The sequence below is a fragment of the Leopardus geoffroyi genome, chromosome A2, assembly GCF_018350155.1.
Source record: "Leopardus geoffroyi isolate Oge1 chromosome A2, O.geoffroyi_Oge1_pat1.0, whole genome shotgun sequence".
NCBI classification, from domain to species: domain Eukaryota; kingdom Metazoa; phylum Chordata; class Mammalia; order Carnivora; family Felidae; genus Leopardus; species Leopardus geoffroyi.
The window spans coordinates 109,080,496-109,152,584 of record NC_059331.1 but is presented as its reverse complement, the minus strand read 5'-3'; positions in this window follow the sequence as shown (position 1 = coordinate 109,152,584).

Below are 72,089 nucleotides of genomic sequence, written 5' to 3'. Positions count from 1 at the left end.
CCTCATGATCAACTAGTAGTTTTCACACTCTAGGTTACTTTCCTCATGGAATGATCCAGAACTTTATCCCTGTGGGATTTGAGGGGAGGAAATTTTGCCCTGTGATTTCCAAAGATAGATCTTTTGCAGAACGTGAATCATATAGGTATGAGAAGAACATAACAATCTCTGGGTAAAATAAGAATCACTATGAGGATAGCTCCAGCTAATATCATGTTTGTAATGGCATTTATTAATAGAATTAAGCCATTTTATTTTTTTCTGGTAATCGCTGGTAGCCAGGAAAAATAACAAAGTAGTTAGAATGAATCAGAGATAGAAATTGACATTCTAAAGAGTACAACACAAAGATAGTCAAGGGGCAAGGAATTTGAGGGTAGTATTAGGACAAATCATGGAACCCATCTTAAGTAGGGAAAAAATTAAGTATGGATTGGAAAAGAAAGTTAAGAGAAAGAGATCAAGGAACTGAAAATCTAAGAAATGGGTTGAGTTATGTAAGAGACTGGGACTGAGAAGAGAATTAAAAGTTGTCACTGGAAAATATAAAGAGAGGCAAAATAGAATACTTGCACAGCAAATAATGGACAAAATTGATGACAGAAAAATATTCTTAAGCATCTTAATAAATATGTAATGTGACTTATCTAAGTTCGTCTTCAGTGGTAAGATAAAGAAGGTAAATTGCCTTGTGTTATTGATATTAGAAGTAATTTTGGTTTAAACTACTTTTACATATGTAAGTCTAAGTTAGATAAATGCATTGGGGAAAATAATGTATTTTTGGTCTTTCATTTTTTTTTTTAAATTCAAGACAAGATGGGAAGCTCTTAAAAATAAATCATGTCTTAGAGTTTTACTGAAAACACCAAAGTTCGTTTATGACATCAGGGTCCCTCATACTAGAGTAGGTCAGGTTTGGTTTCCTTAATTTAAAATAGATTCTCAGCATTAATCAAAGGAGATCAGGTACTTTCCCTAGAGTTTGTTTCTACATATAATGGATACACTTACTGAAATTACATCATGTAATATTCTCCAAAACTGTCAAATGACAGCTTAAAAAACTAGTTGTTCGTGGGGTACCTGGGTTGTTCAGTTGGTTAAGTGTCTGACTTTGGCTCAGATCATGATCTCACAGTTCGTAAGTTTGAGTCCTGAGTCCAGTCTGAGTTCACAGCTTGGATCTTAGAACCTGCTTTAGATTCTGTCTCCCTCTCTCTCTTCCTTCCCTGCTTTCCTGCTCTCTCTCTCCCAAAAACAGATAAGTCAACATTAAAAAAAATAGTTGTTTATTATGTTCCCAACTAAACATGAGATAAATTGATACAATCTTTATTTCATGTCATCAATTAAATGGAGGTTATTATGGAGAGTATCCTAAAGAAGTGTTTTTTTTTCCCCCAGGTCATAAGTAAACATCATAGTTTTATATACTGATTTATGTTTTTATAGCAAAGTCTCGATCTTTTTAAAATTCAAATATAATTGATGTACAGTATATTAGTTTCAGGTGTATATAATGATTTCATATTTGTATATATTTTTAAATGATGACAATAAGTTTAGTTCACATCCATCACCACATATATTTGCAAAAAGCACTTTTTCTTGTGATGAGAACTTTTAAGGTTTACTCTCTTACCAGCTTTCAAACATGCACTACAGTGTTATTAACTTTAGTTCCAATGCTGTACATCACATCGCCATGATTTACTTATTTTATAATTGGAATTTTGTACCTTTTGACTCCCTTCATCCATTTTATCCACCCCCAGCCCACCTCTGGCAACCACCAGTCTGTTTTCAGTATCTAGGGCAAAGTCTCTACTTTCATAGATTTTTAACTAGCAGTACCTATCCATTTGTGATGACTTTTATTTTAAATATTTTATTTATTTTTAAATGTTTACTTATTTTTGAAAGAGAGAGAGAGAGAGACAGAACATGAGCGGGGGAGGGGCAGAGAGAGAGAGGGAGACAGAATCTGAATCGGGCTCCAGGCTCTGAGCTGTCAGCACAGAGACTGAGGGGGGCTCTAACTCACCAACCACTAGGTCATGACCTGAACTGACACTTAAGTGACTGAGCCACCCAGGAGCCCCAAATATTTTATTTTTAAGTAATCTAAACACCTAAGGTGGGGCTTGAATTTACAATCCTGAGATCAAGAGTGTCATGTTCTACTTAACTAAGCCAGACTTTTTATCTGATGACCTTATCTCTTAACTGTGTCAATCTAAGCACATCCTTACCACCAGGGAAATTTAATAGGCCAGTCTACACATCCCCTTGGTATATAATCCCAAGAATGTATTATAGGCTTTGAGGTTTGTGCTTCCTATCCTTAAATATGTTGGCACTCAAAGCTGCTTAAACAAGCATCAACAAAGGTGCCTGTCTTCTTTGAAGTTATTTTCTGCGGAAATCACAGTCACTGACCAAATGATTTGGGAAGATTAAATTGTGCTTATTTTATGGCATTCTAAAACAGCAGGGTTAAATACTGGGCCAGCTGCCAGCCACTCAACACCCACACTTTCATGTTTGGCTGCCAGATATAGCCACACGAATTATTCTGGAGCAGAAATGTGCAATGGCGCCATTCTGGAGAGCAGAAATTCATTTTTAAGTTTAATGCTTTGATGAATGGATAATTCAAATAGTATTCATTTTTACATTCATAAAAAGGACCTTTTAAAATTAGATTGGGTCTTGGTTGCTGGAAGAAGTTTTCCGCTTTCTTTTGGAGGAAAGATACCTCCTGCACTAGTTGAATTTCCTCTTTCTCCATTCCAGAAAATGTGGGGTTCCTTTCTCCGACTCTCTCAAAAATCAGGATGCATACTAAGCCATTTTATTGATAAGGAAAGTGTATATATAAATAGATAAGTACACATATATGTATATGGAACACATTTAAAATATTAATGTAATGTGTGAGAAATATAAAGGCATCAAATGACTTTGCTTACCTAATTTATTCTATGTTAATTTACAGTAGAAACATGTTTTTCTCTAAATTCTGCCAGAATCACCAGGCTGAGGTATGGCTGTACTATTCCTCTCAGACATCTTGAAGGCAGGATACAACAGTTTCACAGGGGGCCTCTCATTGGGGGCCTATGGAGATCTCTGTATGGAGAACTTATGGAGAAGAATCATAGCCTTACACTCAAAGCTCATGGTCTAGAGACACATAGGCAAAGTCTTATAAATAATATAAATGATTTAAAAATATCATAACTGCAAAAAAATAAATAAAAATATAAGTACAACCATAAGATGCCTAAGACAAGTATATTCTCCAGGAAATAGTGAATGGTTGCAGAGAAGCAAATCTGAGAGTTTTCAGACAAAAAGAACGACTGTTTCCAAGAAGAAAAAAAAAAAAAAAAAAGAGGTTGAGGAGCACTTTTTTTGGAGAAGGTAGGTCTTGACCTGGACTTAGAGAATCCTGGAGGTTGCTCCAGATGTAGAAGAGCCATACCTTATCATAGAGAAGTACTTTCTGTAAAAACAGAAAGATGGGTGTCCACAGCTTGTGTAGGAGCTACCATAACGGATTGCCTAAATGGGTTGAGTTATTTTGGTTTCTTGCTTCTTTTCTCTAAGAGATATCACAGGACTTACCTTGGCAGTGCAATCACCAACTCAGACAAGAGAAAAGAAATCAGTGGATTGGGGAGAGTTTGGAGAGGAGAGTCAAATGAGTGATGAAGTCAATTTTAGTTTGAATTCAAAGAAACCGAACAAAAATGAATGGGAAAAAAATTACATCATGTGCTTCATGACCTCTTAAAATGGGTTGCATTGAAAAGGTAAGATACAATACCTTGCACATTTTGGTTCAGTTAGTATTAAAATTAAAACGTTCTGACAAACTTTTTATCACTTTTAAGTCATTCTGGTGGCAATATTTGGTTTCAAGATTAAATAGCATTTGTGCTCCGTACAATTTTTCTCTTCCCTTCATTCTAGGCAGACAGCTGATCTTTGTTATTCTTATCCTTGGAGGTCTTTGCAGGGCAGCAAATAGAAACTTCATGATGTAGACCTCTCCTAGGATCAGTGAAAGTACATTGTTGGGGTCTTGTGGAGGCAGAAGAGAGGGGTGTGCTTTTGAGAAGCAGAAAAAATATGGGGGTCTTTGTATGACCCAAGAGAGAGGTTAAAGATCCATTGGTCACACAAGCCCCTGGAGCTTCCCTGAGAAGAATATTTTCAGCTTTTTCAAACATGCCTAAAAAGGGGCATCATGGCTCCTGAAGGCAGAGGACATCAGTCCTCTGGAGGGCAGCAATGTCAACTGTGACATGTGACTTAGAACAATTTCCCATTTTGTTAACATTGGGACTTTTGTACTACTCTGGGTAGGGAGACCCCCAGGAAAACTGAAATGGAGTCTTCCTCAACGTCCTTACAGGATGGGAACTCAGTTGTGAGATTAGTTTGATTACATAAAAAACAGAAACCCAATATTGTTGCATTAGGATTTTTTAAGATTTGTCAATGAAAATTGGTAAGTTGGAACGTGAAAGATCCAAGGTTCTAGATTTATTTCCAGTTCTTTCTTCCACCTATCCACAGACATAGTATCACCTCTCCAAATTTCTTTGGGTTTTGGAATTTGTGTTCTAATACTCTGCTATATCAAGGATTGAGTGGTGGCATAGTTCAAAGTCTTACCTATTGGTGGTACCTATATTTTTTAAATCCTTATTTACTTTGAGAGAGAAAGAGAGTGTGCTTGACTGGGGTAGGGTCAGAGGGAGAGGAAAAGAGAGAATCCCAAGCAGGCTTTCCACTGTCAGTGCAGAGCCTGTTGCCTGGGCTTGATCTTATAAACTGTGAGATCGTGACCCGAGCCGAAATCAAGAGTTAGATGTTCAACCTACTGAGTCACCCAGGTACTCCAGGTGGGCAATTTCTGATGTTACGTTAGTTCCCAGCATTTTTCCACATTGTCAATGAGGTAGGTGCAGAACAATTTACCAGAGGAGGGGCACCTGGCTGGCTCAGTTGGAGGAGCGTGTGGCTCTTTATCTAGGGGTCTTGGGTTAGAGCCCCACATGAGGTGTAGAGATTAGTTAAAATAAATTTTTAAAAAACTTGAAAAAAAGAACACCTTCCCAGAGGAAATTCAATTCTTGCTCAAGTTCTGAGTAGCATCATCTTGCAGAATGGTTGAACATTTCTCATATTGGATCTGATGTCACATGAGATGCTAGCAACAACAAATTCTCTTTCTGAGCAGAAAACACTTGGTGAGATACCACTTTTACCCTTTGGCCAAAGTACTCAGATTCTCCTTTCCCAAATGACTCCTATCATTCACATTTAAAAATATTTTTAATTGGGATGCCTTGGTGGCTCAGGCAGCTAAGCCTCAGATTTCACTCAGGTCATGATCACACGGTTCCTGAGTATGAGCCCCACTTCAGGCTCTGTGCTGACAGCTCAGAGCCTGCAGCCTGCTTCAAATTCTGTGTCTCCCTCTCTCTCTGCCCCTCCCCTGCTCATGTTCTGTCTCTCTCTTTCTCAAAAGTAAATAAATATTTAAAATATATATTTTTTAAAGTAACATGGGTTGCACTATGTTTATGCTAGGCCATCTCAAATCATTTTTAAAGACAACTGAAATATGAGCTATAAATTCAACAATAATAAAGCCATGGGAGATGGTGTTTTCCTTCTATAAAAAAAGTTGTATTATTTTCTTGCTTAAATTGAAGAAAGTCTCTTGGAATCACTGTTCTCATTTTATAAATCATTCACTGCGTTTTTCAATTATTCTACAGTATTACTAAATGACTAATAAAATATGTATTACATTAATAATTGAAATCTTAACTGCATTGGGAAAATGTAAATGTGTCATATTATGTGAAGAAATGTTGAAATCTTGCCATAAATAGTTCCAGTCAAGCCTGAAGAACTGTTATTAGTATTTCATTTATTAATGTCTAAGTAATCTGCATTTTTGATAATTTGAGTAAGCCTTAAGCCTGTCAAAATTTGCCATTTACTTTTCATTTCCCCTCAATTACTTTTGACATTTTGTTTTCCATTTAGCAAGTAAGCAAGCTTCCATTCTTGGGGATGTTACTTAATAGATGCCACATGTACAAGGCCATAAGTAAACACCATTTACTGCAAAACAGGTTAATAACAGTGCAAATATTGTTGCTATAGTTCTGTATAATGCAAATAAGAACAAACTGTTGTAGCAATTATTTGAATTCACCAAAAAAGACGAGACATCTTGCCTCAGGTGGGGAGTAACACAAACTTAAATTTGTACTTCTCTCCCTTTGAGGAAGGAAGCATTAACAATTGTGGGAGCTGCTCATTTTACTATACAGCCAAATGCCACCAACAGGAGGGAATACTTAGGAGACCAGTTTGAATTAACACGTTTGCAAAGTTAGGGAAAGTATAAACACATATGATGTTAGAGAAGAAAGAAAAAAGAAAACAGAAGAGAGAAAAAGAGAAAGGAAGAAAGGAAGGAAAGGAAAGGAGTCAAAAGAAGACAAAAGAAAGGAGAAAGAAAAACCTGTATATACAGTGCTTGCTTGCAACCACTCATTTCTTTTTAAAATTTCCTCGATAGCTCCATTTGTAGAAATAGCATCCAGGTCCATACTCTAGATGTGGTTCTCTATAATGATAGCTTATTTATATATCAATAAAAAAAATCTGAGCGTTGTCTGATGCAGGTTAATAAACAAAATGTGATCATTTTTCCTGAAAAAGTTGCAGTATGTGTCTTGGGACTGACAGAAAATAAAAATGATAATAGTTTCTTAGGGACTATTAGTTCAAAAGAAGACAAATAAGGAAGCTGTCACATGCCCCTATATGAAAGGTTCCAACTTTGGACCAGGAAAGGAAGGCTAGGGAAGGGAAATTGAAAAGAGTTATAAAGACAGCAAGGAAAGTCAGAGTTGCTAATTTGTATAAAGAAGATATTAGAAGATTGTTTTTATCAGACCAAGAGGTCCATGTTACTTATAGTAACTTTAAAAGTTAAGAAACATGTTACATAATAATAAGCCGCTCAAAGAAATATTTAGTTGTTATTGATGTAGCTTTATGTCTTTATGGAATTTCAGAAAACATTGGTTGTAACGTTTGTTTCTTTGGGTAGTTTTAGAAGTTGTTTAACTTATGTACTCTTTATATACAACAGGCATTAAGCACTGGTATATGGCAAGTATTGCACTAGGCACTGGGGATATTCATATAATTCCTGCCTTCAAGGATTTTACAATACCTGCTATTTGTGTAGTAATTTAAATTTGAAGAATGCCTTCACTTACTTTTAATTGAAGAATGCCTTCACTTATTTTTAATTGTTGCTGCATTCCATGTTTCCATGCATTCTTTGGGCAACATGACCTTGCTATTTATGGTGATGAATTTTTTTTTAAAGGAGGGTCATTTTTTAAATGTGAGGAGTTATAATACAAATAGCATAATGATAACTCTCTCAGCTTGTGGGCCCATAACAAAATACCATGAATTGGGTGGATTCAAGGTGGATTCAACAACAGAAGTTTATTTTCTCACAGTATGGGAGGCTCAAAGTCTGAGATGAGGGTGCCAGTGGGTAGGGTTCTGGTGAGAGCTCTCTTCCTGGTCTCCAGATGGCTGCCTCCTGGGTGTATTCACACATAGTGGAGAGACAGGGAGCAAGTTTTCTTAAGCCTCTTCTTATGAGGGCACTAAGCCCACTATGAGGGTCCCACCCTCATGACCTCATCTGGACCTAATTACCACCTAACAGCCCCATCTCCAAATATCATCGTAATGAGTTTAGGACTTCAAAATATGAATTTTAGGAGGACACAGTTCAGTCCATACCATTGACTCACATGCCCCCTTTGAAAAATTCAGTGTTGTTTTTTTTTTTTTTGGCCATATTTGCTTCAGAAAAAAAAATTTTTAATAACAAGTTCATAATTGAAATTCTCTTTATACCTCTCTCCAATCATGCCACTTTGCTTATACAAATGTTACCCTGTCCTTATATTTTGTGTATTTTTTCTAAGTTTTAATACTTTATTTATATATCTGTCAATAATATTTAATACTGTGAGGTATGCTTTCATACATTATATAAAAAGGTATGGCTTATAACTCATTCTCTATATATTAGAATATATAGTATGCATACACATATATAAATAATATAATATGATATAATATATAATTAATATATAAGGGAATCTTGAGAACCAGTGCTCAACATATGCTTTATTTCGTATCCAGGACTCATGGGTCCAAGAAGCTAGGGGTGGGAATGGAAGTGGCTCCACTCACTATTACCCTTAGTGGTCCACTAGCAAAAATTTTCCTTCCTGTCCTCACCATTTTCTGTTTTGCTGGTCTAGAGATGTTAGCTTCAAAGGAAGAAAGGCTTCCACGCAGGGGACACTGAATGATTCCATTGAACTGGAAGTTAAGACTGACTCTAAATCAATAGTCAAAGTAGGGAGTTATTATACTGGTGGGGGAATGGTTCCAATTTCCAGGAGGAAATTGAGCTGGTACTATAAAATGAACGTAAGGAAGAGAATGTCTGAAATACAGAAGCTCTGATCTCCTACTACTACCATGCTCTGTGGTTAGAGTCGGTGGAAAATTACAACAACCCAATTCAGGCAGGACTACTAATGGCCTAGACTCTTCGTGAATGACTATTTGGGTCTCTGTAGCAGGTAAAGAGCCATGTTCTGCTGACATGCTTCCTGAGGGCTAAGGCAATATGGAATGGATAGAGGTGGTTATTAATACCGTCCACAACCAGGTGATCAGTTTCAGAAACTAGAACTATAATCGTTATGACTATTTCTTCCTTATTCTACTATGAATATATTTGTGTGTGTCTCTGTACATGTAGACATACTGTTTTTCTTCTCATATAAGATGTATTAACTTTGCATCATGGTATTTAAGTTTTGTTAACTTTACATCATAGTATTTAAGTTACAGGATATGAGGGAAAAGGGATTATCACCCAAGGAGTTTGCATCATCTTCTGGTAAAAGAATTAGTGGATTTTGGGTTGCACACGGGATAGTTGTATCATATTAGGCAGAAGTATATTTGGATTATGTCATTAGAGATTAAATATGGTTTAAGGAGACATGTAGGGGTGCCAAGTTCACAACAAGTGCTAGACTGTGATGGGTAATTTTATGTGTGAACTTGACTAGGCTATGTTGCCCATTTATTTATTTAATACCAATCAAGATGTTGTGAAGCTATTTTTAAAATGTGATTAATATTTAACTCATTAGACTTTGAGTGAGGCAGAGTATTTCCCATAACATGGGAGAACCACATTCAATAAGTTGAATGCCTTTGGACCAAAGACTGAAGTTTCTTCAAAAAGAAACAATTGTCTCAGAATTGCAGTATAAAAACTCTGCCTGCTGGGGGCGCCTGATTGGTTCAGTCAGTTAAGCATCAGCCTCCGGGTTTCAGCTCAGGTCGGTATCTCAAGATACTTGGGATCAAGACTTGCATCAGGCTCTGTGGTGACAGCTCAGGACCTGCTTGAGATTCTTTCTTTCTCTGCCCCTCCCTTTCTTGTGCATGCTAACTCTCTCTGTCAGAATAAAGAAGGAAGAAAGAAGAAGGAGGAAGGAAGAAAAAGGAATAAGGGGGAAGGGGAAAAGGGGGAGGGGAAGTAGGGAGAAGAGGGAGAAGAAGGAGGAGGAGGAGGAGTAGGAGGAGGGGAAGAAGGAAGAGGGAAAGAAGGAGGAGGGGAAAAGGGTGGAGGAGGAGGGGGAGGAGGAGGGGGAGGAGGGGGAGGAGGAGGAGGAGGAGGAGGAGGAGGAGGAGGAGGAGAAGGAGGAGGAGAAACAACTCTGCCTGTTGGCTTGCCCTGAAGATTTCAACCTCAAGAATGCAATATCAATTCCAGCCTGAATTTCCAGCCTGTCACTCTACAGATTTCATACTTGCCTGTCCTTACAATTGCATAAGCCATTTTCTTAAAATAAATCTGTTTGTCTATCCTATTCATTCTTTTTTTTCCTCAGGAACACTCTTACAAGCTTATATTCAGTAGCCCTGATGTACTCACTTGTTTTAATAATTTACATGTAGAATTTTTTGGATTTTCTCACTGTGAAGAGCAAAACAGTTTTGTTTCTTTCAATGCCGTAGACATTTTATTTTCTTTTCTGTCTTGCTGTAATTGCTTGGGAATCCAATAAAATGTTGGACATACTGTTGATAATAGAATATTTATTAGTAAGAAAGACTTTTAAAATTTATAATTTTATATTTTGCTATGCATTTTTGTAGATATGTTTAGTATAGAAGAAAGTTTTTTGGGTTTTTTTTGTTTGGAAATGTCTTTAAATTCAGTTTTATGAAAACTTTGCTAAAAAAATAAAAGTTTTTCTAAATAATGAATATTAAAGTTTGGCTAATTCTTTTTCTGAATAATAGCATTTCTAATTTATTTGTTGATGTGATTAAATACACTGATTGGTTTTCAAAGGTTGAGTCATTCTAGCATTACTGGGATAACACCTTCCTCATTGGAACATTATTTTTATTTTTTTCTAGATTTGGTTTAGGCATCTTTAACCACATTGTGGTTAATATTATTTTTAGTCATTGCTTTATAGCTCAGTGTTTAATCATAATTTTTAGAATATTCTGTATTTATTTTGTATTTTTCCTTGAATTTCTGTTAATTTTTGTCTCAGAAAATTGAAGCTATAAAACTAGGTATTTAGAATTGTTATATCTTTCTGGCCAATTGAACCTCTTATTACCCATGAATATTTTCTTTTCATCTCTTTAGTAATGCTTTATGCCTTGTAATGTACTTTGTGATAAATCACTATAGTTGCTTTGTTTGCTGTTTCTGCTTTTCATATTTTTCTATTTGTTACTTTCAATTATTTTCTTAACTTTGTTTTTAGATATATTTCTTCCAACACACATAGAGTTGTTGCTGTTGATAAATACAGTATGAAAATCTTTGACTTTAATAAGGAATTTAATTTAACATATTAACATTTACTGTAATACTGACATATTTGTGTTTAAATCTACATTTTACTATTTTCTTATATTTTCCATATTTTGTATCAATATATTTCCTCAACTTTGTACCTTCTTCTGGTGTGACTTTTTTTTATTTAATCTCAGTCCATGAGCTTAAAATTATGACTGATCACATGGAAGTCAGAATTAACCCTATACATAACTTTTTACCACTACTCAAGACTTGAGCATCAAACTCTCCTTGACTCGAAACTCAATAAATAGCTGTCTTTTCAGAAATACCCAAATGACAACTGTCAGTGAATAAAGAATGCCAGTACATGAGGGTATAATTGAAGTAATCAACCATAAAAATAATATTTTATGGGTCAGCTGGATGGCTCAGTCAGTAAAGCATCAAACTCTTGATTGCGGCTCAGGTCATGATCTCATGGTTCATGAGTTCAAGCCCCGCTCCAGACTCTGCACTGACAGCATGGAGCTTGCTTGGAATTCTCTCTCTTCCTCTCTCTCCTCCTCCCCTGCTCATGCTCTCTCTCTCTCTCTCTCTCAAATCAAATAAATAAAATTTTCAAATAATTAAAAAAAATATTTTCCAGAAACTTGGAATTTTACCTTAAAAATACATATGAATGTCCTCACAGTATACCTGTTTGCTTTAACATTTAAAAGTATGTTAGATAACCGTTAAGAAAAAAATAATTTAAAAAATAAATGCAAACAACTCCTCTTTGTTATTTAAAGTAATCCTGTATCATCCACTCCTTTGAGTCCCCCAAATTAAGATGGATGGAAAGATTGATCTGACATTTTGAGATCATCACTTTCAATGTTCTACTTTTCAGACTCAATATCACAGTACTTAAAAAAGCTAAGTTTGTAGAAGTGGAAGTTTACCAATGTGTACTTTTTGTTCACTGTTTTTTAGGCTCTCAGACTAATCATGAAACACTAACAGAAATATGCTGGCTTTGGCAGAGATAAAAGTTGTATAATTCTGGAGTTGGACAGGCTTCTATCTCAGTCACTTCCTATCTAAGTAGCCAACCACATTGTTTGGCACAGCCTTGGCACTCAGGAAACGGACATTGTTGTGATGGTGTTTTTTATATGATTTTGTTTAGTTTTGAATTTTGCGTATCTTAATGATACCTAATATCTTAGTCCCAGAAAGAATGTGATGCAATTTTGAGGACAGCTCCTTCCTTTAGAAAAACTAATATCTAACTTTCAATGTCATTTGCCTAACATTTTTCATTTCTTTCATTTACTCTTCCAAAAATACAGTTAAGAAAATGAAAAGCAAATGACAGCTTGGTAGAAACTATCCAAAACACATCTGTCAGACAAAAGATTTGAATCAAGAACATGTAGAGTTCCTACAAATCAATTCCAAAAAAAAAGAAAGAAAGAAAGAAAGAAAGAAAGAAAGAAAGAGAAAAAAAAGCAGACAATCCAAAGAAGAAACAAAAGACATCAACAGATACCTCAAAAAATAGTTTAAATGGTGAATAAAAACGTACTCATTGTTAGAAAAATTCAAATTAAATCCACAACGAGATATTACTGCACACCTGTTAGAACGCCTAAAATTAAAAAGACTGGCTATACCAAGTGTTTGAGAAAATGGAACATTTGAAACTCTCATACAATGCTCAAGGGAAAGGAAAATTGAATAATCACTTTGGAACAGAGTGGCAATTTCTTAAAAAGTTAAAATCACACTTTTCTATGGCTAGTTATTCTATTCCTAGGTACATGCTCTATAGAAATGAATGCTTATGTCTATACAAAGACTTGCACCTAAATGTTCAAAGCACCTTTATTTGTAATACCAAAGCCTGGAAATGACTCAAATGTTCCTCAACAGATGAACTGATACACAATTGCAGTGTGTCATACAATAAAAAGTACTTAACCGTTAAGGGACTGTTGAGTGATCTAGCACCGATGGGTAGCTTCATGGTTAGAGAGAGTGGCTATAAAAAATGTAATTAGTTATGAAAATATTGTCATTTAAGTATGAAGCAGACAAATTGAAATGTGGCTGCCACTTATAGTTCTCAAAGGAAAACTGATTTCCTGGCAAGTAGTTATTCATTTTAGTGAATCCTGAGGAGACTTACAATAAACTCCCTCTCTCTCTCTCTCTCTCTCTCTCTCTCTCTCTCTCTCAAAGTAAATAAATAAAGACATTTAAAAAACCTTAGCATATGTGCATATCATGTTTTGGCTATTTTCTTTCAATGCTAATTTGAAGCAAATAATGAATGACCTGGCTTTGTTTTTTGTAGTATTACACAAATATAAGTGTGTTTAACATTTTTGTGATAATCTTGTCAAATAGTATATATATTTTTAATTTTTTTAATGTTTATTCATTTTGAGAGACAGATTGTGAGTGGGGAGGGGCAGAGAGAAAGGAAGACACAGAATTGGAAGCAGGCTCCGGGCTTTGAGCTGTCAGCACAGAGCCCAATGCGGGACTTGAACTCAGCGGACTGCGAGATCATGACCTGAGCCAAAGTCAGACGCTTAACTGACTGAGCCACCCAGGTGCTCCTCACATATAATATTACTTTGTGTGATTTTTAAAGTATAAATGCTATACTTACAGTTTTAAAAACTTGACACTAATTACAATGTAGTTTTAAGCACAACTGATATGAACAAAGTTGCATAATAAATTGATCTGCCTCTTATTTTTGTTTAACATCTATTTTGTTTGTTTGTTTGTTTCCAAACAAACAGGTTCCTCTCCCTTGGGCTCATGTCCCGAGAAGCCTCTGAACCCAATTAGCCTTGCTTTCCTTCACCTCTGCTTCTTCAGGACTTTTCAGAATTTCTCAAGCATTAAGGTAAAGGCTGTTTCCAAATTCAGAATTCCTTAAAGAAGGAGTCATTTAGTGCTCCTACTAAATGCTTTCCCACTGCTTCAGGTGCATATTGGATGTACTTGCTGACCCGTTTGTGGTTGTAAAGACCATGTTACAAGTGCTGGCTAGTGAGTTGTGAGTAGAACTGATCAGTATCAGGGTGGGGATCTGGGCACCTCCTTGTGACTTTCAGACCCATTTAGGATTTTTTTTTTCTTTAGGAATGATGATAAGAGAAGTCTCTGAATGACTGATGAACAGAAGCCCTCTGCCCCACTGATAGACCTGTCACGTAAGTAAGAAAATAATGAAAACTTGTATGATTTTAAATCACTATGACTTGGAGGTCATTTGCTACCACAGCATGAAGAGCCTGTCTTGAATTGATGATATGGCATCGTAATATTACATTGTTACAGTGGCATTGCTTTAATATTCTTAGGAATGACTCTAATGACTCTAATGGTAGAATTTTTGCCATCGGAAAGGGAGCAAGAGATCCCATGCTGGGGAGTAATACACCTGAAAGCATGTTATATAAACAGCTACATTTTCAGCCTATCTGCAGGGTTGGTGGCTGATGATGGATATTCTGTGTTTTCATTTTTTGCTTGAGACCAAAAATGCAGGGTGTCAACTGAAGACTATATCTGCTTCAAATATTTTTCTTTTCACGGCAATTTCTTAACATTCTGATTCTCAGACATTAAAAACAAAGGCAGCTGGTGGAAGCCATTGGACTGCAGGATCTGCTACTTGAAGCACAACACCACAGGAGGCTTTTTTTCTGTCTCTGACAATCGGGATTAGTGCAAAAAGAGGTAAGTGGAAGCTACTTCACAATTATCACAAGGCTTAGAAATAAAATGCCCAAGTACACATTGATAACATTGCCCAAGCCTCTCTGAAAAGAATTTCTGAAGGTTAAGTAGGAAACCTAAATCGTTAGAGTGATGACAGCACCTCACCAATAATTCTGTAAAATATGACTAATAGTATTGGAACAAGAATAAAGATTTTAGATTTTTTGGTGGGAAGGGAACACACACAAACACAATGACTAGTCTTCGGTTATAGGCAAATCAGATCTAAGTGCTTAATATGAAAATCAGTTACCTGCCAGAGACTCAAAAACTTTTTACGAATAATTTTTCAAAGGTACTGTCAAATCTTTCCATAAATAAAGCGAGATGTCAAATCAGCAAAGAATTAAAATGTATTTATTAAAAAAAAAAAAAAAAAGCTCAAGCAGAAGGGCATCTGATGTTTTACAGACATTCCAACACCTTCAGGAAATTTGAACTCACACCAAAGGGTCTGATAGTCATTTGAGTCTCCATCTGTAACTGGAACATGTGTGCACACAATGTACATTGAATCACTCCAGTGGAAAAAAAAACACCCTGGTTTTAAATTATAGAAGGCTTTGACCATTCTTCTTAACCACAAAGTCTTTGGCAGCTTGACACAGAGTGACTTAGAGTGATCTGGTCAGAAAGCTTCCTTTGGTGCTAGAAGCCACAGTGCTGAGCTACAAGCAACTGCTGCTCCAGGGACAGTGACTGTAAAGTAACCCAGAAGAAGTCTGAGACTGAGGGACAGTTTTGGAAGCAAACGAAGAGAGGCATTACTTGTTCTGATGTGTGGCACATAGTCACTTCTCAGTCTAATAATTTGCTTCATGTTGTCAGCTAGATGCCCGGATTTGGATGTGCTGAAGTTAATTTTCACATTTGTTTTTTTGTAGCGAAAAGTATCCATGCCATATCCAAGTTCTTGAAATACATAAAACAGTCCTCTAATTTATATTGTGGGCGTAAAATAATTGGAAAGTTTAGATTTCACTGGAGTAAATTCACTATCAGATTGTTTATGAGAAATCTATGTTAAAGGCATTAAGTTTTTGGCTACAGTTTATTATAATTTTCTTGTACCGGATAGGTGCTACCTAACATGCATTATCTCATTTATTCTTTATGGCAAACCTGCTATTATTATCCCCATCCTGCGGGTGAGAAAACTGAGTTTTAACAACATTGCCCTTTGCTCAGTGTCACGTAGCTTGGAAACAGGCAAAAGGCAGCCTCCAAACTCAGTGCTAATTCTTAACTCCTGTTCTTTGTTGCTGTCTTAGATACTTCCTCCTTTTGTACTTTTATAAAGTACTAGTTTCTCTTAAAAGGAGCATCTGGGCATCTTTGAACATGGTAATTAGTACTCATATCAGGGTTTTCCTTGAATGGAGATGCAAAGGGTTGAGTGCTCGAAAGCACAGACTCTGAAGCAAGGACCACCATTTCCTCGCTGTGAGATGGTGAGTCGATGGCGTACATCCCTGTAATTCCATTTCTGTGCCATATAGCCTTCTTGGGGAGATTCATTTACTTTATATTTATAAATCCCTAACCCTGTTCAGCAGATAGTAGGCAAATGTAGGTGTTAGTACTAGCATTAATGTGTCTGTGAATATCATAGTCACATATGTGAATAAATCATAACTGACAGACGAGTTATCCCAGCCCAGTCACCCAAATGACACCAAAAGCCTTTTTTCAGGTTAAGTAGAAAGCCTCACTGCAGCTGTGACTCCAAGAAGTCCCAGCCCTGAGCAGGACACAATGAAAAAGTGATGGTGTGCCACACACTGACTCCTAAGCTTTTAACTCAAACTCTGCTCCCTGCCCCCCTCAAAAAGAAACATGACATAGTAATCCCTTTCTGAACTTTATCTTACATTTCAACAACTCTTTGGGCCATCTCAGTTGCTACAGTTCAAATTTCCTGCTGGTCAGGTAGCACCAGTATCTGCATTTCCCTTTTATTCCCGGCACATCATCTCAGGGCTTTCTTCACTGAGGACGCACTTCCAGATTTGGGGTGAAAATTGAAACTGTAGAGCAGCAGAGGGACAGCAGAGCGGGGAGCATGGAAGGACTCATTAATCAGGATCCAGAACTGCCACTGATTACAACTCTGGGAAGTGGGACACATTCTTCCCTGAGGGTGAATGTGCTAGTGCTGGCCTTCTTTCTTCTTTTCTCTTTTCCTGTGGTGCCTCAAAAAATGTGCAGGCTCTGGCTCCTAGCCATTGGGGTGATTTCTTTGTTTAAGAGAAAGTGTAAAGTATTTTCACATTAAATGAAGAACTTCAGACATCTCCAGGAATCTTTCCTTCAAGGGCTTGTTAAAATCCAACAAAGACCCATTTATGCTTTAAGAGAAGCTCTTCTCCCTTCTCTGGGTTGCCTTGGGGATTTTCATTTCTTTCTGCAACATTACTCCATTTTGTTCCTCTTCTCAGAAGAATTATGGTCAAATGCATTAAAAAAATTTTTTCTTCAACCCTTGTATCTCTTATTCTTATTTAATCTGTGTTATTAGTGTTCATGTTAAAAAACAAAACCCAAAGACATCTGAGTTGATTTTAACTGCCTCCACCCTCACTGAGGGTGACAGAAATGTTTATTCTTGATTTTTAAAGTCACAAAAATCATGAGAGATTTACTAAGAATACTAGTTTTTTCTGAGTTTGTGGTTCCTCATTCCAAATTTTGTAAGACTCCTAGGTATCTCGAGTCTTCACAAGAGGTATCAGGAAATAAATTTAGGAGTAAATATCTAAATGAAAGGTAATTGCTGTAATTATAATTATCAGGGCATACACACATACCTTGCCTTTTTGAGTGGTGAGTAAAAAATATTCTTCACAAGCATGAAGAAGATTGTAAATTGTGCAAATATCTTCTCCCATTCTGTGGGCTGCCCTTTACTTTTGTTGATTGTTTCCTTCACTGTGCAGAAGCCACATTATAAACTTCAGGAAGTTGAGTTCGTTTGTTGCTGTGTCCTCTTTAGCCAGCAGAGTGCCTCCCATATATCAGACCCTCAAAACATGCTGTCTGGAGGAATAAATGAATAAACTTAAAAATGATAAAATATCCAGTCTTAAAAATGGATTTGATTTGGTTCTTTTCTCTCTTAGTATTAAGCACTTGAACTTGTTCCCACCACCATTTGTATGTTAATTCACCATGGACAGTACACCATGACACCTTTAGTAAGGAAATGAATGCGGCATTTCCCCCTAATGTGGTGGACTCACATTGTATTTCCCGGTCTTCTTGAGTATCATGCTCGAAGGATCGATGCTGCGTAGACATTTAGGTCTACATGGCTGCATGGCCTATCCGTAGTTGTTGTCAGTAGCCTTCTCAGAATTGTACCCCGTGACACGTTCAATCCTATCCCTTTAATGTAACATGAAGAAATAGACTTTATTATTGTTGGAAAATTCCCTCTTGATACTAAAAAAAAAAAAAAAAATGTTTAAATGAGGTCATTTCCTGCTTAAATACATTTCAGTAATTCCTCTGAGGTAATATCAGCTAATTAAGGTGCAAGACGGTGGTTAGTTTTCTCACTGCATAAAGAAGATGAAAATAATGCCATTCATATGATTTAAGTAACTGAAAAATTACTTGTTTTGAACATGTTGTAGACTGTCTGTTCGAATTTGGGGGGAACATTTAAACAGGGAAACTGGAAACTATTTATCTTAAATAAATCTATCATCTGTCAGTCAATTGATCCTCTGTCTAAACTATTTATGAGATGAGCAGCCAAGGTTGAGAACCACTCCCATTACAAACTGGTTCTTCCTTAAGGAGGCTCTTTTTCAAAAGTCCTCTCAATGAGTGGCTTTTTCTCTTGCACATTCTAATACCACAGGGCCTGGAGATGGGAAAATGCACTTTGCCACTTCCAGGCAATCTTTCCTCCTTCTTTCATCAATCCTTCCAGTTTTAAAGTTCATGCTGTGAGCTCATATTACCCTTCCTTATTGCACTCCTTTATGTATCTCCAGGTCATTCTCTCTTTTCCTTTCAAGAGATAAAAATCACTGTGTCCTTGGGGCGCCTGGGTGGCGCAGTCGGTTAAGCGTCCGACTTCAGCCAGGTCATGATCTTGCAGTCCGTGAGTTCTAGCCCCGCGTCGGGCTCTGGGCTGATGGCTCAGAGCCTGGAGCCTGTTTCCGATTCTGTGTATCCCTCTCTCTCTGCCCCTCCCCTGTTCATGCTCTGTCTCTCTCTGTCCCAAAAATAAATAAACGTTGAAAAAAAAAAAAAAATTAAAAAAAAAAAAAATCACTGTGTCCTAAACTACTCCCGTTTTATCCTTGGTCATATAATGCTTCCATCTAGCTTCTCAGTGCCTTGACCTTACGTCCCCTAAAAGGGTCATCTTCTATCAATACAGGACAATCAATACTCAGGTTATAGCATATAATTTCTTTGTACTAACAACTCTTAATTTCCAAAGCTTTCCATTTCAGGAATCTGTCTCCGTGACCATTACCTTTTGTCTTTCTAATTCACACATATTTGTATTCTACTGGGACCAAAATCAATTGCTCACACCACTTTTTCATTGTCACCCAGTTGTCATTGTGCCTTTCTTATTCACCCAATTTACATCTTGTGACCCATCCTTATAATTACTCCCTCTTCCCTTGCATTGTATCTGTCTTACAGAATTTCATCCATGGCTAATCCATGGTTAAATCCATCTCTCTGCCTACTCCACATCTGCTCCCATACAGCTGAATACGGCTGCAGAAAATCACAACCATAATGACTGTCTTCCTTTAAATTTATGATCTCTAATCTCAAGTGGGCTCTTAATGCTGCCTGGCAATCATATTATATTTCCCTAGTACATTCATTCTCCCACTCTCCCTGAAAAATACTTCCTACTTTTTCTTCTCTCCTCAAACTTCTAATACTTCCTTTTAAATCCTAAGTCCCAGCTGATGACTGCTTCCCGAGAAAATAGAAACAAGCAGAAAAGAGCTTCCACAGCCCCTCCTTTCATCTGTTGCTTTGACAGTGTTTGACTTAAGCGTGTTCCTATCTAAAGACAATTCCTCCACTTGGCTTTCTTTTCTATTTATAGACGTTGTTCTCCTTCCTGTGACATTTCCCTCCACTTTCTACTACGTCATTTATATCAGTGTACAAACATGCTCTTATTTCTCTCATCTTAAAAAATGACTTTATTGACCCTGTCCCCAATTAGCTTCCACTGAATTTCTTATTTATTTTTGTATAAAAACTTTCAAAATGTTGTCTGAATTAACAGTCCCCAATTCTTTTCCTACCTTTGTCTTTTAAACCCTTTCCAGTCAAGTTTTGAAGTCACCACTCTCATGAAATAGCTTTTATTAAATCACCAGGGCCCTCCATAGTGCTAAATCCTAATCAGGTTTTGTGTACTATCTCATTTGACCCAACATCAAAATTTGATATAGTGGATCACTCCCTTTTCCTTGAAAGTTTCCCTGTGTGGATTCCAGGATATTACACTCTTCAGGTTTTCCTTTTTTACTCTCTCTCTCTCTCTTTATCCTCCCTCTACGGCTCTTTGTAGATTGCTCTTAGTCTTCCTGACCACGAATTATTGGAGTACCCCAGAGCTAAGACTTCAAATTCTTCCCTTCTATCCTTATACTGACTATCTTTACAGTTTTATCTTTTTCATGATTTCAGAAATAATTTTTCTACTGACAGCTCTTCAGTGGATATCTCCATCCTGGACTTCTCTCAGCTTAAGTTCTCTCCACTTAGATACCTAATAGGCTCCTCAAACTTAGCAATTCCTAAATTACACTCTTACCCTTCCCACCGACCTGCTCCTCACAGAACCTTCTCCGTATCAGGAGTTGTAACTCCACACTTCCATTTGCTCAGGCCCAAATCTCTGGAGTCAATTTCTCTCTCTTTCTTTCATAAGCTGCTTTCAGTCCATCACAAACTACTGCTCACTCTATCTCTAAGATACATCTACAATGCAAACATTTTGCATTCCCTTTACTTCTAACAATTTAGTCTAAGTCGTTGTTTCTTGAATGAATAATTATAATATCCTTCTAGCTCGTATTCTCTGTGTTACCCTAATAGTTTATTATCGATATAGCTGACTTACACAGCATACATTCAAACATGTCACTCTTCCACATAAATAGTCTAATGGCTTCTCATCTCACCTCGAGTAAAATCCACAGTGTTTACATTGATCTGCATAATCTGGTCCTGTCTCTATCTCTTTGGTCATCTTTGCTGGTTGCTCCATTCTGGTGATACTGGCTACTCTGCTCTTCTTTTCACACTCTGATGCATAATCTGCCTTCAAAACTCTTGCACTCATTTCCTCTCCAGAATCCTCTCCAGTTTCTAGCATAAATATACAGGACTAGCTTCCTTTCTTGATTGCAGTGCAAATAGCCTGAGTGAAGCATTTCCTGGCCACCATAATTAAAATTCCATTCTCTTTTTATTTTTGTCTGTAATACCTTTCAATATCTAGCTTACTATATATTTTACTTTTTTATTTCATCTATTACCTATTTCCTTTTTATAGAGTATAGACTTCATTCTCTTGTGTTAACTACTATAGTTCTGGGCATTCAGTAAATATTTGTTGAATGCATATGAACAAATAAATGCATATAATGATGTTTCTGATTACCAACCATGCCAAAGGCAGTATTGAGATATTTGTGTGTGGGGCGGGGTGGGGGAGTGGGGGGTGGGGGAAGGGAAGAATGACAACAAGATACAAAAAGGAAAAAACTGATTTTATTTTATTTTATTTTTTTATTATATGAAATTTATTGTCAAATTAGTTTCCATACAACACCCAGTGCTCATCACAAAAGATGCCCTCTTCAATACCCATCACCTCCCCTCCCCCCCCCACCCCCCATTAACCCTCAGGTTGTTCTCAGTTTTTAAGAGTCTCTTATGCTTTGGCCCTCTCTCCCACTCTAACCTCTTTTTTGGAAAAAACTGATTTTAAATGTTTCAAAAAGATTGCAGTGAAATAGAAGACTCTACCTGAGAATTCTGTTAGTTATATTCAAGGAGCTAAAACATGAGTACTAATTGTGAAGGAGTCTTTCCTATATTTAAGCTATACAGCTTACATGATACTAATTTTTAAGAATATGCATTCTTTATAAATGTTTAATGAAATGTTAAGGTGAAATTTAATGCATTCTCAAATACTCAATAGCTAAACACCCAATTTAAATAAAATAGAAAACTAACAGGGCTCTACTAGCAAAGACAGAAATAGAATAATGATTTGGAACTTCTTGCTTAGTGATATTTATTCATTTTATGGTGTTATTCCTTTATGGACTAAAATGGATAATGTAACATTTAGGGCCACAATTAAGTACTACTGTATGAAGTGGAGAAACCTGTCATACATGATGTAAATTCTGCACTTGGAATTTATGTAGAATACTGTACAATTCCATTAGCCCTTACAAGTTCCTTTTTACTCTAATCAGTTACTGGTACTTTATATGCTTGCAGGATTTTTGTACCACATTGTTAATCAGTCTCTGCTGTCTCTCCTGCCAGTAACTATAGAGTTACTTCTGAAGACTAGATCTTCTTTCTTCAGTGAGTGAAAAGCAACCAGAGACAGCCTGAAGAATTCCAAATGCTGTCAGCACAAAAAAAAAAAAAAAAAAAAAAAAAAAAAAAAAAAAAAAACCCAGATGGAATTAACCCAGGGAGGAGAAAGGAAGTGGAAAAGAGCAGTCACATGAGTTCGTGGGCCTGGCTTTTTATCATGCCTACTCTTGGGGCCACATCAGTGGCCTTGTTTTTGTGCCAGAAGCAGTGCAAGTCATAATTAGAATATGGAATATTGCAAAGAAAGGGGAAAAGGCCCCATCTGTGCAGCCACTTTAACTACAAGCCCAGAACCTGTTTTACAGCTGAGGCACAAAGACTGTATTAATACGTGTGGTTAGTTCTTCTCCATACATACTGTAGATTCATTGTGTCTGCTTTTCCTAGGTGGAGCCAACACAGACGTAAAATATTGTGTTCTCTTTTTGCTGTTACACTTCCTTTCTCACCAGATGCAGCAAACTCCTTCCTAAGCCTTTCTGTCTGTACTGCTCAGCATGTTGACACCAATCAGCTTGCAAGTGAGTGGGCTGTCAGCGCTGGATATTTTCTCCTCCATTGTCACTGGTCTAATGACATCCTCTGGTTTATGCACTTTTCTCTCCAACACCACCATAAGCTAGAATAACTCACTCAGTCTGGGTGTTAGGCACCTCTCCTATAATTCATGCCAAGGAAAGGAAATCCCTAGACTTAAGGACAAATAGTGTAGCATATGTACAGGGTACTGTGCAGTCTCCACGTGTAAACTTTCCATTTTAATATAATGAAATAAAGCATTTCAATGTGTACGGTGATTTTTTTTTTTTTTTGCAGATAAGTAATTAGAGATGAGAGATCCAAGTACAATAGGACCATTATTTCTAAAATCACTATGAGAGTGAGAGTCTTATATATTTAGGTGGATTTTGGAGTCTAGAATGCTATGAGAGTTGAACAAATGATTGTTAATTATTAGTTAAACACAAATGTTTATTGAGTCATAAATCTAACAGATATCTGTGGGAATATTCTTAAGATAAGAATAATTTATTGGTACCAGATTTATGAAGATAATTGAGATCCCAGAAGTAAGTCCATGAATATACTCTAAACTATTCTTTGATAAAGGCAGCTAGAACAGATAATAAGAAAAGGATAGTCTCTTCAAGAAATGGTGTTTGAAAAATTCAATATCCATATGCACAAGGAGGATATTGGACCTTTATCTTACATAATACACAAAACTATAAACTCACAATGTATTACAAAAGGTAAATGTAAGAACTGAAATTGTAGAACACCTGCAAGAAAATATAGAGGAAAAGCTCTTGACATTGGTACTGGCAATGATTTTTTTGGATATTTTACCAAAACACAGGGAACAAATGCAAAAATAAATGAGACTACATCAATGAAAAACTCTGTTCAGCATAGGAAATGATAAACAAAATGAAAAGACAACCTATGGAGTGGGAGAAAATATCTTCATTCCACATATCTAACAAGGGGTTAGTATCTAAAATATATAAGAAGCTCATAAAACTCAATAGCAAAAACACAAATAACATGATTAAAAATTGGGCGAAGGACCTGAATAGATATTTTTCCCAAAGAAGACATACATATATATGAAAAAGTGCTCAATACCACTAGTCATTCAGGAATTGCAAACCAAAACCACAATGAGATATCACTTCACACCTGTTAGGATGTCTTTTATCAAAAAGTGAGAAGATAAGTTTTGGTGAGAGTGTGGAGAAAAGAGAACTCTTTTACCTTGTTGGTGGAATGTAAATCTGCATAGCTATTATGAAGGTTCTTCAACAGTATGAAGGTTCTGAAAAAGCAATCCCACTTCTGAGTATATATCTAAAAGGAATGAAATGAGTATGTTGAAAATATGTCTGCCCACTAATGTTTATTGGATCATTATTTGCAGTAGCCAAGGTATGGCATTAATCTGTGTATCCATTAAGAGATGAAAGTGTGGTGTATATATACAGTGGAATATTATTCACCCATAAAAGAGAAACATATTCTGCCATTTGTGACAACATGGATGAAGCTGGAAAACATTATGCTAAGTGAAATAAGGCAGACACAGGAATATAAATACTACATAATCTCACTTACATGTAGGGCCTAAAAAAGTTGAACTCATAAAGCCAGAAAGCCGAAAGGTCGTTGCCAGGAGTTAAGAGTAGGGGAAATGGAGAGGGTTGGTGAAAGGGTACAAATGTTCAGTTGTAAATTGAGTAAGTTTTGGGAACCTAATATTCAATGTGATGACTGGAGTTAATAATACTCTATACTTGAAATTTGTTAGGAGAGTAGATATTCACATACATGAAGGTGAGTATGTGAGGTTATAGATGTATTAATGTACTTGATAGTGGTAATCATTTCACAATGTATGTGTAATTAAATCATCACATTGTACACCTTAAATATCCGTTTATTCTTGGGTCAATAATCATCAATCTCAGTGGCTAGAAAGATAATAAGAGCCAACCGTCCATTGTCAGGCTCATTGCAACCAAGTTATCATAGGATTCCTCTCTGTTTATATGACACATCTTAAATATTATGACAAAATCCATGCATGTGTTTACCATGAAATTTCCTCTTCATTGGTACACAGGAATACAATATTTTCTGGCTTTCCTTGAGTTTTGTTGCAACCTGAAGTAGACACTGTTTTTGCTCTGCTCATTCCCTCGGCTCTCTGTAACTAGTCTGTGTGTGCATGCCGCAGCTTTGACATACCTTGCTGCTAACGGCTGACACTTTGAACTTTAGACATTTGCTTTGGGCACTAGTGCTGCCTCACCTGCAAGATGTGGAATGCCCATGACTTTCACATCTCTTTTTATGTTACCACATCCAGTGGCACAGCCCATCATAAATGACTCAAGTGCACTCATACTTGGCTTTCTTCTTCCTCTCATCCATTACTGATTTGGGGGGAGATCGAATCCTAAATAAATAACTTGGATTTAAATCATTGGCTTAGGATCTGCTTCTCAGAGAAACCAACCTAAAAATAGTTACTGAGTTCTGATGAATGAAACTGTAAAAGGCAATACATCACTTCTAATCTGAGATACCTAAAAGTGAATGTGCCTCTTCTATTTTTCTCCTTTGACAAGTTTGGAGGCCATGTTTTGAAAGCATCCTGTATTCTTGAGTCATGGTTTGGTGGAGCATTGTTTCTGAGAACTTCTTTCTCTCTCAGACTTTTATGACTGATAAATAAACCTTGATTATGCAGCTACTGAACCATCAAGGTGGTTCTTTTAAGTTAATGCAACATAGCCTATCCTATCCTGACTAATAAAGCCCTTTTATTGCTTTTATATATTAATATCTTCCTCTTTCCACTAGATTTGGAGAAGAATGCATGACTTGTATATCTTTATATAGTATTTAATGCCTAGGCATAATAAATATATATAGAATGTATACATTTATATATTTAGATATAATCTGTATATATTATATTATATATATTATATTATAATTATATATATAATATATATATTATATTATAATCTGTATGTATATACAGATTATAATGTATATAATCTGTATATATAGAACAGTGGCTGAATGGTTGGATGGATTAATGCTCAAATGAATTAATGAAAAGTAAGTAGCAGGAATATTCCCACAATCCAGGTAGATTGACTCCGGTGTCAGAAGTAGTAGCTCATATACCTTAGCAAAGTCTGTTACCATGTAAAAATAACCTCATAAAGTCTCATAGTTTTAGGATAAAATCAATACTTAGATCCTTAGAAATATACTGCCAATTCAAAATAGTTGAGTTAGAAAGTCTTATGAGAAGCTGACCAGATTTGTTTTTCAGATATTATACTATTTTCTTGGCCTCTGATCTTGGGGAAGTGTTGGCACATGGCTCCAGTTCCTGCTTCTTAGATTTGCTTCCTGAATGGAGAAACCCTGGGCACTGTTTTCCTTTGTTCGGGTGGTTAATTATGTTTCAGGGTGGTACTCACAGGGCAGAACACTTTTATAGCTACTTGCTTCAATCTGGCCTCTCTGCCAATCCTTGTTCCACTTGTGGTCAGTGAACCCAAACTCTGGAGAGGTTACTTTCCCACCCAAACTGCCCACCCAGGCTGGGAGCTTGCATTTAGCATTCACTTTCCCTGTCAGTTTCATCTTTTTCCATTTGCTTTTACTCTCCTCTGGTTCTCATCGAGTTGAACCCAGCATGGTTTTCCCTTAGTTAACTGCTGTGTTGTTCTAGGCATTAATATCATTGTCAGCACAGTTGTGTGAACAAGTTTTATTGGTTATTTTGGGCTTTTTCTGCCAGTAGGAAGACTAAGTCTATAATAGCAATCAAATGCCTCAGAGAACTATTTATTCCATATTTGTCACTTGCCAATTCCATGGAAGAGGATTTCAACTTCCTATTTGGAATAGTACTATTTCTGATTTTACAAATTAGTAGAACATGAATGAAAAGTATAGAAGAGAAAATAAATTCCACCTATAATCCCATAACTCAAAAATAAACACAACTCAAATTTTGATATAATTTTCAGTCTTTTTTATTCCTTAGCATTTATGAATTATTAATATATATATAAACAGATGTACACATACCCATACTTTTTTCTTCAAAATTGAGATTGTAGCACATAAGCAATTTTAATTTAACATCATTGCATGAATTTCCAAAGTCCTTAATTTATTGTTACATGATATGATTTCTAATCACTACAGCAATTTCTTGTATGAATGATTCACCTTATATGTAAACCATTCACTTTCTCATGCACATACAGAATGTTTCTCACTTTTTGCTCTTATGGATATTTTCAGATTAACTGTTTATATATATGTCAACATGTGCATGTAAAATTATTTACTTAAGATCATTTTCTAGAATTGTGTTCTCTGGGCAAACATGTACAAAAGCTTTTAGGTCTCTTTACTAAAGCAGATTTCTTTCCTACAATGTTTTGACAATATATTTCATACCTTAAATAGCAGGAATCATTATTGTTCATAACCTTCATAAAACATATTAAAATTATATGTATTTGTGGATGTAATTTGCATTTCTTTGAATAATATATTATTTGTATACCCAGGTCTCAGATTCAGTATCTCCTGTAGATTACTCATATGTTCTTTTTCTTTCTCTTTTCTTCCAAATTGTTGTTGTTTTCTCTTTGTTTGATCTATTACTTTTCATATTAGAGGCTTTCCTAAAATGCTTGAGAATTCTGGTTTCTTTACTGTTTTTAAGAGTGAAGAGCCTGCAAATCTTGTTATAAGCTCTGTGTGCGTATGATGCCTATTGATCCCGAGATTCATAGAAAGTTTGCTAGACCAGGCCATTTGCTGGGACTCCCTTTGTGTCAGTCTCTTTACTCTTCTCTTGGTGTGATTAGATTTCCCATGAAAGTTCTCACTGGGCAGGTTGCAGGTGTTCCTCTGGTCTCCCTGGGTTGTTGTTGCTGTTGTTGTTGTTGTTGTTGTTGTTGTTGTTGTTGTTATTGTTATAGCACACCTGCCCTAAATTTTCTTGATGTCCCTCAGTCCAGAGATCCTCTCTTTCAAGTTTCCAGAGAGTGGGCCCTTAGACATCCCATAGGGTGAGGGACAGGCGGACACAGGGCAGAGTGAGAGAGGGAATCTAGACAGACATCTGTTCTCATCCAACCTTCAATTTCCCAACCACCTCCCTCTCTCCAAAAGCTACCTGTGGACATTAATTCCTGAGTCTTGAAGATTCTATACTGAACTTTAGGACAAAGCACTCACTTATATGCTTTCTAGGCCGTAAAGTCCTGTTTCTATTATTTCTATTCCTATTTTCTCCATCCTTTGCACTTATGTCTACTAAAATCGTGTCTTTTTTTAAAAATGTTTTTATTTATTTTTGAAGGAGAGAGAGAGAGAGCAAGCAAGCGAGTGAGGGGCAGAGAGAGAGGGAGACACAGAGTCCGAAGCAGGCCCTCGGCTCTGAGTTGTCAGCACTGAGCCCCATGCAGGGTTCGAACTCATGAACCACGGGCATGACCTGAGCTGAAATTGGATGCTCAACCAACTGAGCCACCCAGGTGCCCTAAAATACTGTCTTTATGATGCAACAGCGGGGTTTCAGGAGACAGAAGTATTGGATGTCCAAAGCCATCTTTGTAGTTAGGCATCTGTCTTATCTATAACACATATGATAAATTATTTTTTAAAATGCAAATGGGAAATTTCATAATTTAAGTGGTTGAACTTATTAACATTAATCATCATAAGCAATATGACTAGACCTACTTTAGTAATTGTTTTATACATTCTCTTTATACTACCTTCCTATGTCTTTCATTTTGTCCTTTGCTTTCTTTTTCTTTCATTTAAAAAATCTATTTATGACAATCTCTAGACACTTACTTTATTCTACATATTATTATAAAATCAAACACATTAACAACTCAATTTAACCTTTTTTAGGTAAATTTAAAAGTGGAGAATGTTTTAATCTTTATTCCCTGTCTTTGAATATACGATTTGTAAGTACATTAAAAACTGGGATTGTGAGTAACTTGTTCTGTGAGTTTTCCGCAAGACAAGCAAATGTTTCTAATAAATTTTAATTTGATAAATGAGTGATGTCTTGCAGTACAAGTAGTACATGATGCCGGATGTCACATGATCACAACTCAGTCAATAGCTCTTAAAATCCTCTTTGATATACAAGTGCTTTGGATTGCAAATGTGTTTCCAGAATGAATTACGCTTGCAAACCAAGGTTTTACTGTATAGACATAAATGATGAAGGTTGTTTGAAGTATAAATATTACTGAAGCATAGTTGACTTACAGTGTTACATTAGTTTCAAGTGTACTATATGGTGATTGGACAACTCTCTATGTTATGCTCTGCTCATCACAAATGTAGCTACTATTTGTCACCAACAACACTATTACAATACCATCGACTTCATTCTGTGTGCTGTACCTTTTATCCCCATGAATTATTCATTCCATAATTGGGATCCCATATTTGCCACTCGTCTTCACCCATTTTTCCCATTCTCCTACCACCCCCGCCCCTCTCCTCAGCAACCATTAGTTGTCTGTGTTTAGGAATCTGTGTTTTTGTTAGTTCGTTGTTTTTTGTTTTGTTTTTAAGATTACACATATAAGTAAAATCATATGGCATTTGTCTCTCCCTGTCTGATTTATTTCACTTAGCATAATACCTGCTGGGTCCATCCATATTGTCACACATAGCAAGATCTCATTCTTTTTATGACTAATATTACTGTGTGTGTGTGTGTGTGTGTGTGTGTGTGTGTGTGTGTGTGTGACTTTTAACAATTAACTGTACTAATATTTTTACAAACATTTTTTTAGATTTAATTTTAATTGTTTTTTTGGGCTTACATGTGTTTTCTTATACAGTTTTCTACTTCTTGAGTTTTCCCTTTGATTCACCTCTAGATCAACTAATAATCCTTTAAGCACCTCTTTCAAGAATGCTGTTGTGTTTTCTGAATTTTGCAAAAGTGAGACTGTTTGGTGGTTGTACCCAATGATTTAGCTCAGTGTAGGATTTGAGGCTACTAATTTTTACCTAGAAAATTCTGTTGATGTCTTTAGTTTTATGATGGTATTCAAATATTATAGATGTCCCTTTATTTCATAAGCTTTGATGTAAAAATAAAACTTTATTTTCTATATCTCTTTTTGAATTCTGACTCTCAATTCCCATTCCTTAGAACAAGTGGAAAATTTAGTTCTTCTTGAAATACCCATTTTATACTTGTTCCATATACTTAAACATTGTGTGTAGCAGGGAGGGAGGCTTAGGGAATTACACATGTCTTGGTTTGCCAAGAACTGAGAGTTTTCCTAGACAGAACTTTATGTGCTAAAACTGCAGAAGTCCTAGGTAACCTGGGACATGTTGGTCATTCTAGATATAGACCATGGTCTTTGATTCCTGTGGTTTACTTTTCTGATGACTATTGTAGAAAGTTGATAGGCTCTTCAAGTTCACTTGTTCTCTTTTGCTTACCATATATGCTTGGCAGACTCTTCTGCAAACCTTCCAGGTGTGTGTGCTTAAATGAATAACACAGCTCTTCATTCATTCATTCATTCATTCATTCATTCATTCATCCATATTATTTTTTTAAGATTTGGTCAGCTCCACAGAGGAACTGCTCAAGAACAAATTGTGGTTCCCTCTATCTCTTATTCATACTCTTGGGGCATATCTTCCCAGTGTAGGGATAATCCTTTTCCCTTTGTGGTTAGAAATTTATGTCCATGAAACTCAGGAAACTTTGGTTTTATCATGAAATCCTCTAGGTTCTCCTAAGAGCTTAAAAATTGGGGGAAAATGCCCACAAAGACTTCTGGTTCCTTCCTCTTTTCCACCCTTTCTCATGTCTTTCCTGTAAGGACTCCATGTAGAGCTCTTTGCCTGTTTGACAGAGAAAGAAGAAAAGAAATTAGAATCTTGAAATGGCATCCAGCCCTGTAGCTTTGATAACACCAGTTCTCTACGAAATTTTATCCTCCACAAGAAACCTGTTCTATTTATCTTCAAAACATTGGGATTTTTTTTCTTTAGATTTTAAAAATATTTTTAATCAGAATATTAGAAGCCCTTTTGAGTTGCAATTTTAGATTTCTTGTCAACCCAGCAAAAAAAAAATACCAATTAATCAGCTAACCAAGCTATGATTTAGCATATGTTCCAAAGCACAAGGGGCCCATGTAAGTGTCATCCCTGATCTTTACGATCCTTTGGTCATAATAGATTATTTTTTGGAACTTATTGGAACACCATGTGATTGATTTTGGTATTTTCAAACACTGTATACAATGAATAGAGAAATAACATGGAATTTATTTTTCTGTAATCACTAGTCGGATACCCTTCTCTGCCTTATGGTATGCCCTTACTGTACACAGAACTTCAGACTATTCTGTATCTCTAGAAAAAGTCAAGCAGCTTGACTGTTTCTCAGGAATAGTTAAACTGAAGTTAATGATAGAGACTTTTCTTTCTTTCTTTTTTTCAAATTTTCTTTAACAATAGAAAATCAGCCCCCTCTAAGTAGTCCTAGAAAGTTTCCCTCAACTGCTCTTCCTCACAAATCTGCCTATATGCCTGTTCTAGTGCCCACCAGGGGAAACAGTCCTGTTAAGAAAGAATAACAAATGTTCCTTGGCAGAGTTGAAGATGCTGGTCACATAATGTTGCCTTTCCTCCTTTATACTTCATCTGGGAGGATTGATGGGTACTGTTTAGGTGAGGAATAAATACTAAAAGTTTGCGTAGAAGACCTATCTAAGTTGCTTCTGAGTCTAATTGAATAATCCACAGTCTTCACCATTCTCACAGAATTTATTGATCTCTACCCCAAAGCACCAGGAATATTGTGACCAATAAGCGTGTTAATGTTTTGGTGATAGATTTTGACTACATCTGTCAGCCCATCCAGTTTCCTGAGTGACAATATCTAATATAACCATGCCAATATTGTGACTTTAGCTCTATTATTTTCAGTTTTGCAACTACATTCAATGTACATTTGTATCTAAGTTTATATTCATCAATACCTGCTAAGTGGGTTTTTTTTTTTTGTTGTTTCTCATCATCCCTGTGGTTTCATGTTGAGTATTAAAGTATTTTGCTAATCACAATGTGAGATATGTATCTAGGAATTAATTTGTATGCCTTCCCTTTTGCAAATGATGTGTTATTTGCCTTTCATTCACTTTTTTTTTTTTTTTTTGGCTTTGACTGGTTCCATTAGATTTTATTTACATTTATCTTAACAGACTTCTGCAGTTAATCAAATAAATTCACCAATAAACCCTGGATGACTGTTAAAACGATTAAAAAGCTTTTTTCAGCCACGTTGCAGCTCTCCAGTCATTATACTCTTTGCCTGAATGTATTTATAAATAAATGCCTGCATCACAGCTAGCCAATTGTCAGTGGGTATTCAGGGAGAAAATGATTAAAGGAGAACTGTTTCATGTCATGTGTTTTTACTGGAAATTGTTTAGCATGGCTTCTGTTTGGTAGCTCCTTTTTGAATCCAGAATTATAGTATTAAGACTAAAGGAATCATTAAAAAATCACATAGATACAACTCATATCACCAACCTTCTACAGTATATAATTCTTCATTTTTCTCTTTGTTTATAACGGACTGATAATAGGGACATTATCACCCTTTTTCCTTTTGGGAAAATAGATCCAATGGGGCTACTTAAATTGTCTAAAGTACTTTAAGAGTAAATTATTCTGACTCAAGTTTCAGTGTTCTTTCACTTTACTATAAGCTCCCAAACTATTTTGATGATAATACATTCAGGTGTTCAAAGTCCTCTTAAGCCTCCCATTTACACTTTCCATATTGGTGGGGGAAAGAAGAACATTTGTGATAAAAACAAAATTTCAGTGTCTAAACAAAATTTTTTCAGGGTAGTTTAAAAACAGAATTTATTAAAAAAGCAAGAAAAGCAACTGTAAAATATATCCAACCCAAGACTAACACAGATAAGATGCTCTGCTTTCTTAAAAACTGCAAAATTTCCAATGATGTATGTGAGTACTGCTCAATAGCAGCTCAGTGATACTGCTAAATATTGTCTGGGATCCAGACTTCAGAGCAGAAAAAAAAAAAAAAAACACTGTAAGTACCCGGGATGCATCAATTTTTGTTTATAAATATTATATTTAGTTAAGCACAGTAACTTACTTAAAAAGTGATCCTCAGTTATACATAGATATACACTTGTTTGGAATTGACTACCACTGAGTCATAATAACAGAAGAAGAAACTTGCATTTTGGACCATTTCCATCCATCGAGGTTAGTTCTTTCTGCCCAACAGGAAGTCACTGCTGATACCATGGAAGATCACTACAACATGGTTTTCACACAATTTTAAAACTATGAATTTCCTTTGAAGGAAGGTATCTAACCAAACTTATGCCACTTGGCTTAATGCCAATTTATATATTGGGATTTAATGAAGGATTTAAAAAAAATAAAATGATTTAAAAAGAGCATTGAATCTAGTACCTCTAACATATTTTAACATCATGAAACATGTAGAAAATCATTATCTTTAATCAGCACACATTATCTGGGAGTGATGTTGGGGTCTTCGTGAAGCTTGATGACAAACACTATGATATTTTCTGTATTTTATTGAATAATAATAAAAATATGGAGGCACAATGTCTAAATTAATGTTTTCAAAAGTTGTAATGAGTAACTTAAACTTAACAAGTGAATGTAACTTTTTTGTATCAGTTTTAATGCTTGAAATGGCCACAGGCAATAATTTCAACTGATCGGCTTTTTAAGTGTCTGTGAAACTGATTTAAACTGACAAATGCAGTCATAGCCCATGAATACGCCATGGCACGTTGCTTGTACCATGGTACACTACTTCATGTTTCCTGGCTTCTGATTGGTATACTTTTAGAGCATTGTCTACCCTGTAATACTTTGCCCTTGAGTAAAGATAATAGGGAGAGCAGACCATAGAGAGTCTTAAAGGGAACTTGCAGGTCGGTTACAACCCTCAGTGCAGTTTTTCGGTCCTGTGTATGTTTGGGTTTTTTTTTTTTTTGCTTTGTTTTTTTCCCCATTTGCACCATATTTTTCCTCGGTTCTGGCATTTCAAAAGTATTTACAAACATTTGTTGAACATTTAGTTTGTGCTACAAATTCATCTCAGTGTTTCATGTATAAAGTAATTATCATAAACCTATGTGAGATACATGGTATTATTATTCCATTGACACTGAAAGGAAACTAAAGAACAGTGGGTCCAAGATTGCAAACTCAGGCAGAGTGGCTCAGCATGTACTCTCAACCACAGTCTCTCAGACTGCTGCTCTCCTGCTTGAAGCTTTCCAAGGGACGAGAAACTAGTTCACTTGGAGTGCTACCCCTTCTTTTTTTTTTTTTTTTTTTTACCCACTTCTTATGTTTAAACCTACTTTGCCTCATGTTGAGCTGCTACCTGATTCCTAATAATCACCAAAATGTGGTTCTCCCTATTACACAATGCAAAATGATTCCTCACTAAGATTGCTGAATTTAGTGCTGCCCTTGGGATATTTGGAGATAACTCTTCAAATGCCAGTTTTCTCTTATCCAGTGTTAGTATGCCCCCTTGTTATTTCTCTTGGAATGTCATTGAGGCCCTTCACCTCTCCAGCAGTTCTCCAGGCAGAAATAGTCCTCTTAAGATATGATACCAAGACTTTAGGCTAGAGTTTCTGGGATGCTTTTACTATTGTAGAACAAAGACATACATGAGTTCTACCATTCATAAACCTAAACTTCCACTGGTGAAAAATCAGATTAGTGTTTTGGCAGCCTTGTTACAGGGTGACACAAATTTTATATGGATGGGAAGGAAGGACCACAATACTTACTTAGGGTCTTCTGATGTGCAGGGGTTTTATGTTATCACTCCACATTAAGGGAGTCAGTAATGGAATGTCAGGATTGCAGAGTTACTCCTTGTGAGTTCTGTCCTTTAGCCCTGCTCCCTTACAAATGAACCTACCCTTTCAAGTATTCCCTTGCAAACAGCAGTGACATATGGCATCAACTGTGCAAGTGAGAGAAATAGTGTGGTCACAGTGGGAGGCGATCAGCCAAAACAAATTGGAGGAGAGATGAGAGATTGTGAGACTGAAGGCTCTTGTTTGAACTTGGAGTTGAATGAGACCTGCCTGGGACAAAACTAGCACATGAGACAAATTAAGGAAATAAAATATTTGGAAATGTACTCTTGGAATAATAGGAGACTTCGAGGTCTGGATTTTACCCAGGGCCTGGAGTTGGTGGTTCTTTGGTCTGAATGAAACATTCAGTCATTAAAAACTGAACAAATATAGTTAAGTCATGTTTAGAAGGAGAGTTTGACTCACTCTTCAACTCCTAATTCTCTGAAAACAGTATACAATTTTCTAACAATGTGATTTTAATGGTATTGAAGTGAGATTTTATTTTCCAAGTTTTAAGCCATTCTTGACAATTAAACTGAGGGTAGCCATAAACAATCTATGAAGAAAATGCCCATGTTGGGTCAGAAAATCTTAAATTGTGCCCTTGCACTGACATTAGATATTTTATCTCTCTGTTTTAATTTCTTACTGTGTAAATTGGAATTAAACTACTTATTTCACAGAATTAAATGTATGTTCAATGGGAAAATCTTTTGTGAAGCACAACCTACTATTTAAATGTCATTTATTATCATCAATATTTATAATACTATCCATATTTCTTAAATATTCTTTCTGATGTATGAAGTTCTTCAATTTTGTAAAGCAGCCATTAAATTGGGAATCTCTTAAAAACACTCATTATTCTTATGCTAAAGATTGGTGGCCAATCACCAAGTCCTTGCTTCTCTTCTTCCACAGCAATAGAATCCGTAGTTGGTAAAGCTCCCAGACTTCCTTAGGGTTAAATGTGGCCAGATGTCTTAGTTTATGTGAGTGAAAGTGACATGTGCCACCTCAGGACAATTTCTTAATACTAGGCAGTGCTTCCCGAGTTTTTCTTTTTTACTGCTAACAAGTTCTAACCTGGACATACTGACATATCACACATGAAATAGACACCTTAGAGGATGGTGGGGAAAATATACCAATGAAACCTGGCTTTCTGGGTCACCCTTTGGACCATACCTGCCTGATACCCTGGAAGTCCTACCTTTAACTATTTTGGTTAGAGAAATAAACTATAGTTTTTAAGCTACTGAATTTTTGATGTCTGTTTGATACAAGAGTTTACTGCCAGTGAAAGAACTATTAAAAATTACATCCATAGTGTTTGGAGATATTTTCATGTTTTCTCTATGATCCCAAGGCTGCCAAATGCTAGGGGGGGAATGAGGAAATGTTCTAAATAATAAAGACTCTCAAATGGGCAGCATGGAATGAATAGCATTGATAACCTACCACTGAATAAATGATAAGAAGTTTGATTTTTTTAATATTGAGATAATTTTATACTTGTAAAATAATTGCAGACGCAGTGCATAGGGTTCCATTTACTTTCACCCAGCTTCCTCTTATATTAACATTTTATGTAACTACAAAACATTTATCAAAAACTAAGACATGAACGTTGGTACAATATTATTAACCAAAGTGCAAGTCTGATTCACATTTTACCAGTTCTTTCATCACTTTTCTTTCTCTGTTCCACATCTAATCCAGAATTCCATGTTGCACTGACATGCAAATGTAGCCTCCTCTCATCTCTGAGTCCTCTGTCTTTTCTTGTCTTTTATGACCTTGACACATTTGAGGTGTGCTGTTCAACTATTTTGTACAAGGTCCTTCAACTTGGGTTTGTCCACTGTTTTCTCATGATTAGATTGAAGTCATAAATTAATGAAAAGAATATCACAGAAGTGATGTGTCCTTCTCAGTACATAGTATCAGGGGGTCCATGGAGTCAATATATATGACTGGTAATGTTAACCATAATTCCTTGACTGTGGTAGTGTCTGCTAAAGTTTTTCATTCTAAATTTACTTTTTTTTCCCTATTGTAATTACTAAATTCTGTGGAGGCATAATATCCAAATATCTTCTTTCAGCTAAAACTTTGACCCACCCATTTTAGTGTCCATCTGTGGATTTTGTCTGTGGCAAGGTTTACTATAGCATTCTAATGGTAGTTTTCTATTTTCTCTTAGTACTTTCAAATTGGTTCATTAACATTCTCTATTTATTTTAGGCAGATATCTAGGAGTGGGATTGCTTGGCCGTAGAGGTATATGCTGAATTTCAAAGAAACTGTCAAACTCTTTTCCTGTTTGGAAATGGCTGAGGCATTTTGTGATCTTGACAGCAGTGTCTGAGAGTTTAGCAGCATGCTGACCGATTTTTGGTATTGCTAATTGTTTGAATGTTAGACATTCTCATAGATGTGTAATGGTGTCTTTCTGTGGCTTTAATTTGTGTGTCCCTGATGACTAATGATCTTGAACATTTTTTTTCCTTTTATTAGAGAGAGAGGTAGGGGTGCTGGGGTCCGGCAGAGAGAGGGAGAGCGCTCTGTAAGGGGCTGGAACTTGTGAATCCTGGGATCATGACCTGAGCTGAAAGTAAGAGTCTGAGGCTTAACTGACTGAGCCATCCAGGTGCTCTGAACATCTTTTCATATGCTTATTCCTACTCTAGCTTCAAAATCTGTTCCCTAAAAATAAGTTAGTAAAGGGGCGCCTGGGTGGCTCAGTCAGCTAAGCAACTGACTCTTGATTTTAGCTCAGGTTCATGAGTTTGAGCCCTGCTTTGGGCTCTGAGCTGATATTGTGGAGCCTGCTTGGAATTCTCTCTCTCCTCTTTTTCTGTCTCTCCCCCCACTCACACACTTTATCTCTCGCTTAAAATAAATAAATAAATTTTTAAAAATTAAACTTAAAAAAAAATGAGTTAGAGACTTAAAAAAAATTCATACCCTGCAGAAACTGAACTAATGGAGAATTCACAAAGACATTGTTAAACTAAACTTGAAATAAGTGTTACTTACTCAAGAGAAAGAAATGTCAAAATCAGAACTAAGGAAGATGGTAGGACCCTTCAGTTTTTACATTCCTCAGTGACCTGAGAGTGTTCCTAACAAATCCCATCTAGGCTTGCTTACTATTAGTACAAGAACAATGTATGAATATAAGTATATAAGTAAACTTAGTGTGTGTTGTGGACACAATGGTGATATAATGATAGAATATGGAATCTGAAAGAGATCTAGATACTTGGACCATCTTTTTCTATTTAACCAGATGCTAGTGATAATCTGGACCATAATAAAACGTCTCTTGCCTAGTTCTTAGTGTTGTGTGTTTTTTGTTTCCCTCCTAATTTTTGCATAGCTTTTATCTCCATATTTGGTGTTTCCCCCATATCTATCTAGGCAAGTCTTTTTTTTTTAAATGTTTATTTAGTTTTGAGAGACAGAGACAGAGAGTGAGGGGCAGAAAGAATGGGAGACAGAGAATCCCAAGCAGGTTCCACACCGCCAGCTCTGAGCCGGATGTGAGGTTCAAACTACAGAACTGTGAGATCATGACCTGAGCCAAAACCAAGAGTCAAGATGCTAAGCCAACTGGCTGTCCCTTTCTAGGCAATTCTTAAGCCTTATCACCTGGAAGAGTAACTGATCCTGAAATGTCCTTGGGGCCTTTATTAACTATGGGGAGGATGCAATAATCCAGGAGAGAGCACAGCGTCCTTTGACTTACTCAGAGAGTGCCAGTCAGCATCTGAGACCATAAACAGCTTTCATTTATTCATCTAGTAAATATCTACCAAGCATCTGTGTCAGGCCCTAAACTAGGCACTCAGATGACCATAGTAAATAAAATAAAGGTCTTTTCCTGCTCCTAGCGACCTTTACATTTAATTTATTAATGTGTGTGTGTGTGTATGGAGGTATATATATATATATATACACACACACACAAAGAGAGAGAGAGAGAGAGAGAGAGAGAGAGAGAGATATTTCTTTTAAGAATGTGTTAGTGTTTCTCAGCCCAGGTACATACCCATGGCAAAGGTGCATGTTGGATGACACAACTATGACAGGTTTCTTTAAGGAAAAAGAGGTAATAATCATTTTAGATGCTTACTTCCTGAGTGAACAGATGCGCATATTTTCAGCAAATTGTTGAGATACTTCCTGTTGTAAAGCAGTTCTTAAAGACTTGGAAGAGTTATTTGCTTACATCAGATTTTAGGAAGTAATTCATAGAAGAACAATTCAAATACAAGGCTTAATATTGTTCCTCAAGCTACACCCTCTCTCCCTTCTTGCAGAAAAACACTGCCCAGACTTCCTATTAAATACAATCTTTTCCTAAAAGAAGGTGAGTGGTATCAATTTTGAAACAATGGAATGCCATCTGGGATGGTCGTTTATAGAAGAGAAGCTAAAAATGAAAATTATCATTAGGGAAACTGAACATACAGAAAATGAAGAGTATTTCGTTAGTTTCTAACAAACTACTTATAATCTTATTCAAAACATAAAATCTTATTCAAAACTTTTGAAATGAAAATCCAAGCAGAACAGAGTAATACACAGATAAATATTCTCTAAAGTATATATGCATATATACCTATACATGTATATATGTATATTATACATATTTATCACACATATCATTATATAACATATAAATGAAGTATATGTATTTTTATATATACATACCATATATATATTTATATCATATATATAAACAGGATATATTTATGGAATGTTTCTGAATCTTCAAACATGATTTTGTATAAGGGACATAGAAATTTACAAATAAAGAAGAAAATAATTTTAAACACTTTAAGATAATTCAACATTAATTTTGAAAAGGTTATTCAACTGCTATCTTTTTGTGAACTTTTAATAAAATATAGTTTTCAACTTGCTGAAATTTCTGGTCACTATTGTGAATGCTTATGACTTGCATTTTTTATATTTCCTTCAAAGTTCTATGCTTAAATCATAAAAATATTTTTAAATTACTCACAGAAAATAATTTACTGGAAATATGTTAGCTGAAAGACATGGAAGTCTGGATGAATCTCACATACACTACAAACAACTGTGTGGCCATGTGTATTCAAACTCTGGCAGTCATCTTTGTATGCACTGAAATATGAATATTCATCCTTTGTGTTTCACTGTGATGTGTGTGACAGTATTATATGCCACCTTGACCTCTGACCATCACCAGAGATTAGAAGGATGTTATGTTGAGTGGCAATAGATTGAATTTCATAGCACACCTTCTTGTGACAAGAAACCATGACCCCCCTGAGATGTAATGAGTGAGAGAGTTTTGTGTTTGGAAGTGTCAGGAAATAGGGAGAACTACCTCAGGACATGCAGGTCAAAGTTTGAGGGAAAATATGTCTAAAAAATAAGAAGAGTAGAAGTATGGGTAAAATAAATATGGAAACAGAAATCATGTGAATAACACCCATTTTAGAAGTTGCTTCACACATACACTCTGATGTAGCCACTTTTTAATCTCTATGGAAACTTCAAATAAAATGATTCAGTGAAAAGTTGGAGATTTTAGGCAAAGTTAAAAGTATAGGTACAACTGAGATTCCATGAAACCGTGTTGCTAAGAAATTTACTGCTATTATCCACTTTCTGCTGTATTCTGGAGGAATGCTTTCCATTCTATATTAGTTATTTACACACCTTTTCTAAAATATTCTTTTTTTCTAGTTTTATAATCATTCTAATTACTGGCTTGTACTTTTAATATTCTTACAAAAATCCAATAAATAATCATTGAGTTCCAAGAATATTTCTTCAAGAAAAGTAAATATAATGCTGAGCTCTCTAAGGTATAAGAATTTTTTTTTACATCATCATAAAAATTATCACTTAGAAATGATTTTATGGATCTTCTCTGTATTAATTTATCAGATTTTGGTATATCCCCGAAATAATTCATGTTGCATCTGCTACAGGATCATTATATTTGGTTGGTGGGAGGACATACTTTCCATTATCAAAGTGGACTAAATGCCGTCTCTAAAAAAGTACAGAAAGCTTTCTCTTGCCTAATTATTTTCTTCTGTATTACTTCAGTGACTTGTCCTCATGGATAATTCACATTTTTTGTTCAAATTTTACTTGTTTAGCAGGGTAGAGATTAACCTTTATATTTGGTTAATATTCATTCCATATTTTATTTCATAATGTTTATTAATAATGCTTAATTTTTGCTTAGACACTTGCTACAGAGAAGAGTGGATGTGCCACACTTGTCAATATTTGTAAGTTTATAAATGTTTAAATTTTACTTTAAGCAGAAATTACAGAAAGATCAAGGTAATCTGAATTATGTTGTCCTCACTTCTCTGCTTCCTTGACTATGGGGGAGAAAAATTCTCCATTTGATGGACATGGGTATGACCAGGCAACATCAGCCATGGAAACATCAACTGCCATGGGAACAGATGTAGAGAAAATCTGTAATTTAAGATATTAAGTAAACTTGAAGAAGATAATTCAAGTCATACATGTTTTCCCTAAAATATCAGTTTTTTAAACTATTCTTTGTCAGCTGTGATTCTTTGAGCTATCACTAAGTCACCTTGATTTATTTTATGTACATAATACCTTTGAAGGTAGTAAGAATCATGCCTTGTTTCTTCTCCCTTTCCATCAATTTCCTTATTAATTGTTTTCTCTTTTCTGGCACCAATTTTTGCAACTGCTAATCTCATTTAAACTTTTCTTTTGTAAGTGCTTCTAAGGCTCTAAAAAGAAGCTCTCAGATGCTAGAATGAAGTTCAGGAAAGGACTAGAATGCAGCAACTACATTTGCCTGTTCAAGGTAGGCCAAAGGCATCTAGGCCAAGTCCCAGTTTGATTGCAGGGGATACAAAATGAAAAGGGCTCTCTGGCTTTGAGAATTTTACACACACTCAGAAAAAAATAATAAATTATATTTCCATATTACCTTAACTCCGAAAATTAGTAATTTTCAACTTTTTTGGAAGTGGGACGTAGAATAGATGATGTTAAAATGAATCACACTGCTATGGGAATATACAGAGTCACAAGTATTTCTATTCCACTAGTTACTAGTTGTAATTCCAAGGCGTTGGTTGTTACCAGAGAGGCTCTAACAGATTGGTGACTAGATACTGTGAAAGTCAACATTTCTTGCTGATACATTTCAAGTATTAGGACTAAACTCCGGTCTGTGAAGAAACACGGTTAACGTAAATAGGACCAAACATTCTTGGCGGAACTGAAGTATCAGGCCAGTATTGAGAGAGGAGGAGGACTGAAACACAGCCAAATAAACCATGCACCCACCTACCAAAAAGTGCTATAGAGGTCAAGGACTTGGTCTTAAACCTAAGACAGGAACTTTGAATTTATAACTATAATTTATGGTCAGAAAGGATCTAGTAAACTCCAGTGATGTGAAAACAAGTCATGGTTTAGACTTCCTCTTAACTAAAGGCTGGACTTGCTGAGGACTTCAGGGACAATCAACACTGTGTATGTATGTGTGTGTGTGTGTGTGTGTGTGTGTGTGTGTGTATCAGTATATATACTGTCTTCTTAAATGCCATCCAGGAAATGCTCAGATCATCCAAAAAAAAAAAATTCCAGGATAGCCCTGTAAAGGAGTGATTAATATTATTCTCTCCTAAATCATGGGTAATTTAGTGTAGAGAAGAAAAAAATGCATTATTTGTCATGCTTTATCCTGTGTTTGAGCAACACTGAGCAACTACATCAACCCCCTCTCAAATTAATTGATTTCTTGTTTACTGATATATTGATGGAGAAATTAAAAGAAGTATTATTTACATGTTATTAAGCTAACAAATATGGCCAAATTAATTAATTGTGGGTAACACTTGAGAAATTCTCTCCATCCCATTCCTGCTATACAACTATAAGCTATGGGGGCACCTGGTGGTTTAGTGAGTTAAACATCCTACTGTTGATTTCAGCTCAAGTTATGATGTTACAGTTCATGAGTTCAAGCCCCACATTGGACTCCAAGATGGGAGTGGGGAGCCTGCTTGGAATTCTCTCTCTCTCTCTCTCTCTCTCTCTGCCCCTCCCCTGCCCCTCTCTCTCTCAAATAAATAAATAAACTTCACAAAAAAGAACTATAAGCTATGAGGAATAAGGAAAGGAAGGATATTTTCAACATGACGCCTACAGGGAAGCCAGCATATCATGAAACTGAATCATGGCGCAAGGAGACAATCTGCACATCGCTTCTCTCTACTTAATTTCAAATGTTTGTCACAAAACAACGCCCAACCAGCACCATATAACTCCCTGTTAACTGTCAGTAAGATAAGGCTAAAAGGTTTCTACTCTGATTTCTCCCCCAGAAAGAGTACCATTCTAATTTCATGACTCCTGGTTTACATTCAGTATATAAGCATTTGAATATCATTCTTGTTTTATGTGTATATTTGAATAACTCTTTATATTGACATACTTTCAAGAAAAATCTTCTTTAGAAATCTGAACAAGATGTTCAAAAATGCAAAACTGGTTTTTAGTAAACCAAGTTAAACTTAAAAGTGATGCTGTGTGGAAAAGAGCAACAAAATGTTTCCTAGCGGTTATGTACGATTGTTTTATTAGGTTTGATAAGACTAAACAGTCCAAAGATTTGACAGTCCTGACACCTGGCATATGAAAGATGGAATTCCTGAATGGAAATTATTCTTATTGAACTTCTCTGAAGAGTTTGGCTGGAAAGAAGTATCTTTTCCAACGCCAGTACATTCTCGGCGCTCCTTCAACTGGCTGAAAAATGAGGTACTGAATTCTTTGCTTAATAGGAAATCTACTGTTGTTTTAATACATTTTTTTGGAAACCTTTTTTTTTAAATTTCTGTCATCACATTTCCTTTGTGGAAATAAATATGACACCATATGGGAAAAAATGTTATAGCTCCATATGTATAGAATAATATTCTGAATTTAAAGATGAACTAGCTCTAACCTCCATTTAATGATCAGAAAAATGTTGAAAATAAATACCCATACAGTTTATATGCTTCATGATTGCTATGCAAAACACCAAGGTAATATGGCTACTCTGTACTTGGCTGTGTTTAGGTAAAATCAGAAGTGTTTATAACATGAATAATAAGGTATTTTTATGCGGCTACATTATTTATCTTACTGGTTCTACTGTGTGATGCACAACAGACTCGTACAGACTTGTACTGTAGTTCAGATAGTCATATACAATATAGCTCAAAGAAGTGATTCCTATTCTTTCACCTATGACTTAAAAAAATGTAAGACAGAAAACCAAATAAAAAGAGGTTCATAAATCACAACAGTATAGATGTTGAAAAGGAAAAGTGGGTGTTTTTTGTTTTTGGCCTGTCAGTTTATCACATGAATTGTTAAGTTATGAAACATATAAAGAATAGCTTCATAATTGAAAACAAAAAAAGAGAATATGGATTAATTGAACAAAAAAAAAAATAAAGGATTCTGCAGAATTTAGAGCTCAGTAGAGGAAGCTATCCATTTTGGAAAGTCTAAGACACAAAAGTATTTTGTGATTCTAGAATACTTTCTCTTTTCGGCCCAAGGCTCAATCATAGGAGGCACTATAGAACCAATACTTGGGGTAGAGAGCTAACAGGTATATTGAAACATTTGCCTCTTTAACCCATGAAGTATGTTCCATGAGTCCAATATGGTAGTAGGTGATGGACCAGAATTCATGAGTCCCCAAAACAATGAGCTGAGGGAAATTCTAACCTAGAGGTGACTAACATGTCATATCAAAACAACTCTACTGGCAGAGAATGCTCTTCCTCCTGAGATACCCATTTTATCTTTGATCCAAACATGATCTTCCTTTATGTTTTGCTCATTTTTCTCTGATCATAGAGAAGCATTTATATCCTATTTGTCTCATGTCTCCTGTTTCATATGGTAGTTTCAAATAGGTGAAGATAGTCAAGTTCCTCAGCCTATGTGTCCAATGGAACCCTGTATTCTCCAGAGAAAACATTCTCAGCTCTTGACGTCATTTTTTAAATGTGAATTCTTGTCATGTTTGTTCCCCATCTTATTCCACACCTTTAAATGAGTTCATAAGTTGTTCACACCAATACATTTTAAAATGTGTCAATCAGGATACTCCAAATGCACTCCAATTTTTATAGAGGATCAGAACACTATCACTATCTCACTTATATTAGCTGTTATTGGAAACTAACATTTGTCCTCCAAATTTACAGTGAAACACTTTCCTCCCATATTGCCAGTCTCATCAACAGAATTACCTTCTTGCCATTAATGAACTCTCTCTGTGTATATATATAGGGGCAAATGCTATGATAACCTAAACCAATAAAACATGAGAAAAATAATTTTGAATTGGACTAGATGAATGTTCCTCATGTTTGAGGGAGGTTAGTGCCATGATTAGTTATCCATTTGGCAGTTGAAATATTTCTTTCCTTTTCCTTGCCATGATTTATGTATAAGACAGCAAAAATAATATTCTCATCTATGATAGAGTTCTTTCTCCGCATGAGCTTTTCTGCTTGCCAGCTTTCAACTTTACATTTTATCTGAAGTCTCAAATAACTGACAGCATAGTCATTTTTTATATGCTTTCCCATTCCAATACTTGTTTCAATTCCACACTTCTGTTAAGAGGCAGGTATCATGCTTCAGTTCTGAGCCCCCAGGCAAGTGTTTCAGAATTGTCCTTACCTTCCTCTTTTGTGAATTGAGAAATAAATGGCTCACCAGTGGTAAAGAGGTTCTTCTTTTGTGATTCTTCATTGCATTATTTATACTTTGGCGCATAAATAAGGCTCAGATATAATCATTTGATATCAGATATTAGAGAAAGAAGAGGAAAAGAAAGGGGAAAAAACCCCAAAACCTTAAGGATGATGATGTCAGAGTGTCTCTGGGAATAGCCACAGATTGGTAATTGTGATTATTGGTTCTGTTATATTCATCTTCAATAAGTTTTTAAATTTCCTTTTGAATGAACACAGTATGTCCAAGGAATGTCACTGTAGTGCCAAAGATTTACCATTCTTTGAAGATGCTGTCAGAGCTTTCGGATACGTTGAATATGAGGATAAGGATGTTTTTAAACTCTCAGTCTCCTGGCTCTTTTTGTAGGCTCCAGACTACAGCTGACCTAGGCTAGAGATTTATGTTTAAGCAAGTGAAGAGTTCTAATTAAAATCTTGTTCTGGACATGTTAATAACTGAAATAAGACAGGGTTTGTGATAAAATGATCAATTACCTACAGATGAGCAGAAAATCAAGGGGCCTGTTGAAGTTTGTCCAAAAATGGGGAAGAGGTGTTCTATTGAATAACATTTGAAGGGGCTGTAGGAAACAAAAGTAAAGTTGCATTTTGCTGAGTTACTAATTCATGATTCTTGCTACTTTGGAGGGTTGGCAAGACCTCAAAAGGTAATAGTTTTAAGACACTCCTAAGAAGACCAGATTGTGGGCAAATTTGGGCAAAATGCCCTCTAGCAAGCCTGGTGAGGTCTTACCCTCAGGAGACCGTTCCCACGTGATCAATGTGTATTGACCAATGGAAAACAAAATCCAAAAACTCAGGAGGCCCTCTTCAAATGTTCTTGATTATAAACAGTCCTTGAGACTTGGGGAGCTATAATATGAAAGATCAAATTACTCACCAGAGGCTCCAAGTCAGATGTATTTTGATTTAGAAATATGTTTTGATACCTAAAGTTTATGATTTTATTAAAAAGAAATTATACTTGCTTCATTCTAAAAGGTTTGTGGAAGGATTCCGGGGTGTCTCAGTCTGTTAAGTCTCCAACTCTTGATTTCAGCCCAGGTCATGATGTCACAGTTCGTGAGTTCGAGCCCTGCATCAGGTTCTGTGCTGACTGTGTAGAGCCGTGCAGAGCCTGCTCTGTACCTCTGGCTCTGTTCCTCCCCCACTTATGTGCGTTTTCTCTCTCTCTCTCTCTCTCTCTCTCTCTCTCCAAATAAATAAACCCTAAAAAAAACTTGTGGAATAGGAGGAAATGCATGGCAGTAGTTGAGTCAGGACACACTGGGTCAAAAGGTCTTTGGATGGGCATGTGTCAGCTGTGGGGAAGTTCTGTCAGTGATGTCTAAAGACAAGCCATAAACAGCCTGGGCTTTCTGTGCATTGCTCTATCTCCATGGCTGCTAGGATGCATGGCCCTGTCTGCTGTATAGTTATACATGGCACAAATGCTGCACGGGCATTTTAGATTTCTGATCTTGATTCACTTTCCTCTCTGGCCAATTCTCTGTGAGTGGTTATTTTTTTATCCTTAATAGTCAGAGTTTTGTGCCTCTAGAAATATACTACAATTTTATGGCTCTTTCCGATGAGTGAATTTTTCAGCAACCATATGGTGTGGCTGGCTCTGACTCTGTCCAACTCTAATGACCTTCAGAATCTGTGCAGCAGCTTGTTCATTCCGATCTTTCTTAAGCCTTGCTGTATGGATTGCAGTCTTTGATAAGTCAAGTTGTTGAGTTATCATTCTCTTCCAGAAGGTTTAAATAAGAGAGTTTGAAAGTCATCCTTGGGTTGAGCTTTATTTTTGCACAGTTTGCTCTCTCCTTTGCCATAGGCATAATAAATCTAAGGCATGCCTTGTCATTTTCTTTTTGAATATTTTAGAAAATACTTATTTCTCAAGCCCTTTCATGAGAAGTGCCTAAGATAGTATTACTGTCCCTTCTCACTTGTATGTATTAGAATATTTTCTACCATGATCTCGGTTTATACTTATTGAACCCCATTGAAATGCACTTTTTCCCTTTTTTTCTTTATTTTTAACATAATTTATTGTCAAATTGGCTTACTTACAACACCCAGTGTTCATCCCAGCATGTGCCCTCCTCAATGTCCATCACCCACTTTCCTCTCTCCCTCATGCCCCCATCACTTCTTGCTTACTCTTGCAATTATTTCAGAGTTTAAAACAGTAAAATATTAGGTAGTGTCATCAGTTTCTTTTCTAAAGTAAAACTCTTATTTTTATCCACATAATAATCACTTTAATTAATATTTACTGTATGATTAGCATAGCATATAGTATGAAGAAATTTAATGTGTAGAATGAAACACTACTGTTAGTAATAATAATATTAAATATATTTTAAAAAGGTAAAATTTGTTGAGTGGGTCCTACTTGCAAGGCACCATGGCAGAATTTTACATGTCAGATATCAATTAATTCTCATGCATATATGAATGGATTATAGAAAAATGAGATGTGGGAAAATTTGTTCTCTTCACACGGGGCAATAATAAATGTCACGTGGACAATACGAAACAAATTCAAAGTTAGGCAGCTGGATTTCTTGAAATAATCCTGACTTTCTGGACAAGATAGAGAGAGATGATTAAAATAAAATATTTCTGGGATGCTTGGTTGGCTCAGTTGGTACAGCATGTGACTCTTGATCTTGGGGTTGTAAGTTCAAGCCTCATGTTGGGTTTAGAGATTACTTAAAAACAAAATCTTTAAAAAAAAGAATAAAATAAATATTTCTGGTGAGAATAGAGTTTAGCTCATGAAAGGCCTAGTGAGTCTGTCAAATAAAACGGGACTTTATCTTAGGGTAATGTAGATCAGGAAGGGCAGTTAAGTAAGGGGCGACATAATTGGCTGCAGTTTGAGAAAGCTCTATCTGGTAATTGGTGAACTGGAGGCAGGAGAGGTGAGAAATAGTTAAACCTCATTCCCAAGTTTCTGACTTGTGTTGCTTGAGTGAATGGGATATTTATATGACAGTGCAGGAGGAGTGAGGAAGATAATGTACTCAGGTTAGAAAACGTGGAGTGGCACTGAGGGGAATAGGGGATAGAGTAGAGTTTGACCCTCAGATAGAGATTTGCGCTAGTTCTGGATGGAGTAGAACTGAATGGGGTTCTCCTTTGAGCATTATAAAGCACTGAGATGAGAGAGGCAGGGACTCAGGAGAATTCCAACACAGGCATCCCAGAAGACAGGGAGTTGACAGAGTTGCCTGACAACCATTTTGAACAGTGATGGGAGGAATACCAAAACAAGCAGGTGTTGTGAAAGCCAAGAAAGACATTTCAAGAGACAGGACGACTGTCGTACATTTTTGAAGAAAGCTTTGTAATCTGATGATTGAAAAGATTCTGTTGGTTTTATTACCAATGAGATTGTTGGCAGAGTTGGCATGAGTAACTTCAGTGGAATGATGGATTCCACAAAGCAAGCTGAGTTTGACTGGGGAAACAACTGGGAGGTGAAGAAGCAGAAATAGTAATGTAACAAGTCTTTAAGAAGGTTGTCTGTGAAGTGCAGGAGCAAGGATACGTGCTGGCCTAAAGAGACATGTAAAAACAGTCCCAATAAACTGAGACAAAAAGTACTCATAGTTGATTTGGTACCAAGAGAGAAGGCATAGAAAGAGGCATAGATGTATCTATTTTGCAAATGCATGTAGTGCGAAGAAGCTTAAGTCCTCTGTAATCATACAGCAGATTAGAGAGGGGGGAAGTACTTAAGGAGTTTAGAGAAGTCTCAATTAGCTGTTTGCGGAAAAAGGAAAGCAGTGGATTAGGGTGATGTGAAAGGTTAGCTATGTTGAGGAACAAGTTGGGGCTACAGATCGTGGCAGGGATCTACAAGTTGCTGCCGTTTTCTCCAGAAGAATTTCGCATCCTGGAGAAGGCAAACAACTGCATTTCTTCATGCTTGAGGTTTTTCTATATGGGTGACTGCAGAACTCGTATGAGTGGAGAGTGTATTACTAAGAAAGGAGTTGAAAAACCAGATCTTGTTATTTGGTTTGAGTAGCAATAAAAAGCAAGAACTATTTAATAAGCATGAGTTATGTGCCACATGTAAAGGGATAAAGCAATCAGCAAAACTATGGGTCCTGTTCTCCGTCATGTTAGTAGTCATACAAATGTATAATTACCAGTGATATTAATTGCTCTGAAAGAAAATTAAAATATGTGGTGAGAGGCTAAAGGACACATGGTCAAATATTTTAGATCAGATATACTGGAAACAAATTCTGAGAATGGGAGCATCACAAAGAAGTCTTACTGCTGAATGTTCTCAGGAGATTTGAGGAGACCTAGGGAAGCAGTAAGGGGTTCTGAGAATAGCATGGGAAGTGAGGATCCTTCTCAGAATTACTGAGAAGGTGGGCCGCCATGTGGTTGCACCTGACGTCTTTGCTGATCCTGTGGGATGTCTTGCTGCTGTCATTGCCACTCAAATCTGTCCCAAATTGAGGCCAGGGGACAACGATTTGCATCTTCACATTACACACTCATTGGCTGAAGGTTGTCCCACCGAAAAAGTTTGTAATCATGAGCAAATCACTTGCTGCTACAACTGAGGGAAATTCATAGTGAGGGTCATAGCAGAGAGCTTCTTAGCAGTCCATATTTCCAACAGTTGGGGGTGTTGTGTTAGCCCTAAAGATGGTATTGAAGTGAAGTGCCATTTAATTCTTTATAGTCTACTGCTAAGTGATACAGATCCAGTAGCATCTTCTAGGAAGTGTTCTGTATCTGGGAACAGCTTCTTCAGGATCCCTGTTGACTTAGTTTCCTGGGAAACTTCTAAGGAAAGGGTTATCGGATCAATTGTAATCCCTGTTGCTGCATGTGATCTCTTAGCAGTAGCTGATATTCATCACCCTCCTCCATGACATCTCCCAGATTTTGTTTTCTTATTTTTAACTGTTTTGCTTGCTAGGTAGATTTCCTGGTGGAGTGACTGAGATTGTTATCCCTGGAGGATCCCTGGTTACCCTGCTATTCTCAGACATTGGCTGCTGTTCTTGTTCATTATTTTAAAAACCAGTTATGCTAGCAAGGGAATACCCCATTGCAGCTTCTGAGCACAAAATGTATTCATCCTCATTTTGCAGCTTTCAGGTCAGGGTGGGTCTCTTGGAAAGATGCCTGCTGAAATGGTGATTACTTATTTTTCCTGATGTTTTCTTGGCACACGGAACAACTTTGAAAACCAAACTGATGAATATAATTAGGTATATATTGAAGAGACCCATTCTGCCATTCATCAGGTAAGTAATTTCTGGATGGTTTTATACATGTCCTATGGTCATGAGCCCATTGCCACGGTTCAGTCGCTATAAAGTTGGTCCTTTTGAGTCATAGTCATGTGGAATTCTGTGTCAATAGATAATAAATTTTACTATATGTTTTTAGATATACAGGAAAGCCAAGCGTAGGAAAGACATTTATAATCAGTATATGGATCTTACATGCTGATCTTTCCATGTGGGAGGAGTCCAATGCATAATCAACTTTCTACCAAGTGGTTGAGTGGTCTTCAGGAGGCTGGAATCACATCAGAAGCTCATCATTTGTATCTGTTGTTGGCTAGTTAGACATTCAGCAGGAATAGTGTCCAGAACAGTCTTGGTGAGTGATTGCCCATGAATAACCTCCATCCCTGCCATCATGGAAGCTACCTTTATCATCCCTTTGACCCAGCACTGGTTGACCAGTGACAGTGACTGACTGACTTTATATCTTAGTCATTCTCTCTACTTTGTTACTTAAGTTTCTCTCTGGGGTTTATGCTCACTAGTGGCATTAGCATGCAATACAAAATCTTCACGCTCTATGCCCTCTCCCAGAAGTCCATCCACATGTTTCTTCCCTCAGTTTTCATTGTATTATTAAGAAATATACCTCTTGACTGCCTATCTCTTTTATCTACAATAATAATGTGTTTTATTAATCCTCTCCACAACTTCGTTGGTGGAGTTTTCCTCTTCTACAACGTCATTGTGTTGCTCATTGTGAAAACTGCACCTGTTTTGTTTCTAACAGTTAAGAGCTGCTACCTGGATTCCTATTCTATCATCCCATCATCCCCATCACTTTCATGAGTCCTAGCTTTCCCCCCCACCCCCATCAGCCACCGTCTACAGAGGACATGTTGTACTGAACTTAATGATGACAGTGCTCCTCCCACTAGGCATTCCTTATTCATTTAGTAAATGAAATTTTCCCCAGGCCATCCCATGGAACATATTAAACTGGTAGGTTTTCCAGCCTTAGCTAGTACATGCATTCTAGAATGTTTACATCTCTGAGTCTTTGGAACCCTTCCTCCCTTACCTGTTGCAGCAATTCTGGCATTTGTACTTCATTAAGGCAGACTATCAATTTTCATAAGTTTCCAAGAGTCATCTTAGCCATGTATTAGTAATGCCTCCTGGGGTCCTTGCCAGAATTTGAAATATAGTACAGATAAGTATTCCATATCAGTAAACTTTTCCTTATCAGATTTATGTCTGCTTCCCTCAGTGCATCTGAGAATACAGTTCCATGCATTTTTTCCTTGCTCCTGCTGGTATATATCAGCCAGCAGGAACTTCTTCAGTCAAGAGTCCCTCTCTTTCCTTGGCAGACTACTCTCATTCCTCTTCAGGATATGATAGGATTTGACAGATTTTTAGTGGTAGGGTTTTAAAATGGTTGCCAGGATGGTAGAAGGGAGTAGATCGTTGAAGAGGTAAGCATTGCCTTGTAAGGCACCTGCCTTACTTGAGGCCTCTGCATAAACTTCTTGCAAGGAGAGCTATTAAGTTCTAATAAAGAGGGTATAGGGTCAATTTTACAGGCCCAACAGGTTCAGGGAGTTTGAGAATTCAAAGTTCTCAACCTAGAAATCCTTGTTCCATATCTTAGGGTCTTTCTCTTTTCCACTTTGGGCTGTGACCTTGGCACAGAAGACCTCGACTACCAATGCAGCCTTGTCAGAAGCTCTGTTATTCTTAAGATAAAGTCATGTATCTGATCCTCTGTTCTGACTTCCCCCTACTGCATGAGATTAGGGTTTCTTTAAATGCAGCCAATGAAGACCTGTCGTTTTGTGTTTTGCATTAAATTGGGAATCAGTGACTGAGCCTGACATTGTCTTTCTTCAGTGAATCAGTGGAACTAATCAAGAGCCACCTATTTCCATAGGCATTATAGCTACCAATTTGCTCATTCTGCCCATGTGCTGGAAATATTGTTGTCAATATTGTTCCCTCCTATTGGTATCCCATCTTAGTGCATCAACAGTGAATGTTTAAATTAGAGCATGCCAGAGGGTCTCCACACCCCTCCTAACCTCAGTGATGGTGTCTTTATTGTCACTCAGACACTGGGAAATCCAGCTCTAATGTTTCACTTTACACTTGCTTCCTAGTACCATCTTTGATATTATCATAGGCTGGATTCCCTGGAAATAGACTCTGAGAAAAAAATGTATTCTAAAAGTTCATTGGAAAGATTTTAAGGAGATATTCCTGTAAATAAGTAGGGAAGACAGGAATGGAAAGAAAGAGATGTTCATCCATCATGAAACATGCTGTAATCAATAACTGGTGAACATTTGTAATTCAGTTGAAGCAAAGGGACAGACCTTTAGACATGGTATAGCCTTCATTGGATGGTCATTTCCAGTGTAATCTGCAATGGTGAGCAGTTGATAGCTGATATCAATTGATAGTCAATAGCAGTTTATCTCACTGCTGAAAAACAGATCTGGATAAAGCATGCAGTATTTATTATGGGAGGATTCAAGGTAGGCTTTGTGCTTTGTGAAGAAATATATAGATTAAGATCATTAACAGGCAATGTAAAGGCAAATGGTGGGAGAAGAGCATTGCAGACAAAAGGAAGACCATGTGTGAAAATTCCAGAGTTAGGAAAGAAGCTGTCCTTCCAAAGGTCTTGAAGACATCAATTGTGAAGAGGAGTAAGCAAGAGAGATTGGCTCAAGACATGTATAGAGAGATAAACAACAGTTAGATCATGTAGGATCCTTTAGAGCATGTTAAAGATTATGAATTTTAATATGATGGGAGCCATTGAAGAATCAAAAGTCAGAAAGTTTAAGAAGTCAAAGTAACATTATCAGCTCTGACTGAAAAAAAAGATCTCTTTGGATGGCAGTATGGAGAATTGTTTGGAAAGTCATCAGAATCCAACCAGAAAACCCACATAGTGATTGTGGACATGAAGAACAATGGGAAAATATACAAAAATTTCAAGAGAATCAATATCCATAGGACTAATCCAGTGGATTAGATGTGAATATTGAAGGACAGCGAAGTGTCGAGAAACAGAAACAAAACAGCATTCTGCCTTGAACACCAGATGTATAGGTAAATAGCATTGTGATCTAGAGACACTGGAGGTTGAAACTGAAAATCTGAATGGACCTCAGTTGAGTCAGCACTTATAAGATGGTTGATGGTGACATCAAGGCAGTTGGATATATGTATGAAACACCAGTGAGAATACTAGGCCAGGAAAATAAATTTAGGAGCTATAGACTATACTTAAACCCAAGGAAAAGAATGAGCTTAAATATGAATGCGGTGTAAAGTGGGAACATAAAAGCTAAGACATGAAAAATATTGTCAAGTTGGATAGAGATCCCAGTTTTTATATATTCAAAGGTTCACTCCCTTTCTGGTTTTTAATTTCCCTCATTCTCTTTCCACCCCAACTCCCTGCACCTCTACTTGGTGAGCTCCAGACATTATCAGTATACAGAATGTGGCTGCAGACTATTGCAAGGATTTCACCGGAAACCCTTGTCATTCAACTTGAGTGGATTCTAGAAGGCCCTGTGCTTAAATCCAAATATTTGCTCTCAATGTGAAGTATTTCAGAAGGTTCCTTTTCTTTCCAAAGTTGTATATATTACAGTTTTATTTTTTCAGTCATGTTTATGTCAGAGAAAGATGTCATTACTACCATTTTTCTGGTCTTTAACATCACTGTCTTCTTTTTGAACAAGGATGTGCCTCAGGATATATGTGAGCTACTTGAATGTGGTGACTATGTCTTATTCATATTATGGTTCCAATGTTTTTCCTAGAATATGACAAATAAGCAGCGATCAACAAATGCTGATTGAACAAATAAATGAAAGAAACCTGAATAAATGACTAGGAAGGTACTAAGGGAGAGGGAGAAAATTATTAGAGCAGAAAGAAAAGGAAAGGAAAGGAAAGGAAAGGAAAGGAAAGGAAAGGAAAGGAAAGGAAAGGAAAGGAAAGGAAAGAAAGGAGAATAAAAGAAAAGAAAAGAAAAAAGAAAGAAAAAGAAGTGGGGGAAACAGTGACTACTTACAATCCAAGTCATTAGAAAATCATTGTAGCAAGACACATCTTTCATGTAGCCTGGTCTAATTCCTGGGACAGGCAATAGATGCAGAGATGTTTTTATGTATTCTACATACCTTAAAGTATTAATTAAATGTTTTTAAATAGACATGTTTCATCACACTGTAAAAAGTGCACATGCTAAGTTTCTGGTGGGGATTTTTTTTTTTTCTTAACAGCTGCGTGATATATTTAGAGGCACCATGAAGAATGCCTGAGGTTACAAAAAAAGGGGGGGGGCAGAGAAGAAATGAATCACTTGACATAATATGACTAAGAAAAGAAGCAAAAAATTTTTCTATTAGTCAAATGTCAAAATATGTAGCAAAAATCAAAGAAGCTTAAAAACAAGCAAATCCAAAACAACATTGCTGCAGGCAGAAAAGAAATATTAACCAAATGATAAAAGGCCATTCCTAAACACAGACTTCAGCTTTTTCTATGTTTACCAGCAAGCTAGTGGCAACTCAGATTTCAACAATTTACTTAACCACAGAAGATAAAGTTGCTAGAAATTTTTATCATAAGCAGTGGTGGAGGAAAAGAATGGAAAGACAGAGGACCACTGTTAGAGGGTATCAGGAGGGGGCTGGCTGGCCCTGAATGAGCAGCAAAGAGTCTATGTTTCAGCAGTCTGTGTTTTCTGAAAAGCAAAGGCTGGGATTTTTCCTTTTGCATTTTTCCTAATTAAGTTTTCTTATGTAACAAAAGTGGATTTATTAATAAATGAATTTAAGTAATATTAGCTTGATCACAGCTAGCTTATGTTGTAAGATTTCATATACTACCATCTGAAATTATAAACAAAATATTAGGGTGTTTTCCTGTCCAATATTTTTGGGGCATTTTGAAGTTGACTTTTTTGTTATTCAAAAAGGAAATGATTATTCTGCTTCTGTTTATTGCCAGATGGTAATATAAATTTGTAGTTTATTTAAGAATAGGCTTAAATGTGGGCCTTTGTATTTGGAATGTATCTATCATTTGATTGAATCCTTCTTATTTGTGATGTATCAATAATTTGATCGAATATGAGTTATGTACTATGAAGTTGCATGTTAGATTAATTTCCTTTTTCTTCCCTGAAGACACCACAAATAAACTGCACCCAAAATCATGTGCTGACAATTTTGTGAGGCTATTCAAATATGTTTCCTTGAAACTTTTTTTTAATAATAAAGGAATTTTTTATATTTGGCTTTTTAGACCTTAAATGGCATCCAAAATACTTTTATTTGACTATGTACTATCTGTTGCTAATACATAAGTAATTCATTTTATGGAAAATATTTCTTCTAGCATTATTTTCTAGCATTTTAATAAATATAATTTAAACATTTATTTGGAAAAGAGTCAGAATTGTGGAATATATGATTCTCTAAAAATACATTCAATTATAGATGATTCAGCACACACTCCCCCCATATATATCTGGATTCAGATCCTTTAGTTGTTTAAATAATAAAAAATTATAAGTCTCTTAAAATTTTTAGGCACATAAAAATTCTTCTTTGAAATGAATAAGAAAGTACCTTTAATTCACATTTCTAATATAGTTATCTTAAAATATGTTGAAATTCTTTTTATCATTAACTATTTTAACTATAGGAAAATCTAAATGCTTACAGATTTTGAGACAACAATAAAACAAAGCCCCATATCTTCATTAAATTTTATTAACTATTATCTCAGGACCAATCTTCCTTCACATGTGCCTCCTCACAAGACTTCTCAAAGCTACTGAAAGGTACTCTTTTCTAAAATAAAAAAGGATGGGGCACCTGGGTGGCTCAGTCTGTTGGGTGTCTGACTTCAGCTCAGGTCATGATCTTGTGGTTCACGGGTTCGAGCCCTGCGTGACAGCTCAGAGCCTGGAGTCTGCTTTGTGGATTCTTTCTCCCTCTCTCTCTGCCCCTGCCCAGCTCTTACTCTGTATCTCTCTCTCTTAAAAATAAATAAAACATTAAAAAAAATTAAAATAAAAGAGGAGCAAACTAAAGGATAATTGTTTCAAATATCTCTGATCCCAGCCATTCAGCTGTGGGGCTCAGCGAGGGCAATATTCAACCTGAAATCTGGCCCTGGCGGGGATTCTTAAATGTTACTTAGTTACCTGTTAACCATTTTTAAAATCAGTGACCAAAGTTACCAGTAATGAAAGTCAAAGTGTATTCCACCTAGGCATATAAATCATATGCCTTTTGATGGTTTAGGCTGCTTTTTGAAAAACGTTTATTTATTTATTTTGAGAGAGAGAATACACATGTGAGCGGGGGAGGAGCAGAGAGAAAATGCCAAACAGGTTCTGCTCTTTCAGCGCAAAACCTGAAGCAGGGCTCAAACTCATGAACTGTGAAATCGTGACATGAGCCCAACCTGACTGAGCCACCCAGGTGCCTGCAGGCTAATTTTTCTCCTGTAACAAGGAGCTGTTTAGGTGTCCTATCATCATCAATTTGTGTTTAGTCCTTTGGTTTGGGATATAACACAAATTACTTCAGTGCAAGGCAAAACCCAGAACCCAGAACCCATGAATTACAGCCTTTGTGTGCTTTCACTGGCGTCAAGAAAATAACACAACCACTTCGGTCATTGTATAGAGTTTAAAGCTTTCATTTTATAAAATCGGTAAATCATCAAAACTCAATTAGTATTCATTCAACAGTTCCATCTATTATGTACCTACTCATTGTAGCTACTCATTCAATGAACATATGTTGTGTGTCATACACTGGACTAGGCACTAAGGCTACAAAGGTCAAGTAAAATTCTATGATCTCTTACCTCCAGACAATGAAGTATTAGCAATAAGAAGAAATGATCTGTCACGCCACATAAGGACATGAAGACGTACTGCTGAGTGACAGGAGCCAATCCGACAAGGCTAGACACCGTATGATTCCAAGTATACGGCAATTGGGAAAAGGCAGATGGAGGCAGCAAAAAACGTTAGTGGTTACCAGAATTTGGGAGGAGTGAAGGATGGGTAGGTGGAGCATCAGAGCCTTTTGGAGCAGTGAAACCATTCTGCATGACACGGTAGTGGCAGACACAGGTTATTATACATTTATCAAAACTTATAGATCGTAAGTTACAAAGAGCCAACCCTCAGATAAACTCTGAACTTTAATCAATAAGTACATGTCATTACTGGCTCATTCATTGTAACAAACGTGTCACTGATGCATCACCTTAATACCTAATAGGCGTAACTAGAGGAGAGGGGTATGTGAGAACACTCTGTCCTTGCTGCTCAACTTCTCTGTAAACCTAAAACTCCTCAAAATATAAAGTCTATTCATTAAAATCAAATTTGTGATCTTTTTCCTCTTACATTTCAAGATCTAGTTTGTGGCAGATGTATAAATAACTATCCTTCTTAGTTTCCTAGGTTTACATTAGCAAATTACCACACGCTTAGTGGCTATCAACAACAAAAATTTATTCTCTCACAGTTGTGAAGGCCAGAAGTTCAAAATTAAGGTGTGGATGGTGTCATGCTCCCTCCAAAGGCTCTAGGGGAAAGTCTTCCAGCCTCTGGTGGCTCCACAAATTCTTTGGCTTGTGGTCAATCCAATCTCCCCATCTTTACATAGTCTCCTTTTTTTCCCTGTGTGTCTTTCCTCTGAGTCTTAAGAGGACACTTACATTGGATTTAAAGCCCACCCATATAATCCAGGATGATCTCATTTCCAGAACCTTAATTTAATTTATATCTGCAGTGAACCTTTTTCCAAACAAAGGCATAGTCAATGGTTTAGGGTCTTAGCGTGTGGATGTACCTTTCGGGAGGCCACCATGCAACTCATTGCACTACCCATAACATGATTTGCACTATCGAATATAGAATATAGTACAAATACAGTGCTCTGAGAGGGAGGTCTGAGAGCATCATAGGAAATGAGACGTGAGATGGATATTGAAGGTCGAACTGGATTGGCACATCGGGGCAGTGGTATAGTGATATGAGAGGTAGGAGACTGCTGTCCCCAGGGACATATTGCAGGACACAAGACATATTTAGAGAGTGGTAATAAGGTCTGTGTCTCTAGAGAGGAGGGTGGATGAGGGCTAAAGGAAACAATAGCATATGAGTCTGAGATGTCAGACTGTGCCAGGTTATAAAGGAACTGACAATCCTAAGAGAAAAGTACTTATTCTACTTCCTATTCACAAAATTTCTAAAGATCAGATTTGTACTTTAGAAAAAAGTAACTGCTTGGAACAGTGAGAACTTTAGGAAGCAGAGGTTAGTGGCAGGGAGATTAAGAGGCTATGCTTGAATGAGATACTACTCTGAGGTCTCGCAGTGGGGAGAGAGCCAAGAGATGAGAAATAGATATTTCGGAGGTAGATTAGACAGCATGTGGTGAATAACTGGATTTGATGAGCAGGGAAGGATGTGAGGATGAATCCTCAGTTTATGGCTTCAAGACTCTGTTTGATGCCATTTTCCAAAGTAAGGACTTTGGAGGAAGGGAGTGGTTTTATGTGGGGTGTAGAAAGTTATGAGCTAACTTTTGGATATGTTTAATTTTCTTTTATCTTGTACCCAAGTTCTAAAATTGGTGTATCAAAATGTTTTGTTTTGGAGCAGTAAAGGGCTCTGAAAAAAGAAGCTTAAGCTTTTGGGGAAGTCTTCAAAATTATCGTTAGAATTGCCCACATGGGCCCTTCCAGTCAGTTTCTGTCACACATGACAAGCTCAAACAGACCACATGGCCCTGAAAACAAAAAGAATGAATCACCAAATATTGAGAGGCTTTACTAGTTCATGAAGGTAAGAGAATGTTTTCCCTTTTTGAGGGGCTAAAAGAGGTCTGAAATGACCACGACAAATAGCAGCCCAGTCTTATTATAAAGAGATTGTAAAAAGAATTAGAGCATAAGCTCTCGCCAGGGAGGAGATCTTAAAATTTGATGAATGCTGCTTTATTACCTTTTATTTTTATCTTTTCAGAGCTGGTGCAATGAAAGAAGAAATCTCTGTTCCAACATAAAAAATAAACATAATATCACTATGACAGGGACTGATTCAGTATGGAAACATTGACTGTAGAGGCATTCTGGCTTACTTCAAAAGACTTTCAATAACTGCCAAAAGAGTTTATTTGGATAGTTTCAGTTTCATGTGTTTAATCAACTAAAAACTCAATCCAGAGTTGAGAGCGTGACACAGCATGTGTGCAGAAGAGGGTGTGCATGTGTTCATATTTGTGGGGCCATGAGCGTGTTTGCATGTGTGGATGTTGGAGCATGAGCAAAGGTGTGTGTGTGCATGCATGTGTGTTATAACATCTTATGCTCTTTTATATCATTCATTTTTTTTTTTTTTTATAAATAGGGCCTGTGCTCATCTTCACAGCTGTGATTGTATTGGACCTAAATTTCTCGGATTTCTCTAACACTTCATCATGCTCTAGCTCTTACAATAGTATGTCACAAAGGGATTCCGTAACTATAGATAAGACAGGAAAGTAGAAGAGCAAAACTGCTTTCCCTTTGGTTAAGAGAGGTCCTGCAGCTTGAGGTGATAAGCCTTTCTTTTAAGGACCCCTGTGTTCTTTCTGTTGGGATCCACGGACTAGTAGGTACTAGTACATGTATATTGTGCCATTCAGTTACATGGTAAAAGCAAAATAATGTGTCCTAAAGGAATTGATCTCTTAGATTTTTCTGTTATTATAATAGGTAAATTCATTTTAGCCATTCATACCTGAGCTTGTTAATAACAACGTGATGACTACCATCTCCTCTACCACTGACTTTTCGAGGTTAGCAGTGGGGAGGTCAGCACCTCGTCGGGTGTTTCTCCAGTTCTTCTTGTCCTATGTTGTTTGGAGAGTTTGATAAAATCATGGATTCACAGGCTCTATCGCTGCTGAATAGCAGTGCTCATGAAAGAAGAACTGTGATTTTAGCTAGCTCATTGTGAGCTCATTAAGATTCAGTAAGTTGAAGAAACAACAACTAGTCCAATCCTTTGTTTTTCAGATTTTCAGAAGATTGAGACGAGGGACAATTATTAACCCATTTAGACCATGTCTCTTTTTCCTAAACCATTGTGCTGGCCCACCAACCTCTAAGGTGCACGATACACATAGAAATTCTGACTTGGGTTTTTCAAGATAAATGAGTTGAAAATTATTCTAGTATGCCACAGTGAATTTGGTCCCAGGTCAAATACATGTGTCAGCATGCAGCTTAATGGTTGTATAGAATACAGTGTTAATGAGGCTGGAGTTGTGATATTTATCCCTTTAGTATCATATATAAAATAAAAACAGTAATATTCTGCCCATCCAGCATCTCACTGTGATTCCATTCAGTTGTCTTGCAAGTATTCCCTGCTGGTCAAAAAAGGGATCAGATGATGGAGTGTGGGTGACTTGTGACTGCTACCCATGCTGGAGGGATACAACTCTGAGGGTATGTGTTGATGACAATGCCTCAGCAGTAACTGTTCTGCAGATGAAGAACAATTTCTTTTTAAAACCAGTGTCATTTGTCATTAACTTTTTTTGGCAGAAGGATGAGATGTGGCTCCTGTACCTAATGAACTTGCACTGTGGGTGGAAAAACAAAGATTGGCACAGAAACAAGAGATTACAGGTCAGGTTGTGAGTGTAGACCTGTCGTTTCAAACCAAGGACATAACGCGATATTTCCTCTCACTCTTCGTTCCACATACATATATAATAAGGTATTATGTCAATTGTTTGAGAAAGTATTGGGATAATTTTTTGACATTGACAGTCACTTACTTTACACTGGGCTCACCCATCTGAATTCTATATATTATTTCCTGAAGAAAATTCAGTAAATATAAATGTAGTTAATTATCCTTCTTTTGCAGTTCCTCTACAATCATGAGCAAAAGATTATAGACACTGTGTTTTATTTTTATAGAAAACATAGGCAAGGCTTACGCCTTCTTAGAAATTTTGTGACTTCCCATAAACTACTACATTCTCCACATTCCAATTTTTTCAGTCGTTAATTGTGACCAAGAGTGAATGGCTTGACAGGATTTCGCTCAGGGCACTCTAAGCCACATGTTCATCTGCCCATTCATTAAACTTCTTAGTATTAAGAGTGAAGGAAGACATGGGCTAGCACTTGTCACCATTCCCTAGCTTGCCATGGTCTTTGGTCAGCTCATATTGCCTCTTCACTTCTGAGTTCGTTAAGAGTTGCCAACTGAGGCAACTGACTTGCTAAGAGAGATGGGGAGATCAGGATGAATGCATATGAAATTTCATCAAACTCTTCCTGGTGTCATAAAGTTAGCAAATGGCATTATTTATGGCATTAATCAGTGCATTTGTCCCTCCTCCCTCCTTTCATACTCATCTCCTGGAAAATGATTGAACAAATCTTACCGTGTATAAGGGTCAAAGATGAATAGTTTATTTGCATCCACCTCACTGGTCCTCCCAATTATCCCATGATGTAGGGTGAAGTTCATTCAAGTTTTCCAGGCTCAGAGACAAATAATTCCCCCAAATGCATGTGACCATCAGGTGTCAAACCTGGGTATTTGAACACTTCGAGTATGATTCTGGAGCCATAGCTTTTGCCACTTGACTATTCTTTCTTCCAAGGAAGAGCTATGGGATTAGAGACAGTTGGGAACACCAACCCAAATGAGGCAACATGGCCTGTCTCAGAGACAAGTAGCACATACTCACACTCAGCATTTGGTAGCCCCTCTTCTTTTCCTCCTCATTCTCTAGGTCTGGACTTTTCCTAAGTTGTTATTTGGAAGACCAACACAGGGAAATTATAAAGGAAGGTGTAAGTTTAAGTAATTTATGGAAAATGGCCACTACTCAGGGAAGGAAAGGTAAATGGCATCCATTGAATACTGGCATCCATTGTTACAACATGTATGTTGTACCTACTGCTACAGGTATTGGCCCACTTTACAGATGAGGCATTAGAGTTCTTTAGGTTTACCCCCTTGCATTGTTTCTGATGCTTAAATACAGATATTGTCCCTCCTTTCCAGATGCCCTCTGCCTAGTGAGAATTCAGATATGAACATATGAATTACCATAGACGGGAATGAAAGTGATGAAAGAAATATATACTGAAAAATCTATTTACTGAAACTTTTGGTTCATTCATTCAAAAGCTTCCAGTAAAAATAATAGAAATAGTTTCATGAGATTCTTCTGAGTTCTAGAATTTTCCTTTGGAGAATAGGCCAGTTATGTTTTTGTTTGGAATTTAATTTATGGTAAGGTATTCAAAAGTCATTGTTAATTTGAAGCTTATTCAAACAGTCGAAGAATGCCATAAAAATGATACTTTCTGTGGTCCTGGATAACTTCCTCCATAAAACCTCCATGGATGGTGCTGAACGCCTGACCATTTGCAGGATTAAGCAGGTATATCTTGAACAATTGTCTGTAGTCAGAGGCAGTAAAATCAAAGCTATGACGTTTTTATCCCATCAGGCTGCTCCAGATACTAGTTCCACCTTTTGACAGGATGCCAAGCAGTTGACCATTAAAACAACGTATCTGGCACCACGATATCTGGTTTTTGAAAAACTCATTCCAATAAAACAAAATAACATTGCACTTCAGTTTTCAATTGCTTTTCTTTTTTGATTGTCTCTGAACAGACACGTATTTGATTCACAGGATGCACTTAAGTTTAATGTTCCCATAACTACAGACAAAATTTTGTGCTATTTTAAATAAGTTTTAATAGAAAGCATGGATGATAGTAAGAAACATAGTAAAACCTAGTGACTTCCTGTTACATCTATAAACTGTGAGCTATTTTGGGAAAATGTAAAAACAATGCACAAAGAGACCCCACCCCCAAATCAAGTCCCAAATAATCTTGAATCAAATATAATTAGAAGGAGGAGTTGAAACAAACAAAAAAAGCAAATTCTGTGACCAAAGAAATATGGATACCATTCTCAAATGTTAATGAAATGCAAATCTGTGAAGATGAACAATGTCACCTTGAAATGACACTATCAATTTTAGCAGACAGTGCAAGCAGTAATCTAATTGATGACCATAAGGAAGATTTCACAGTATTATGAAACTAAATGTATGCATTTTATAAGGAAGAAAATGAGTACAAGAGAAGCTAATTCTACTCATAAATAATATTACAAAGTTCCTTTTTAAATAAAGAAATGTTTTGTTATACCTGCTATGTCTTAGAAAGACATGTTATAATGCTTTTTTCCTCAGTTTCCACAGAGTAGAAACTCATGCTTTCCCTTGCTCCCAAAGCAAGAAAACAAGCCCATTCTTTCCATTGGCATTCCAATTCACTATTCCCCCCCACAACATATCACCTCTTTTACTATATCCAGATTGAGGGTTTTGAAAATGTAAACCAGTCCTCCTGTCTTAGAAACATACATAAGAAGTCTTTCTTTAAAAAAAATAATAAAAAAAAATAAGTAAACTTTTTTCATATTGGGATCTAGGGCACTGTAAGAAAGGTATTCCAATTGATGGCAGAAAGCCATTATGAGGAAACAAACTGTATATAAGCATGGGGACACAGCCTTTGTAGCTCTGAAATAACTTACACAAAGAACTCATATATAAATTTGGCTCACCTCAGCAATGCTTTTTCTTTAAATTACACAGAAATCTGAAATGCATTGGGTGTATGTAAGGGCAAACTGTGGCCCTGAGTAAAAATGTGTATTTAAAGGGGGAAATGTGGAAGTAATTATTACCTTGATGTATTTACCAGAATGCACAGAATGTATTCAGCATGTCTCGCTTGGGCATTGAGGGTTTCGCAGAACACCTATGACTCTAAAACTCCAGCATTTGGCATCATGTGATCCAGGAGTTAGTGATAAACTACCTTTACCCAGGCACTGTTGTCTTGGAAAGCCTCAAGGAGCCAGGCTGCTGAGAAGAACTGAAATCATTATTTGAAATGAATGAGTCAGTCTTCTCTGGTTCAAAATGAACAGTGTTGCAGGCAGGCACTTTCGAGAAATAAACAGGAACTTTTGTTTCCTTCCACATGGAGACTAAAAAAGCCAGGCGAAGCAAAGTGTGCTAAGTAATGGCAAAAAATTCTAGTTGGATTTCATGATTACTGTTGGGTCTTTAAATTGTACCTCTAAACCAAACATTCATATTTCCTGCAAACCAGACTTAAAAGGAGGCTCTGGCCAGTATTAAGAAGTGTCCATATGCCCAAGAGTGGGGAGTATGTGTATCTACCCATGGGTTCCAATGCGCTGGCTACGGTAGATATGCTGTGCAGAGTAACCTGAAGTGGGGAAAGTGTACAGTGGGAATCCAAGCCAAAGACCTTGAGGAAATGTCCAAAGTAGAAAGCTGATGAAAACATAGGAAAGTCCCTAATTTAGAGATGCAGAGACAGAGCTACAAGTGGGGCCCTGGGAAAGAAGCCACACTGAAGTAGACAGACCATAAACAACATGGAGTGTCCCCTCTGATTTCAGCACAAATCAGTGAGCATTTAGGGTTTATTTTAATGGGACTACAAGTGCCTGATCCATGAATATATAGAGCCAGCCAAATAGAACAGGATCATGAGATCTAAATGTTTGCATTTGTCTTGGCTTCTGGAATGGTAGATAATAACAATTGCCTTTTTACAGCAAAGTTCCAGGACACATTGCTACTCCTCCTGTTCCTCTGTGATCACAGACTCTGTAAGTGAATTTGAGATTAATGGATACAAATAAAATGCTGAGCTTCTGAAGTGAGGGAGTTTTCAGGTTACATAGAACCTTCAAATACCATACCTAGTAGAAGGGAGCAAGACTTAGTTCAGTCTAGGAAAGTACATAGCCGTTTTCTGCTGAGGACAAATGTTGGAAAGGCCATCCTAGGTAAAGAAGAAACACCATGTGTAAACAAACCAGTGTACCTAAGGAACTAGAGTGATTTATTATGGATGGACCACAGATTATTGGCAGGGAATGGCAAAAGGCATGGTTAGAAATGTTCAGGCTAAGGCCAGATTCTAAAGGAACTAGCTAACCCATGTTATGGAATTTTAGCTTTATCTTGTAGGCCATGATGAGTGATTAATACTACTAATGGGATGATGGGGACGGGGTCAGGGATCACATGTTTCAGTGTATACTCCAGAAATCTACCTCTGGCAACAAGATGAATAGTTTGGAATGAGCAAACCTAGTGGTAGGGGAAATCAGTTAGAAAGTGTTGCAATCGTTCAGTGAACAAAATAATGGATATTATGGAATAAGCAGCAACAGAACAACTGAGATAGTGGACTCAAGAATATTCAGGAGAAAATGTGGCAGTACTTATAGAAATGGACCATCAGGGCCAGTGGGGTTGTTTGGTAGTATGGAATACAGGAGAAAAAGCAGATGTGTCATGGAGGAGGGAACAAAAGAGACAAGTTTCATTTTGAAAATGACGTGTCTGTGTGGCACATCTGGGTGCATTTGCTTGGGATCAGATGGAATTACTGCTTTTAGAATTAAATTCTATTATTCAGTTCACTTTTTGTTGCAAGTGACACAAGCCCAACTCTAACTAGTTTAAACCAAATGAACGGATTTATTAGCTTTTTCAAGGGGACACAGCTGGATTCAGAGATCTAAACATTATTCTTAGGACTTTGTCTCTTATTTCTCCTTGCTTCTGTTTGGCTTCAATTTCAGTGGCTCCTTTCAGGAGGCAGTAAGATGAATACGGACAGCTCTACCCTTACGCACTCTCGATTCCTGAGGAAAAGAACATGCTCTTCCTATTGTCTATGTCAGAATTTCTGGATTCTGATTAGCCTGATTTGTCTTGCACCAATCCTGTTCCCAGGGCATGAAATACTTGGATTGTCCAAGCCAGGGTCAAGTTCCCAACCTGGAGGCCAGGTTCCAGGTAAGGCACCCTGTCTGACCATCCCCAAAGAACCGCGTGCGATTGAGAGAGGTGCATCTGAGTGGCAAATAATACACCTCTAGTGGAATGGCAATGAGACAACTAGACGTTTCTCCTGCAGTTGAATGTCAAGACTCTGGCAAGCAGTGAAGGTGACTTTAAAACATGTGAACAAGATAAATCTCTTCCGAGTTAGCCCTGCCTTCAAAGGCTCCAGAGCTTGGCCCGCACTATAAGGAGAACCAAAACAGATCTCTAACACTAAAATTCAAGGACTTTTTAAGTTTCTTTTTGACCTTCCTAGGAAGGTTTTTAAAAGTTTGGTAACCAATTGGACAAACAAACAGAATTCCTTGGGAAGAATGTTTGGAACCAAACCACACCCCACACCCACTAAAACCCCCTCCCTCTGTCACCACACACACACACACACACACACACACACACACGATGCAAGGCTGAGAGAAACCAGTGTAAGTGTTTGGGGAGTGGGGGTGGACACAGGAGAGAAGAAGATCACAGTTCCTGGCCTGGAAGCCTGGGAAAGGAGCTGCTTTTGTTTAAGGCAGCTGCCTCCAATCACCCCAAAAGGTGTTTAGTCAGATTGGATTCTCCAAATAACTGAATTCCATCCCTCCCCCTGCTGGGGCTGTGTAGCTTTTGGAAGTGATTAGAACTGCCTGGAAACCCTGAGTTGGAAAGGTAAGCAGAATGGGGAGCTTGACTCAGTCAGTCCCATTCTGGGCTTGGGCAGATCCAGTGACTGCCCTGGCATCCTGGGCGCCAGACCATCCTCTGCCTAGCTCTGTGCCAGCAGATCCAGGTGGCTGCTTGGGTTCACAGGGAGCTTTGCAGCCTGGGAGAGCAATACCCCTTGAATCTCAGCTGCAGCGTGAGTGCAGGACTAGGCTTCAAACACTATAGTGCATGGCCATGACTATAGCCTAAAGGACAATTTTAAAATATTCAGACCTGTAGGATGTGGGCCTTGGACCCTGCAAATTTTAGGGGCAAACGTGTCTCTAGCACTATCAATTCAAAGCCTTTTGTAGTGTAAGAAACACATACTTAAAATAAATCTAATTTCGATCATGGTGCAAAGAGAAATGTCTCTTTCCCAAAAGATGGTTTACTATTACTGAAGAAACATACTTTCAATTTCACTGGATTTGCCTTTTAATTAAGTAGGTTTGCCATTAAGAGTCATAAAGGATAGGGGCACCTGGATGGCTCATTCAGTTAAGTGTCTGACTCTTGGTTTCAGCTCAGGTCATGAGATTGAGCCCTGCATCAGGCTCCACACTGAGCATGAGGCCTGCTTAAGATTCTCTCTCTCTCTCTCTCTCTCTCTCTCTCTCTCTCAGAAAGAAAGAAAGAAAGAAAGAAAGAAAGAAAGAAAGAAAGAAGAAAAGAAAAGAAAGAATCACATAGGATAATCCACCATGAGGAATACTTACAAATTGACTTATATTCTATTTGGTTTTACTTAAAAAGTATTTTATTAATTAATTGTTTAATTTTACTCACTAGATTACTGGGTTATTAAAAAAGGTTAAAAAACAAAAACCCAGTGAAGAATTATACAGGGCCAGGTCCCCAACAAAGGAGCTTCTGTCCACACGGAGTTTGGGGCCTGGCCAGTGGCACATGGCAGCGTTCTGGTTCGCCAACCTGGAAACTCCCAAATCCCATACTACTGGGATTTTTACGGAGGCCTTCTCAGGTAGGAATGATCAAGTTTTAACTCTGTTTTCAACTCCTGTCTCCTCTCTGGAGAATGGAAGGTGGAGGGCTGAGAATTCCAAGCTTCAAATTATGGCTTGTCTTTCTGGTGACCGGCTCCCATCCAGGAGGCATCCAGAAGCCCACGCGGGGTCACCTCAAGAGAACAACAGATACTCCTTGTGCTCTTATTGCTGAGGACCTTAATGAGTATGTTAAAGGCATATATTTGTGTTTTATTTTTATAATTTCTTTTGATATTTTTATGGGTTGAAATGGAGTTTTCAAGAATTTGTGTGAGATTTGGAATATTTCATTTACAGGGAAATTTGTCAGATTTCACCTATAGGTCAATCCTGTGAACGATGATCGAGTAGGAACAAATTACATTCTTGCTGGGGTCACCTTCCAGTCACTTTTGAGAGTCACCTGTCAGAGTGCTTTTTGTAAGTGGTCACTTGCCTGCACTGCCCATTAGCCAATTTGTGGCCCAGCGCAGAGCAGCCAGGAAATTTGCTACCTCACGAAGCTGATTTCCTGACGCATTCCCCTCTGTTGCAGGATTCTGGACCATCTTCAAAGGCCTTTGCCTGGTTTTTGTCAAAGCTTGAAAATGTGAAGGGACAATAAATATGCAATGTGCTTTAATTTATAATGTTATTTTAATTCTAAAAAGTGTCCCCAGATATAGTAAATACAGTTGGTGCTAGACTGATGGATAATAGAATAATTCTGCAAATAAAATACAGAAGAATAGGTTCCTTTAAGATAATGTATTTTGACTGGTGTTAGCTTCTAATATGGCAGATTGTGTTAGAGTTTTCAAAGCTGTTTGAAGTCTGTAGATGTTTTCAGTTTTAGTAACCTCAAAAACAGATGTTTAAAAAGTCTTATTGTGCGTTTGTACAAATGGTGTATAGGAAGAGTGTTTGCAGAACACAGATTACCTCAGCCCTGTCCTGTGAGTCTCTGTCTTCGGTTGTGTTTTTTATGGTCTGTGGTACATAAACTTTTTAGACAGTGGGAGGAGACAGTAGCTGAAATAAAATTAAATTTCTTACCATGGGAGAACTTTTATTACAACTTCCTCTGTGACTGAGCAGAACCCAGAAAGAATAGACAGTCTTTAGCCACAGAATGCTCTTGAGGCATTTCTGAGAAATATATTTAATTTGTATAATCACTGGGTAAAAAAAAACTATTTCTGGTAAGTAGTCCACACATCTAAGTGCTGTCAAAACTGCATAAAATTTGGGTTCAGATCAAACTATATTCTTACTAACTATGTATGCTCAAAGGAATTAGAACACCATCTATGAAATAGGGAATAATTACTGACCCAATAAGGATATTCTGAGGAAGAAATAAAGTAAACGAGTCACGAAATCCACATATAATAGGTGATCAGCACTAATATGAACGTATGTCTGGCCATGACTTCTCACACTATTCCAGTTAATAGTACTTGACATCTGACACATGTACCCACTTCAAAAAAGCAACAGTTCATCTGAAGCTTTGCAGAGATGAAACATAATAAATGCAGTACAAATTTAATGCCATATAAATGTATTTTAACTCATGTAAGCACTGGAAGAAATGACTATAAATACAGTATTTTCCCATTTTATTAAAATTTTTGTCTTTACCTCATGTTAATAAAATGTACATATTCATATATTAAAATCTGAATAGCTTTATTTCACTTGTTTGGAATTAAGATGCGGTTTTTCATTACTTTACCCCAATTACTTTATGATGTATTATTAATCTTTCACAGCTTGTTTTTTGAATGTTTATTTTTGAGAGAGAGAGAGAGAGAGAAAGAGTGTCCATTTGAGGGGAAGGGGCAGAGAGAGAGGGAGACAGAGAATCCCAAGCAGGTGCCACACTGTCAGTGCAGAGCCTGACAAAGGGCTCAATCCCACGAAACATGAGATCATGACCTGAGATAAAATCAAGAGTCAGAGGCTTAACTTGACGGAGCGCCCAGGCACACGGCACTTCTGACCACCTAAACATTTTGTTCCTCGGCTCTCCTTTAGCATCAAATCTAAAATGTTCCAAGATGAACCTCAAGTTTATTATCCTTCTTCAACTTCTACCCCCAAACAGCCATTCCTTTTGCTTTTGCTGTTAATGGTGCCTTTTGTCCACCTAAACTTGAAATTTCCTCCCTTTCTTTTAACTTCTTATCCAAACTGCTAAATTATTAGAATATTAAGTTGAAATCATTTTGCCATGTAACTTATATATATTATATATATATACATATATATAATAGCACATATATGTGTCTAAATGTTAGATCTTGCGTATATGTGTATATACACACACACTAGCTCTCTGTGTCCTATCATTTATATGTATGTACATATATACCTAACTAAATATATATATATACATATATACCTGTATATGTAAAGAGCAAGTATTTTGTTGTTACTATATGAGATACAGAGAACCTTACGTTACAGAAGTAATGTTTCATTTATTCTACTCTTCCAGTCATGAAGTTGATATTATGATTAGTTCCATTTTTCAGATAAGGAAAGAGTTTCTGGAACTTACTTAAGCTCAAACAAATAAGAAAGAAAAGAGTTGGGGTTTCAAATCCAGATCAGTATGACCCCAAAGCTTACATGATCTTCTATCTATTCCATCCCTCTGAATCACAATGTCACTTCTGTTCTTGAACCCGTATTAACCTCTATTACATTCTCTCCTTTCTGTACCGTGTGTTTTGACCTCAATGCAATTTACAATTCATCACATGATTCATTCTCTTAAAACACAGTTCTATCTTGTCTTTCTTCTACTAAAAAATTGTGAATGGCTTCTTACTGCAAATTGCCTCTGTTACCTTTATGCCATCCCTCTATTAAGGTTCTCCAGAGAAACTGAACTAATAGGTGTGTATATCTAGAAACAAACTTATTTTAGGAAAGTGGCTCACGTAATTGTAGAGTTTGATAGATTCAATATCTGCCAAGTAGGCTGGCAGACTAGACACCCAGGGCTTAGCCAGTTTTACAGTTTAAGTGCAAAGGCTGTCAAGGTTGAAGACACATGAAAGAAGAATTGTTGCAGATGAAGTCCAAAGGCAGCCTGTTGCAGAATTCCCTCTTGCTGAGGGAGGTCAGCCTTTTGTTTAATTCATACCTTCAACTGACTGGATGAGGCCCACCCACATTATGGAGGACAGTCTATTTTACTCAAAATCAATCAATTTAAATGTAAATCTCTTTCAGAGTAATGTTTGACCAAATATCCAGGCACCTTGGCCCAGTCAAGTTGATACATAAGAGTAACCAATATGGAAACTATTCAACAGGTTCCTTATAATT